The following is a 72089-nucleotide window of genomic DNA, read 5'->3' as shown; positions in this document are numbered from 1 at the left end:
GCTTCAGGACAGCTTCTTCCACCAGGCCAGCTTCTTCCACCAGGCCATCAGACTGCTTAATTCATGCTGATGCAGCTGTATTTCTATGTTAAATTGACTATCCTGTTGTACATAATATTTATTATAAATTACTATAAATTGCACATTTAGACGGAGACGTAGCATAAAGATTTTTACTCCTCATATATATGAACCAATATAGTCAATTCAATTCAATTCAAGGATCAGCAGTCGAAAGCAAGAACAATGTCAAATTCCTGGATATCAACATCTCTGAAGATCTATTCTGGGCCCAAAGTATTTATGCAATTATAAAGAAGGCACAACAGAGACCATCTTTCAATGGGAGTTTGAGGAGATTTGATATTTCAACAAAGACTAGCAAATTTCTACAGATATACTGTGCAGAGCACACTAACTGGTTGTATCACTGTCTAGCATGGAGAGGTCACAGCACTGGATCAGAAAAAAATGCCAGGAAGTTGCAGAAACTTGGGCAGCTCCACCATGGGCACCTGTCTCCCCAGCATCAGGGACATCTTCATGTATACAACCTCACTCTTCTCTTTGCTCTCTTTTTGCACTACCCATTTATATATTATCATTGTAATTTATAATTTTTTTATTGTGTATTGCCCTGTACTACTGCTGCAAAACAACAAATTTTATGACAAATGCCATGGATATTAAACAGTTGTGATTCAGTTTCTGATTCTCTTCCGAAATTTTGCAACTTGGATGTGTGGTTCTAAACTTTGCCTGGATCTAGAGGAATGGCAAATAGTCATACTAATCTAAAAACCTGAAGGCATTTTTCAGCAAGCTATCTACCTACTGGTCTTCCATGCAGAAAATTTCAAACTGAAACTAAGCTTGCATCTAAAGGAGCTATCACGCTGCGATGAAAGGTATAGATTGAAGGCTTAGTGGTCAGATTTGGCTCAAGCACCATTTGTTGCAGACACCTAAGCTTGATCTTCTGGGAATAAAAGTTGATGGAGTAGAAGATTTAACCAGATGCCTTGCAGAAGGTAATAAAATAACTTATTGGAGCTGAAACCTCAGAATCCATTTACCTGATCCTGTGGTCTTCTGATTACAACATCTATTAATTCTTGAATGACTCAAGAATTTTGGCTTCAGTCCATTGAGCAAAAACCAGATATTTGTCCAGTATTCCAGGAAGAACTGCTGCTGACAATAGTCTGAATTTCCTTTTTAACAATACACACTCTGTCCCCATTATCCCGAGGCTTTGAGTTCACACGCTGTTTACATATCCTATACCATCCAGCATGATGCACTGTTATAATCTGAGTTTTGGTTTTGTTTCTGAGACCTAGCATTCTGACCCATTCCTGTGGGTGCATGATCTTTCTATGTGACCCAGGGTTGGCATTTATTTCCACATTGACTTGGTAATTTGTAACAAGCCTCAAGGATTGACTGGAGATCCCTTGTTATTATATTTTGGCAATCTGTTATATTGTGCTTCCTCAGAAATCTTCAAGTTTTAAAAGGATGTGAAATAAAAAGCTTTCCTAAGTCATGCAATGGACAGAATGCAATCTATTATTCTACATGCAATCTATTGTTCCTCATAAGAATAGAACTAGGTCATTTAAACCCTGGAGCTTGTTTGTCATTCAGTGGGAACATGGTTGATCTGTGACCTAACTATGCACACCCACTTTTCCTCTATATGTTGATAATTTGGCTATGAAAAATATGACGGTCAGAGACTTAAAACAATAATTGATTGGGATTCTTATCTTTTATTTTGGTGGTGGTGGGGGGGAATCTACCACTTTTTGCTTTTCTATCCTAGTTGCAATCCTAAAAGGCTTATGTCTGTTTTTTACGTCCAAGTTCCAGACTTGTCAACTGGAAGAAATGTTTTTGCACTATCCGCCAAAAGCCTTCTAAATACTAGGCAATGCAGTTTAGTTTCTATTCTCCATATAATTTAATGCTTGGAGTTCCAGTGCCAGTCCCTGTCTCCTCATTTTATGCAAGACAGGGAGAAAAATACAGTGGATTCCGGTTACTGGGGACACATCGGGACCAGTACATTTTGGCCCATTTAAATAGCAGCTTCAATTAGACAAAGTTTCATAGAAATAGTTAAAAAGGTATAAAAAAAAAGACAAACTACTGTTTAACTCCTCCAAGAGGACCAGAACCCTGCCATGGTTTGGAGGTTTGCATGCCTCAATGACCCAGAAAGCTATGTTGGCTGGAGTCAGGTCTTTATGCTTTGGCTCTTAATAGGGTCACCCATGCCAAACGGGTCAAAGGGTAGAGGGCAGACTAAGAGTGGTCCAACGATCCTCAGTTTTGGGGTTTCAGCTCAGGCCTAACAACCCTGACTGGTAAAACAAAATTGTTATGGAAACAGCAATGAAGATTCCTTCTGCATTTGAGTATGACAGTATTCCAGAGTCTCCACCCAGGACTTGCGTGATTGATGGTGGTGAAAACTGAGAAGCTATTGACATGATGAAGGAAGCTCTGAACACTGCCAGAGATGGAGGACCTTCATTGCTGCCTTACACACCAGTGGCGTAACAGGCAGGAAGTAAGTACTATAAGTACCATTTAATAAAGTAACAAATTATGTATTTAAATGAAATACAAAACAAATTAGAAAGCTATCTGTACCACTACAGTGCCATAACACTGTATTAGTTGCTAATAGTTATTGACGATGGAATTACATGGCCGTATTCTTTTCATGAAAAAAATCAGTGCAGACACTCAGTGTAGGATTGCCTTCATACAATTTTCTGATTGCATCCTCCAAATCTTCATTTTCATTGTAACATTCAAGATGATTGTCAATACCTTCAAATTCTTTGTAATTCCTAACCTGTTAAAGCAGTGAAATCATTTCATTTTCACTCACAGCCATTTCTGGCATCTCAAAGCGTGAATGTTTGAAACTGCAGGAAGCAGAACAGTTCTAAATTGTCTTACTGCTTATTTCTTGCCAACTATCAGTGACAGAAATCACGACTTCTTGAACACTGACATGCAACTGACACTATTTTAAAACTTTGCTCTAAGTATAGTGTAGTGTCCAATGGCGACACAAGTGCACACAATGGACATTGGTTAAAAACTGTTTGGCAACAGTCTCCTGCTCCAATTAAACAGCACAATGTCCCAAATAAATTAAGGGAATCCCAACTATTTTTTCAATTAGTTTCTTTTCTTTAAGAGTCGTCCCAAATAAACAGCCATCTGATTAACCACTAGCCCAGTTAACCAGAATCCACTGTATATGGCAAGAAAGTAATTAAATAAATTCGGTTTAAAAAATGTCAAGAAGAATGTAAATACCACCCAAGTTGTATCATTTAGGTCCGATGTCAGATGGAATAAATTAAGCATTTATGTTTTCCTTGTGAAATAGGCAAGCAGGGTATACCAGTGCCTCTACACTTTGATGTGCTTAAGGAGGTTTGGCGTGTCACCAAGCACTCCAACAAACTTCTACAGATATACTGTTAAAAGTGTCCTCATTGGTTTCATCATAACTTGGTATGGAAATTCAAAAGCACAGGTTTGTAAGGAGCTGCAGAGAGCAGTGAACTCAACCCAATACATCACCAGTACATCCCTCTCCACTATTGAAAGAGTATACATTAAAGATCCCTACCATCTGAGCTATGCCATCTTCTCTCAGCCACTGATGAACAGAAGATATTGAAGCTTTAAATTCCACCCTACCAGGTTCAAGAATAACTTCTTCCTGTCCACGATTTGGCTTGTGAACTAACGTGCACATCCCAAATTGCACCTCGGTGTAGCAACACTATGATCACTTGCACTTTACTGAACTTTATTTTGTCCTAATTATGTGCCTTATTATGTAATTTATGTGTAACAAGTTTTTCTTTTGAATGATGTTATTCCTCTTCACACCTTGTGGTGCATTGGGTGCATTTCCTTGCCGTTTCTTGAGCGTTTGTCTTTATTTTTTTAATGGGGCTGAGTTGCTAGTTCAAAGCTCAACCCAGCACAGATTCGAACCCGGGATCATCCAGAGAAATTTCTGAAACGCTGGTTCGCTGCCGCAGTTACTGGGCGATCAAGAATCTTCTGGAGGGAAGGCCCCAAAATCCCCGGCTTCGCCTGCTGCTGGCGACCGAGGCTGAGGTCGAATCGTTCGGATAGAGATGGCACTCGGTACTCGGTGTCGGAGGGCGGATCGGAGGCTCAAAGTTTTCGGACGACTCAGAGTCGGACTGTGCTCAGGCATGGCAGGGAGAGTTTTCTTCCTTCTCCCGTCTGCATGAGGTGTGGGACATTCGAGAGACTTTGAACTTTTTTACTGTGCCATGGCCTGTTCTTCATCAAGTTATGGTATTGTTGCACTTGTAACTATATGTTATAATTAAGTGGTTTTTGTTAGTTTTTCAGTCTTGGTCTGTCCCGTGTTTTTCTGATATCACACTGGAGGAATATTGTATCATTTCTTAATGCATGCATTTCTAAATGACAATAAAAGAGGACTGCGTGTCCTCATAATCTAATCTAATCTAGTCACTTGCCTCGAAGTCCGGTGCAGATGCTACAGCACCATCGGCCAGTATTTTCTTTTGCATGTTGCGTCTCTAGTAACATGTGCCTGTAATGCTGCTGCTAGTAAGTTTCTCATTGAACTTATGCATGCTTCAGCTTATGACAATGAATGAACTGATGAATATCTAGCAGGTCTATAACTGGACGACAATTCACAAAACTTCTTTTACACTCAACAAAAAATTAGAAGCTCTCCCCAGTCTGAAATTCTGTTATTATTATATCAGAATAAATTGGACTATTTTGACTCTTTCTATTTTACTCATGTATCCCTCAGAGCGAAGAAGCAATTATCCAAGATATGAAAGAGAAAATCTCTTCATCCATTACCCACTTCTCTTCCATTTTATATATGCAATTTTCATCCTTGCTTATTTTTCTTTCATCTGTAATTTCAGCAAAACCTATTTTTAGTATAATACATATAACAAATATTATTCAACTCCCATTGTCGGGTCTCTTTCAATTGCAGGTTTCTATACCTCTGCTTTTGGAAAATTATAACAATGAACATTCTGTTGAGAACCTTATAACTTAACATTTTGTAGCGATATCTAATAGATTGTTCTCTTCCAGTCCAGTAGGAGTCATTATGCATTGTGTAATTACTGTCTGGCAGACATCATTTTGTTCTTTAATAGAGTTTGGGATGGCAGATATATGGTGGCTCAGTAGACTTGTAAATAAATAAGACTGGCCAATGTATGAAACTCAAACTCTTCCTTTTTTTTAAGATGTAACATCTATTCATATTGAGAAAATTGTTCCCAAATTGAAATAAATATACACATCAGATTTCATAACAAAGCTACTTTGCAAAAAAAGACAGGAAGGGACAGGTACATCTTTTCCACAGATACTGCCCGACCTGCTGAGTTCTTCCAGCATGTTGTGAGTGTTGCTTTGACCCCAGTATCTGCAGATTATTTTGTGTTTAAGGGACAGGTAGAGAAGGGAAATAACCTGTTGAACTGAAAGATAGAGATAAATAAGAAAACTGCACATAACAATGGGCTCAATTGTTTTGACTCTCAAACTCAGCTATATGAGGAATATTAGAAAATACTGTTGCATTTCTTTGTTGCAAGTGACATTGATGGTGAAATAAGTAAGATTCGTTTTTGATGGAGATACAGTGTGGAATAGACCCTTCTGGCCCCTCAAGCTATGCTGCCCAACAATCCCCCTATTTAATCTGAGCCTAATCACAGGGCAATAAAAATGACTAATTAGCATACCAACCATTATGTTTTCAGACTTTGGAGGAAACCAGAGCACCCAGAGAAAACTCACGTGACCATGGGGAGAACATACAAACTCCTTACAGGCAGCAGTGGGAATTGAACTCTGGTCACCTGTTTTGTAAAGCGTTGTGCTAACCACTACGCTACCACGCCACCCCAAAGATCTAATCTTAGCCAACATGTGGGTCCTCCAGAACATAGTCTAACAGCTGACCCTGAAGAAAATTGAATACAGTGTAATAAAATGTTTCAGGAATTGGTGGAAATGGTGTAGTATCATTTCATTTGTGATGGTGCAAAGGTTTAATTCATAGTTTTATGTAAACTTAAAGAAATAGTGGATGAGTATGTGGCAGAGCTGAAGAAGCCTTCACAATAGAATAACACATTTTTTTACAGTTACAAAGGGATAGGTTAGTACTCAGAATCAGTGATGACTGGACATAGAGACGGAACAGAGCAAAAACATGCAAGACTTGCAGGTGAGACCAGCTGTTCCAGGTAAGTATGCATGCAGGATAAAGCCTGATTTATACTTGTACGTCAAATGTGCTCCATAGGTACGGTGTAGCCGTGAACCCTACACTATATCTACGCCGAACCCTACGCCATAGCCTAACGCGCACCTCTTCCAAAATGTAACTACGCGTCGCAGCAACGCAGACCGAAACAACTGTGATTGGTCCACTTGGTAGCATCGCACTTCCTCCTACGCTGCAATAGCTTCCAATTGGGCGACTGAAGGGCAGGGAAGGAACTCTGGCTGCAATGCTTTCCATAAAGCTTTACAGACCTCCGAAATTATGGAGGACCCTGTGCTTGACGCCAGTTTGTAGCTGGCTGCTACAGTCTGTTGACTTCCACCTGAAGCTAAAACTCGAATGGTGATCGCCAGTCTCTGAGTATACTGTGCGTACACTGATGCGAAATAAATGGTTGGAGACGATGAACCAAATTGTCAAATCTACCTGCCGACATCCGAAAACATTTGAAATGCATTTCCTCGTCCATGTCTCTCAGTGGCCGGTCAAGCACAGAAAATTCACCCTCCTTCAGTTTCAGCCGCCATTGTTTGAAGTTTGAGTTTCTTCGTGTTGAGTTTCAACACGAAGAAACTCAACACAGTGAGATAGAAACCCCACCGCCAACTAGCGTTTTGCCGGTGAATTGCAGAGAGACGCAGACACACCAATGCACAAGTTAAAACGCTCATAACGGCGGAGGCCACTTGCGTAGGCTACAGCGGGAGCTAGTATGCACAAGTATAAATCAGTCTTAAGTTGCTCTGCAGCAAACCAAACATATTCTTTAAAAGGTAAACAAGGTACTGTGTGTGTGTGTGTGTGTGTGTGTGTGTGTGTGTGTGTGTGTGTGTGTGTGTGTGTGTTTGTGTGTGTGTGTGTGTGTGTGTGTGTGTATTGGGGAGGATGATGGTGAGGAGCACTACACCCTCTCTGAATGTAGTTTAAAAGGCCTCATCACCAGGGGTTATACGAAAGGATAATAATAAGGCTGAGCAAACAAAAGGAAAACATTGAACATCTCTAAATTTTCACCTTTCGCACCACCATTGAGAAGTTAGGATAGGTACATGGATGATAGGGGTATGGAGTGCTATGGCCCCAGTGCAGGTTAATAGGAGTAGGCAGTTTAAATGGTTTGACACAGACTAGATGGGCCAAAGGGCCTGTTTCTGTGCTGTACTTTTCTATGACTCTACAGAGGAAGTAAGTGAAAACTGTGAACATTATGAACCTTCTTCTATATTAAAGCTGGCTGACATCATAACAGTGGAATTTTTGACTATTATCATGAAGGTAAATGGCATTTGAGCTTGACCCTGGATGTGGTGTTACACTGATGAGCAAGGCTGCATATGCAGCTGAAGACATCAGAGGTAGAATCTCATACAAGAAAAGGGAAGCTGGAAAAACTCATCAGGTCAGGCAAAATTGGTGGAGGGGAATGGACAGCCCATATTTCATGTTGAGGCCCTTCATCTCACCTGAGAGATAGAAGAGAAATCGCCACACCTACTTGTCTGTTCTTGGCTGCCTCTACTACCAGTGTGAATCTAAAGGCAAACTAGAGAAACAACACCACGTATTCCATCCGGCTCAGCTGCAACCCAACAGCGTGAGATTGAATTCTCCAGTTTAAGGTGAACTGCTCCTCTCCTGACTCTTTTCTTACTCCTGATCTACCCATTGTCTCCTACAACTAGCCCAGCCCTCCATTAGCCTGTAGCTTCCCCCTCTTCCACCCACTCCAACTACCTATCACCTCCACAGCCCTCCCACTGCGTCCCCTGTCCCTACAGTTCCCAGGAAGAAATTCCCATGAACTTGAAGAAGAAATTGACAGACTCCTTGGAATAAAAAAAGGAACCATAGAAGCATAGAACCATAGAAACTACAGCACAGAAACAGGCCCTTTGGCCCTTCTTGGCTGTGCCGAACCATTTTCTGCCTAGTCCCACTGACCTGCACACGGACCATATCCCTCCATACACCTCCCATCCATGTATCTGTCCAATTTATTCTTAAATGTTAAAAAAGAACCCTCATTTACCACCTCGTCTGGCAGCTCATTCCATATTCCCACCACTCTCTGTGTGAAGTAGCCCCCCAATGTTCCCTTTAAACTTTTCCCCCTTCACCCTAAACCCAAGTCCTCTGGTTTTTTTCTCCCCTTGCCTCAGTGGAAAAAGCCTGCTTGCATTCACTCTATCTATACCCATCATAATTTTATATACCTCTATCAAATCTCCCCTCATTCTTCTATGCTCCAGGGAATAAAGTCCTAACCTATTCAACCTTTCTCTGTAACTGAGTTTCTCAAGTCTTGGCAACATCCTTGTAATCCTTCTCTGCACTCTTTCAACCTTATTTATATCCTTCCTGTAATTTGGTGGCCAAAACTGAACACAATACTCCAGATTCGGCCTCACCAATGCCTTATACAACCTCATCATAACATTCCAGCTCTTATACTCAATACTTCGATTAATAAAGGCCAATGTACCAAAAGCTCTCTTTACGACCCTATCGACCTGTGACGACACTTTCAGGGAATTTTGTATCTGTATTCCCAGATCCCTCTGTTCCACTGCACTCCTCAATGCCTTACCATTAACCCTGTATGTTCTACGTTGGTTTGTCCTTCCAACGTGCAATACCTCACACTTGTCAGTATTAAACTCCATCTGCCATTTTTCAGCCCATTTTTCCAGCTGGTCCAAGTCCCTCTGCAGGCTCTGAAAACCTTCCTCACTGTCTACTACACCTCCAATCTTTGTATCATCAGCAAACTTGCTGATCCAATTTACCACATTATCATCCAGATCATTGATATAGATGACAAATAACAATGGACCCAGCACTGATCCCTGTGGCACACCACTAGTCACAGGCCTCCACTCAGAGAAGCAATTCTCTACCACCACTCTCTGGCTTCTTCCATTGAGCCAATGTCTAATCCAATTTACCACCTCTCCATGTATACCTAGCGACTGAATTTTCCTAACTAACCTCCCATGCAGGACCTTGTCAAAGGCCTTACTGAAATCCATGTTGACAATATCCACTGCCTTCCGTTCATCCACTTTCCTGGTAACCTCCTTGAAAAACTCCAACACATTGGTCAAACATGACCTACCACGCACAAGGCCATGTTGACTCTCCCTAATAAGCCCCTGTCTATCCAAATGCTTGTAGATTCTGTCTCTTAGTACTCCCTGCAATAACTTACCTACTACTGACGTTAAACTCACCAGCCTATAATTTCCCGGATTACTTTTCGATCCTTTTTTAAACAACGGAACAACATGAGCCACTCTCCAATCCTCCGGCACTTCACCTGTAGACAGCGACATTTTAAATATTTCTGCCAGAGCCGCCGCAATTTCAACACTAGTCTCCTTCAAGGTATGAGGGAACACTCTGTCAGGTCCCGGGGATTTATCCACTTTAATTTTCCTCAAGACAGCAAGCACCTCCTCCTTTTCAATCTGTACAGTTTCCATGGTCTCACTACTTGATTCCCTCAATTCCATAGATTTCATGCCAGCTTCCTTAGTAAATACAGACGCAAAAAACCTATTTAAGATCTCCCCCATTTCCTTTGGTTCCACACAAAGCCGACCACTCTGATCTTCAAGAGGACCAATTTTATCCCTTACAATCCTTTTGCTCTTAATATACTTGTAAAAGCTCTTTGGATTATCCTTCACTTTGACTGCCAAGGCAACCTCATGTCTTCTTTTTGCCCTCCTGATTTCTTTCTTAAGTATTTTCTTGCAGTTCTTATACTCCTCAAGCACCTGATTTACCCCCTGTTTCCTATACATTTCATACAACTCCCTCTTCTTCTTTATCAGAGTTGCAATATCCCTTGAGAACCAAGGTTCCCTATTCCTATTCAATTTGCCTTTAATCCTGACAGGAACATACAAACTCTGCACTCTCAAAATTTCCCCTTTGAAGGCTTCCCACCTACCAATCACATCTTTGCCAGAGAACAACCTGTCCCAATCCACGCTTTTTAGATCTTTTCTCATTTCTTCAAATTTGGCCTTCTTCCAGTTCAGAACCTCAACCCTAGCACCAGATCTATCCTTGTCCATGATCAAATTGAAACTAATGGTGTTACGATCACTGGAACCAAAGTGCTCCCCTACACAGACTTCTGTCACTTGCCCTAATTTGTTTCCTAACCAGAGATCCAATATTGCATCCCCTCTAGTTGGTCTCTCTATATACTGATTCAGAAAACTTTCCTGAACACATTTTACGAACTCTAAACCATCTAGACCCCTAACAGTATGGGAGTCCCAAGCAATGTATGGAAAATTAAAATCCCCTACCACCACAACTTTATGTTTCCTGCAGTTGTCTGCTATCTCTCTGCAGATTTGCTCTTCCAAGTCTCGTTGACTATTCGGTGGTCTGTAATACAATCCCACTAATGTGGCCATACCTTTCCTGTTTCTCAGCTCCACCCATAAGGACTCAGTAGACAAGCCCTCTAATCTGTCCTGCCTGAGCACTGCTGTAATATTTTCCCTATCAAGCAATGCTACTTGTTTAGTTGTCTGAAAAGAAAGCATCTACTGCACCAATATCAAACCGCAATAGAATTAGTGAAGACTATTAGCTGACTGTTAATTGAGTTTTATTCCTTGATCAGTATCCCACTCCTAGAATGGAAGACTTCTTAATTTTGTCTGGAGAACAGCAGCTCATTGAATTGTATCTGAGTGACAAATCAGCAAATAGTGTTGGAGGAGCCGTCTTGGAGGTTAGTGACTGTCAGCATATGTGAAGGCTTTCCACAGTTTTATTTGCAAAGTGCTAACACGTCGTGTATTTGGATCATCCATCAAATTCACATTATAACAAACACCTGTCTGTACCTGGTATCTTTCAGTGGACTGTGTTGCAGGATTGTGGGGTAAACAACAGCAGAATCTGGAAGAAGTGTTGCTTAGCCCAGATATAGCAACCTGTGGATGAATGAGAAGTAAATGAATGAATAAGTGTATAAGATTATAAGAGACATAGGAAGAGTGGACAGCAAACACAGGTACCACAGGACATCTTGTTAAGGTGAGTAGAGGAAAAACTAGGAAAGATGTTAGAGCAACACACATCAAAGTTGCTGGTGAACGCAGCAGGCCAGGCAGCATCTGTAGGAAGAGGTGCAGTCGACGTTTCAGGCCGAGACCCTTCATCAGGACTAACTATGTTATATTATATATTAGACTAAAGATGTTAGAGGTAGGTTTTTCTTCCACAGAGTGTGTAAGTGCCTGAAACACCTTTTTAGGTTTTGTGGTTGAGGGGGATACAATCGGGGCATTTAAGAGACTATTACATAGGCACATAAAGGAAAGAAAATGGAGAATTATGGACTATGTAGAATGGAAGGATTAGGCTGATAATTGAAATAGAAAGATTAGCACAAGATCATGGACCATTCTGTCCCACACTGTTCTACATTTTATGTAAATGCACTACTTGGGACAATTCATGGACAACTAAAGAACTACTCCCAGCTCAAGAGAAAGTTAAAGCCATGACAATATTCTTGGTTGGCATGGACTGGATCTTTAGATAATAGTGCCCTATCTGAGATGTCTGGGTCAGGGGCCATTCTGAGGCAAATACTCAGAAAGATGACTTGTTCCATTTCAAGTAGAGATTGGTTGCTCCACTGGACAAAAGAAATCGAGTTGTCTGGGCCATAAATGTCTTGTAGTTTTCAAAGGTTTGCAATGTGTCATATAATTTGAAAGTTTTGTTCGGATTATTTAAGATCATTTATTATAAAAATACCTATGCTGTAGGTTTGATGCTAAATTGCCTTTTTTTAGGGGAGAGAGAGTAAGGATAAGTTCTTCTCCTGAGCAGACGGGGTAAGTTTCCTTAGCAATTATCTGATGTTTGGCAGGCACCATTTTATTTTGTTTGGAATCTGGCAGTTGTGCTGGGTTAGTAGGCTTGCGAACAATGACTAAAACTCTTGCATTCTTTTTGAAGGTGCAAATCAAGACTATAGTACTTTTTCCCTGTGTCATACCTTTTGGTGTTCCAGTCTTCAAAATTAGGTGGTTTGATATTCATTTAAGCAGCCAAGTGTAATACTTGCCACATTGAGTCATTTGCTTCTTACAGAATGTACCTGGACTTCATTCTCATTTGAATTAGTTTTACACTCATATGGTAAATTGAGAGCACTTCCCATTATCCAACCTATTGAAATATTGAAAGTAGTGTACAACATGTTTCAGCAATGTTAGAAATATAAACATAGTGACTACCAATGATCCAAGTAGGAAGTATAGATTCAATAGACTACAAGAAAAAATTTTGGGGATAATCTATCTGCAAGGCTAATCTAGATTGTCTCCAAGCTGAAGATGCAAAGGAACCTGAAGGTATACATTCAATGATTAAGTTATAGCTTCTTCCCCTCTGCCAAAAGATTTCTGAAAGGACATTGAACCATGACACTACCTCACTGCCTTTTTTTTTCTCTTTTTGCAGAACTCATTTAATTCCAATTTAAAATGTTCATATATACTTACTCTAATTTATAGATTTTATTACTATGTATTACAATGCACTGCTACCGCATAACAAGTTTCACAACAGGAGCAGGGAGGAGTACAGGAGCAGGGAGGTACTACTGCAGTTGTACAAGGCCTTGGTGAGACCGCACCTGGAGTATTGTGTGCAGTTTTGGTCCCCTAATCTGAGGAAAGACATCCTTGCCATAGAGGGAGTACAGAGAAGGTTCACCAGATTGATTCCTGGGATGGCAGGACTTTCATATGAAGAAAGAATGGATGAACTGGGCTTGTACTCGTTGGAATTTAGAAGATTGAGGGGGGATCTGATTGAAACATATAAGATCCTAAAGGGATTGGACAGGCTAGATGCAGGAAGATTGTTCCCGATGTTGGGGAAGTCCAGAACGAGGGGTCACAGTTTGAGGATAGAGGGGAAGCCTTGTAGGACTGAGATTAGGAAAAACTTCTTCACACAGAGAGTGGTGAATCTGTGGAATTCTCTGCCACAGGAAACAGTTGAGGCCAGTTCATTGGCTATATTTAAGAGGGAGTTAGATATGGCCCTTGTGGCTACGGGTGTCAGGGGGTATGGAGGGAAGGCTGGGGCGGTGTTCTGAGTTGGATGATCAGCCATGATCATAATAAATGGCGGTGCAGGTTCGAAGGGCCGAATGGCCTACTCCTGCACCTATTTTCTATGTTTCTATGTTTCTATATGCCAGTGATATTAAATCTGATTCTGATATAGAAAATCATCCAACATCTATAGACCTGTGCTAATATTTAACCAGTGGAAATTCTCCAGTGGGGCAGCCAGTTCATTCCACAATCAAACCTACAGAAGCTCCAATGCGAAAACTGAAAATGAACCCTCAAACCCAGAACTCAAATCCCATCCCCCAAATATATAAACTGTCGCTTAATTTATATTGTCCTGACAAAGGATCTCGGCCTGAAATGTCGACTGTACCTCTTCCTACAGATGCTGCCTGGCCTGCTGCATTCACCAGCATTTTTTGCGTGTGTTGCTCAATTTATATGTATGTTTTCTTTGGTGTTCTTCGGAGCCACTGTCCTCTGTAAGAAATAGTTCATGTAAAATTATTTTCTGTTTATTGCGAAGGTCAGCTCTTGGTACCAACAGATACCATAGAGTGCCTGTCCAACCTTTCCCCATTTCAACATGTGGAAGGGATCATGTGTGTCACTATATGAATTGGGCAGCAGAAATTTTATAGGTTTGTTTTATCCTCAGCACACACTTGTTTGCAGTTTGTTGAGTTATGCTTCTACAAAGCCCTAGGGTCTTGCTCAGAGTCTGGATTGTGACTGCAAAGTGAATAAATCACAAGGAGGCGTCAAGTTCACACCCGAAATTGCTGTTCACATAATCCAACTAATCGATTGAGGCTCCTGCATAGAACTTTGGAGAATCATTGTGCCCCATCTCAGAGATAGTAGTTTCCCGTCTGACCTAATTAGTTACACTTGCCTTGGAACAAGAAGTTTGCAGGAACGAAGTGTAATTGAGGATTGAACACAATCTACTTGGTTATTTCACTGTGGAACACACTGCTGGATTTGTCACCTCCCAGAGAGCTATTAAACTGTTTTTTCAGTTGAAGACATAAAAATCATGAGGTAAAATTAAGAGGTTATCACTGAGTTATTAAAATGGCCTGGTCTAAATTACTACTTTCAAAGTACAGCCATAACGTGGTGGAAGCAGGCCATTTGGCCCACAAAATCTATACTGAACAGCAACTAACCACTGTGGTATTCCTACACTAATCCAATTTTTATTGTTCCACCTATATTCTCATCAATTGCCCCCAGATTTTATTATTCACTTGCACATTAGGGGCAGTTTATAGTGGCCAATTACACGAGCTATCCGTACATCTTTAGGATGTGGAAAGAAACTGGAGCAGCTTGAGGAAATCTGCTCCATTACAGGAAGTACGTGCAAACTCCGCACAGACAGAACTGGTGGTCAGGATTGAATGAGGGTTTCCGCCTCCGTGAGACTATTTGATCATTCATTCTACTTCTTAACTACAGGACCTGTATTTGGTTACCTTGCACCAAGTTGGAATGAAGGACTTTGTGGTGCCTTGAGTATGTCGTATGATGTTAAAATTTTCTTTTTGTGTCTTTTACTTTGGTGCAGAAGTATGCTTTAAACTCGAGATCCTGTAGATCTGAATGACTCAGCATCTCACTGGGTAATTTATTCCTGCTTTTTGGTATATCAGTTAGCAATATAAAACAGAAAGGCATGTGATTAAAAGACCTTTTGAGTCACAGAGTAACATAGTAGGGAAACAGGCCGCTTGATCCAACTCATCAATGCAGGGCAAGTAGTCCTTCTAAATTAGTCCCATGTGTCTGCATTTGACTCACATTCCTCTAAACCTTACCTATTTTCTTACTCATATCATTATCGGCTTGTGCCAGTTACACCACTGGTGTTTTAGGGCAGCAATGTCCATCTCTGTCTGACCTTGCAACACACACAAAAAATGTTGGTGAACACAGCAGGCCAAGCAGCATCTCTAGGAAGATGTACAGTCGACGTTTTGGGCCGAGACCCTTCATCAGGACTAACTAGGGTTGCAAACTTTCTCGCTCCCAAATAAGGAAAAAAAGTAGCAGTCAAATATGGGACACTTGTGTTTACCCCGAGAAAGACTACCATGACCATGAAGCCTTGCGCGGGCACTTGTGTGTGCATGTGTGACGTGCCGATGTTTTTCTACAAATTGGTTTTGACTTAATCTTCCCGATTCTGTTAAGTGAAACTACTCTGTATATGCATTATTTCTACCTTATATAGGCTGTGTATTTATCATATCATTCCTGCTTTTACTATATGTTAGTGTTATTTTAGGTTTTATGTGTTATTTGGTATGATTTAGCAGGTTATTTTTTGGGTCTTTGTACGCTCAAAAATTTTTCCCATATAAATTAATGGTAATTGCTTCTTCGCTTTACGCCATTTTGGCTTACGAACGGTTTCATAGGAACGCTCTACCTAGGCGGCGGAAATACGGGAGAAGGGCGGTCCCGTATGGGACAAATCAATTTAGCCCAATATATAGGATGTCCCGGCAAATATGGAACAGTTGGCAACCCTAGGACTAACCGAAAGAAGAGTTAGTAAGAGATTTGAAAGTGGGAGGAGAAGGGAGAGATCCAAAATGATAGGAGAAGACAAGAGGGGGAGGGATGGAGCTAAGAGCTGGAAAGTTGATTGGCAAAAGGGATACAAGACTGGTGAAGGGAGAGGATCATGGGACAGGAGGTCTAGAGAGAAAGAAAGGGGGGGGCGGGAAGCCTACAGGATGGGCAAGGAGTTATAGTGAGAGGGACAGAGGGAGAAAAAAAGAGAGAAAAAAAGGGGAAAATAATAAATAAATAAGGGATAGCCTCCCGTTCCATGATCCTCTCCCTTCTCCAGCCTCATATCTCTTTTACCAATCAACTTTCCAGCCTTTAACTCCATCCCTCCCCCTCCTGTCTTCTATCATTTCGGATCTCCCTCTCCCCCGCCACTTTGAAATGTCTTACTATCCCTTATTTCAGTTAGTCCTGATGAAGGATCTTGGCCCGAAACGTCGACTGTACCTCTTCCTATAGATGCTGCCTGGCCTGCTGCGTTCACCGGTATCTTTTGTGTGTGTTGCTTGAATTTCCAGCATCTGCAGATTTCCTCGTGTTTCTGTCTGTCCTTGACCATCTTCTCTACTGTGACCCAGGTGTGGCTCAGGGTCCTCATTTCTCCCTCTATGGCACAGCATCAAGTTTTCTTTGGTCTCCTGCTTTTCCTCTGTCCTACGGGGGTCCAACGAAGTGCTGTCTTGATGAAGTTGGCCTCCTAGTCCAACTTCATATACTGTACTTGTCAAGGTTTTAATGTATTTATGGGTAGTGGGGTGGAGATACGTCTCTACCAAATGAGGGGTAAGGCACTCCTTCCCTCCGCTAGCCTACAGGTAACCCTTGGGACAGATGTAGCACCTATATAGCTCCCCCCACCTCCCCCCCACCGATCAGGGTTACGTGAAGCCATGGGAGCAGGTATGAGAGCTGGTTCATAACACAAAGTTCTGGTTATGCTACCATTGACACCAAGCAAACAATCTTTGAAGAGGATTAATGGCTGAGGTCACCTGTCTCGTAAAGACTTTGCACAGAAGAAGGCAATAGCAAACCACTTTCGTAGAAAAATTTGCCAAGAACAATCACGGTCACACCTAGAGAAAAGAGTAAGAAGGAAAGTGGGAAGGGGTTTTCCATTAAAGCAGATTAAAGACAGAAGACTATGATCACCCATGTCATATGACAGGGCACATAACGATGGTGATATTGTACCTTCCTTAATCACTTCAAAGTTTGCTCAATGATGTAATGTAGAAATCAGAAAGTGTGTTACATTCTCTCAGGAATGCCTTGCTTGCTGCTAATGAAATACAGTTACCTCAGATTGTATCAACAGATTGAGTCCCACCCCCAAAACTTGAGAAAAACTTCAATTGACACTTCAGCACAGTATGGGGGCATGCTGTGCCATCCGAGGTAAACTCTTTCTGAACAGATTGGCTACAAAAGGAAATTGCATATCAAATTTTGAAGAAGAGCATAGGTATTTTCCATGGTCACGTAACCAGTAGTTATCCTGCACCTAAAAGTACTTCATCTTCTTACTGACACATTGTTGTTAGTTGGGTTATGTTGACTGTAAATAAGCAACCATATTTTCCTCATTACCACAATGGTTACACTTCAAAAGTACTTCATTGACTGTAAAGTACCTCTGGATGACCAGAGGTCATAAGAATGCTGTACAAAATGTATGTACTTTAATCTGAGCAGTTGAAGTATCTTCTATTATAAATATGACTTCTTAAAAAACATGGAAATAGTTCTCCAATGTCAATCTCTCTCACATCAAAATTAAAGCAATTAGGTCCTTTGTAGACTATACTCAGGTCCTTCTAAATTTTAAAGTAACATTAGAAGACCTAGGAGCACAATGAGGCCATTCAGCCCATTGAGACCGCTCAACCATTCTATCATGACTGACTTATTATCCCTCTCAATCCCATCCTCCTGCCTCCTCCCTATAACCTTTAATCTCCTTCAATTAAGAACATATCAACCTCCGCTTACCCAGTGACTTAGCCTACACAGCCATCTGTGGCAAGGATTTCCACATATTCACCACACTCTGCCTAATGAAATCCTTCCTCATCGCTTTTCTAAAGGGACATCCTTCCATTCTGAGTCTGTGCCTTCTGGTCCTAGACTCCCCACGAAAGAGTGTTAAAAATGTTACATTTGCAATTTAAAATGTTACATTTCTATATGCTCTGCCTTTGTTTAAAAGCAAGGAAAGCATTCTTAATTTACTAGTTTTCTGTTAACACAAACTTGGCACAGTCATTCTGCACTGAATTCAGGGGTGAAATAATGATGCTACAAGTTTTCAGTTATTTGAGAATTACACTTGAAGTGACGACTCCCCGGAGATTTGGAGCTTTAACCAAAGGCCTACACGTGTGAACCACAACACAAAGACTTTTATTTCTTCCAAATATATAACCTGAAGCAAATGAGTCGGAAGGGCTATTGATAATGTTTGCACTGCATGGGTCTGTTGGCTTCAGACTGAGTCAGTGTTTGTATTATTGTAGACTAACAACCATTGCAAATTGCCCATTGTCTGGCTTGTCCACGTCCTTTTCACGATGTGGCCATGAATGAGAAGGAGGCCATTATTTGTCACTGAGGCAAAGTATGAACCAGAGTGTGTCCAATGTAATTGTGCAATAAAGTAACTAACTACACACTCTTTACAATTATATTATTGGTCTAGGATGTAAAAGTGTCAGTAATAGAGTGGAAGATGTATATGAAAACACTTGAAGTAAAAGAATCAGAATTAATAAGTGTCATGGTGTAAATAGAAGATGAGTTTTTCCTCAGTAATGAATATCTGTAAGAATGTCTCTTAAGAAAAATTGTTTAAAATTAATTAACATGTACATCAAAACATCCTTAACAGTTCTATGTGAAAGCACCAACATAGTCATTAAAAGTACTGGAGGTAGCACTTGCCCTGTGAAATTTGACATTGCTCAATGTTATGTTAGCAATGTATGTGTTATGTTTGCATGAAAGATTTAAATCCATCTTCCCCTTTTGGTCTGTACATGGTAATAGTGTGTATGGTAGAGGATTCAACCTGACCTGAGACTGATGAGGACACAGTGACACAAGTCAGGATAGGTGTGTGTTCTGCTAAAGCAATTGGGTCAGGTCAGCTGTGATGGCCCGGTCAAGCCATTATCCTGCTCTAATGATTTGTTTATTAACACCACATGTCCGCTGGTCCAGAGTTATGCAACATAGATGCAGCATAGCAAGTTACATTGTTTCTACTTCTATGGATTGGTCAGCTACCAGAAAAAAAATATAGGTGCTTAGGATTGGGTCAAGTAAAAATGGTCATGACTGACTCTGAATCAAGTTTAATTTAATACCATGCTTCTTGTGAATATATCAGAATCACCGGCATGTGTTGCGAATGTTGGTAACTTAGCAGCAGCAGTTCAATGCAATACATAATATAGACCAAGAAGAAGAAGAAGAAATAAATAAATAAATAAATAACTGTATATTGCATAGATTAAAAATTGTTCAAAAACACCAGAAATAATATATATTAAAAAAAGTGAAGTAGTGTTCATGGATTCAATGTCCATTTAGGAATCAGATGACAGAGGGAAAGAAGCTGTTCCTGAATTGCTGAGTGTGTGCCTTCAGGCTTCTGTACCTCCTACCTGATGGTAACAGTGAGAAAAAGGCATGCACTGGGTGCTGGAGGGTCCTCAATAATGGATGCTGCCTTTCAGAGACAACACTCCTTGATGATGTCCTGGGTACTTTGCAGGCTATCTTTCTTTCATTATTAATCTTTTTATTGATTTAAAAGGAACATAAATACAAACAAGAGGAGAATTATCTCAAATATATATATCAATAACAATACAAACAGAGATTGAAATAGACATTATCAAAATCATACATAGTGTTAAGTTAGTATATAATATATAATAAAAAAGAAAACAGCAATTCTCCTCTTATCAGTTCATGAAGAGGAAAGAAAAAACTTTGAATTTTAAATGAAGGAAAAAAACACCACACTATACAAAACAAAAGGGAAAAAAAAGGGACTGGGCAGTCCATTCTGAGGATATGACCAAAAAAAAGAAAGACTTTCTGATCAAATCTAAAACTTCGAAAAAAAATTGAAAGAGTAATAAATCAAATTAAATGAAGACAATGAATAAAAAATCACCAGATTTGCTCAAATTTAAAGGATGCATCAAATGTCCGACTTCTTATTTTCTCTAAACTTAAAGAGGATATAATAGAGGAATGCCAACAAAAGACAGTAGGTGGATTAGAATCCTTCCACTTCAGTAAAATGGCTCTCCTAGCCAATAAAGTTGAAAAGGCTATCATATGATGAGCAGAAACAGGAATATTTCCTGGTTTTGATGGGGCAATCCCAAATATTGCCGTAAGTAAATTAGGTTGTAGGTCCAGATCCAAGACTTTTGATGATGTTTTAAAAACATCTGTCCAAAAATTGTCTAGCTTTATACAAGACCAAAACATATAAGTTAAAGTGGCCACCTCACTATTACATCTGTCACATGTTGGGAAAAAATACATGCTAGTTTATCCTTTGACATATGGACCCGATGCACTACCTTGAACTGTATCAAGGAATGGCAGGCACAAATAGATGAGTTATTAACCAAATGAAGAATTTTACTCCATTGATTATCTGAAAATGACTCTTGAACTTCCAATTTCCAAGCACGTTTAATTTTATCATTAGACATCATTTGTTAATTCAATATCTGTTTATGAATTATAGCTATCAACCCTTTTTGAAGTGGCTTAAGCTGAAAAAGAGCATCTGTCATATTAGGTGGATAAGCAGAAGGGTAATTTGGCAGCAAACCACGTAAAAAATTCCTAATTTGTAAATATCTAAAGAAATGTACATTAGGTAAACCATATTTATCCACTAACTGAGAAAACTTAGTAGGCTAGTACCCAAGATGGAACCAACTAAATTTACAATGCTCTGCAGCTTCTTTCGGTCCTGTGCAGGAGCAACACACCCCCCTCCCCATACCAGACAGTGACGCAGCCTGTCAGAATGCTCTCCACGGTACATCGATAGAAGTTTTGAGGGTATTTGTTGACATACCAAATCTGACTATATTCCTAATGAAGTATAGTCACTGCCTTGCCTTCTTTATAACTGCATTGATATGTTGGAACCAGGTTAGATCCTCAGAGATCTTGACACCTGAGAACTTGAAACTGCTCACTCTCTCCACTTCTGATCCCTCTATGAGAATTAGTATGTGTTGCTTCGTCTTACCTTCCTGAAGTCCACAATCAGCTCTTTCGTCTTACTGACGTTGAGTGCCAGGCTGTTTCTGCGACACCTCTCCACCAGTTGGCATATCTCACTCCTGTACGCTCTCTTGTCTCCATCTGAGATTTTACCAACAATGGCTGTGTTATCAGCACATTTATAGATGGTACTTGAGCTATGCCTAGCCGCACAGTCACGTGTATATAGAGAGTAGAACAATGGGCTAAGCACACACCTCTGAGGTGCTCCAGTGTTGATCGTCAGCAAGGAGGATACGTTATCACCAATCCACACAGACTGTGGTCTTCTGGTTAGGAAGTTGAGTATCCAATTGCACAGGGAGGTGCAGATGCCCAGGTTCTGCAACTTCTCAATCAGGATTGTGGGAATGATGGTATAGTCGATGAACAGCATCCTGACATAGGTGTTCGTATTGTCCAGGCAGTCTAAGACTGTGAGAAGAGCCATTGAGATTGCATCTGCCATTGACCTATTGTGGCAATAGGCAAATTGCAGTAGGCCATGGTCCTTACTGAGGCAGGAGTTCCATCTCATCATAACCAACCTTTTAAAGCATTTTGTTATTGTAGATATGAGTGCTACCAGGTGATAATTATTAAGGCAGCTCACATTATTCTTCTTAGGCACAGGTATAATTGTTGCCTTTCTGAAGCAAGTGGAAACTTCTGTCTGTAGCAGAGAGAGCTTGAAAATGTCCTTGAATACTCCCGCCAGTTGGTTGGTACAAATTTTCAGAGCCTTACCAGGTACTCCATTGGGACCTTCTGCCTTGCGAAGTTTCACCCTCTTTAAAGACAGCCTGACATTGGCCTCTGAGGCAAAGATCACAGGGTCACCCGGTGCAGCAGGGATCTTCACAGCTGTAATTATGTTCTCCCTTTCAAAGTGGGCACAGAAGGTGTTATGTTCATCTGGTAGTGAAGCATCGCTGCCATTCATGCTATTGGTTTCACCTTGTAGGAAGTAATGTCTTGCAACGGCTACCAGAGTTGTCATATATCCAACGTCGCCTCCAACCTCATTCAAAATTGTCTCTTCACCCTTGAAATAGCCCTTTGCAAATCATAGCTGGTTTTCTGGTACAGAGCTGGGTCGCCAGACTTGAATGCCACAGATCTGGCCTTCAGCTTTTGGTTTGGGAATGTACGGTAAGCCTTTGTAGGCACACACTCATCCACACAGGTTTTAATGAAGACGCTAACAACTGCAGCATACTCATCCAGATTCGAAGATGAATCCCTGAACATACATATATTCTGCAGATGCTGCAAGTATAAATAAGTAAAATTTATTATCAGAGTCATCACACAACTCAGATTCTTTTCCTGTGGCCATACTCAGCCAATGTAAAGAACACTAACTATAAACTGGATCAATGAAAGCAAAGAGAATAGAGGGCAACAAATTGTGTAAATGTAAATATTAATAAATAGCAATAAATAATGAGAGCATGAATCAGAATCAGAATCAGGTTTATTATCACTGGCATGTGACGTGAAATTTGTTAACTTAGCAGCAGCAGTTCAATGGAATACAATATAGCAGAGAAAAAAAGTATAATATTAATAATAAATAAAATTAATAATAATAATAATGAATAAACAAGTAAATCAAGTAAATAACAAGATAAAGCATCCTTAAAGTGAGATAATTGTTGGTGGGAACATCTCAATAGATGAGTGCAGTTATCCTCTCTTGTTCAAGAGCCTGATGGTTGAGGGGTAGTAATTTGTGGTGTGAGTCCTGAGGAACTTGTACCTTCTACCTGATGGCAGCAGTTAAAAAAAGAGAATGACCTGGGTGGTGTGGATCTTTGATGATGGATGCTGCTTTTCTATATATCGCTCAGGATTCAACTGGTTTTTGATAGAATCAAAATCATAGAAACAGGCCCAGAAATTACAAAATGATATTAATAGTGCAAGGAAAGGAGTCATGAGGTAATGCTACAGCACAGCGACAGGTCCTTTGCCTATCTGGTCCATAACTACCTGACTTTCTGCTTACTCCTGTCTACCTGCGCCCAGACCATATCCCTTCAAAACCTTCCCATCCATGTACCTGTTCAAACTTCCGTTAAGTGTTATGTCATCCACCTCCTCCACTAGCAGTTTGTTCCACACTAACACCATCCTTCTGAGTGGAAGAGTTTCCCCTCAGATTCCCCTCCAATATTTCACCTATCAACCTAAACCTATGAACTCTAGCAACACACACAAACACACACACACACACACACACACACACACACACACACAATACTAGAGGAACTCAGCCAGTCAGAAGAAGGGTCTCGGCCAAAATGACGACTGTTTGTTCATTTCCATAGATGCTGCCTGACCTGCTGAGTTCCTCCAGCATTTTGTGTGTATTGCTTTGGATTTCCAGCATCTGAAGAATTTCTCATGTCTATGAACTCTCGGTCTAGTTTCATCCAATATGAAGGGGAAAAGCTTGCATGTATTTACCCTATCTATACCCCTCGTAATTTTGTATGCCCCTATGAGATCTCCCCTCATTTTCCTGCATTTCCAGGAAATAAAGTCCTAAGCTATACAACCCTTCCCTAAAACTCATATCCTGGCAATATCCTTCCAAATTTTCTCTGCAGACTATCAATTTTATTGATATCTTTCCTGTTGTTAGGTGACCAGAACTGCACACACTACTCAAAGTGGCCTCACCAATGTCTTGTACAACTTCATAAGAACGTCCCAGTTCTTGTCTTCTTGATTTGTGAAGATCAATGTGCTAAATGCTTTCTTTTTGACCCTATCTACCTGTGATGCCACTTTCAAGGAATTATGGATCTGTAGCCCCAAGCCCCTTTGTTCTAAATCCTTTTTATCTTTAGATATTGAACATGCCAATGTTGGCTCATTTTGCACATTAAAATGTTTCTTTCCAATTGTCCAAAATAAGGTTAGAATGGCATTTGTTCGGCTTTCAATACTTTGTTATCTCTCCACTTCATGAAACAAAAATTCTACTTATGGGCTATTAAATCATCTCTCATTTCTTTGTCCCTGACCCAGAGATCCACTCAAAGCACTTACCACCTCAGCTCATTGATTACCTCTTAGCAGCCCAGATTTTGCCTAGAATCATAAACACAAAAAGATCCTGCAGGTGCTGGAAATCTTGAGCAACATGCTCAAAATGCTGGAGAAACTCAGTAAGTCAGGTAGCATCAATGGAGGGGAATAAACAGCTGATGTTTTGGGCCAAGACTCCAGTCTTGATGAAGGGTCTCATTGACTGTTTATTCCCCTCCGTAAATGCTGCCTGACTTGCTGACTTTTAATATTTTTAATAACTGACAAATGATGTGAAATTTGCCTATTTCTGGCAGCAGTACAATGCAAGGGCATAAGAATCCATAAATTGCAAAAAAGAAACCATATAAGTAAATAATGTAAAGGAAAAAATGATGAAGTAGTGCTCACGGGTTCATGGACAGTTCAGAAACCTGATGGCGGAGGTAAAAAAGCAGTTTCTAAGTTGTTCAGTATGGGTCTTCAGACTCCTGTACTTCCTCCTTGCTTGATGTAATAAGAAGAAGGCATGTGGCGATGGCGATGCTCCTTAATGATGGATGTCACCTTCCTGAGAAACCACCTCCTGAAGATGCCCTTGATGGTGGAAAGGGTTGTGCCCGTGATTGTGCTGGCTGAGTTTACACTCTCTACACCCTCTTGTTATCTTTTGCATTGAAGCCTCCATACCAGGCAATGATGCAATGGTGACAGGTCAAAACTCTTCAAACTTCTAATGTTGTAGAGCCACTGGCATGCATTACTGTGTTGGCCCAGGATGGATCCTCAGAGATGTTAATGCCCAGGAACTTAAATAATGTCCCCCAGTGTGAGCATTTGGAAGAAAGCTAGCTCTGACCTGATCAACATGGCTCTGCACTCCACAACCTCTTCAATTGTAAACACCAAGCACCAGCTGGTTAAGATACACTCACTAGCTTACCAGCTGTCAATCTGGTGTTTGACTCCAAATGTCTCTGACATTCTCAAATGCTTGGGAAAAAAATCAAATCCATCACTGGAGGTTTTAAAATTGTAAAAATATTGTAAGAACAATTTCTAACACTAGAAGATATACAAGAATAATTAAATTGACTTAAGTTATCTTATTTTTTTAAAGTAACCAGCCTTGTTCTTACTTTCTGCCTCACAGCCATGATACTGTTTCAAGTGACTAAGTTCACTGTTTCTATAATGTTCCTTTCCCAGGATAAGAGCTGGAGAAAAACTCTAGATGCTTGGTCTGTTGCTGGACTTTTCGAGGCGTCCATTTTTGGAACAGATCTAGAAACTGCCTGCAATGAGCTGAGCAACATTTCAGGATTTCCACACTTTAGAAGGATTCTTATAAAATTAATCACTCCTTCGTTGACAGATATACCTTCAGCTAACTGGGCTCTGAGCAATGGAGGTCCTTTCCTAAATCTCTCCACACCTTTATTTCTCTTTGCCTTTCAAACACTTGTTAAAAAGTAACTCTTTAAACAGATTCTTGGCCGCTATCCAACAATATTTAATAAACCTTCGGTAAGTTTCTTTGTGATGTTAAATTTTGTTAAAGATGCTGTATGAATGCTAATCATTCTTGCTATAACTATGCTGTTTACCTTTACCTCATGTTTCATTTGTCAGTTCTATAAAAATCTTAAACCTTTTTCACTCAACAGTCTGCATCTAAAATATGAATCCACCAATTTTCTCTCCTTACATTGATCACCAGTTAACTGTTTTAATGAGAACTCTCTACCTAGCACCTCTGACATAATAAAGTGCCAGTGCAGATGTATTAACAAAATTATAGAACAAATACTGGGCTTGGTATAGTTTAAAAACAAGAGAGAAATCTAGATTAATGACAGGGAGGATCCATACACTTCTGTTTACATCAATGATGCTGAGGTCAAGAGGGTTGAGAGTTTCAAATTAACATCACCAATAGCCTGTTCTAATCCAGCCACACTGCTGCCATGGTCAAAAAAGTTCACCAGTTCCTCAGGATACTAAGAAAGTTAAGCATGCTCCCTTTGACCCTCATCAATTTTTATCGATGCACTGTAGGAAAGGATCCTATCTAGATGCATCACGGCTTGAAATGGCAACTGCTCTACCCATAACCACAAAAAAAACTGCAGAGAGTTATGGACACAACTCAGCAAATTACAGAAATCAGCCTCCCCTCCACCAACTCTGTGTACACTTCTCACTGCCTCAGTAAAGCAGCCAGCATATTCAAACACATCACCCACCTTGGACCTTCTCTCTTCTCCCCTCTCCCATTCGGCAGAAGATACAAAAGCCTGAAAGCACACAACACCACACTCAAAGACAACTTCTATCCTCTGTTGTAAGATTATTGAATGGTTCCCCAACACAGCAAAATGAATTTGTAAACTTACAATCTACCTCACTATGACCTTGCATCTTATTGTCTACAGTATTGCTTTCTCTAAGCTGCACTACTTTATTGTGCATACTGTTTTTGTGTTACATTTAATCTCTCAATATACTGTTGTAATGAATTGATCTGAAAGGATGATGTGCAAGATAATTTTTTCACTGTACTTTGCAACAAGTGACAGTAATAAATCAATTTACCAAAAATACATCTTTTAAGGACCATTAAAACGTGAGAATTTGAGAATTAAATTTCTTCTGGATGGAGTTCCAGGGCTTTAGACGGCAGTTGTTCAATGCATGGATGTCAGTTGAGGAGCAATCTTAGAAAGGTTGGGTTGCAGAATGGAGGGAGACTAATTGTCCTTTTAAGTTTGATTTAAAAAGAGTGTGAAACAATACAGAACATAAAGAAGATAGAAAACTATAAAGCTTTGTTCCGTGAAACAAGTGTAACATGGTGGTACTTGAAATAAGGAATTAAGCTAACAGGACCAGAAGATTTTATCACTGATCTGTACAGAAACAATATTCCATTCCCTTCTTAAGAAATCTATACCAGGGAGTGCTCATTTTTATTTTTATAATAAAACCTAAAAGTTAATTATGCTCCAGAGTTAGTAATTGATGCAAAAGATTATTTACAAATGCTAATGAATACTTGATCTCCAATATAAAGCACATACTAAGGGATCACATTTGAGACACTTTTGTTATACTGGATATATGTTTTTTGCAGCCAGCCTCGGAGAGACTTTCAAATATAATCAGAAACTAAAACTCCTTCCTTTCTGTTTTCCTTTCCAAATGGGTATTAGTGAGCCCAGTGAATTGTTTTTTAGTTGCAAGATGCAGGAGCAGGAGAGGAGGGAGGGATCCAGCTTTTATGCCTGTTCCTCCATCTATCCTGACCCTGGCTGATCCTCTGCCCTAGCACCATTTTCCAGCATTGTCTTCACACCTTATCATTTCTTTAATATTAAAAAAAAATCAATTTGAATGCACATTCTCAGTCCCTTGGGTTAGTGAACTCCAAAGATACACACCTCTCAGTAAAGAAAATGTTCACATATTTCAATTATAAGTAGCCTGCACCTTAATCTCAAAATGTATCTTCTGGTCCAAGGCTTTTTTGTGAGTTGAATCATCTGCCGTGTATGCTATCATTAGAAGAGTGGCAAACACTTCTGTTGACATAAAACTCTCTTCTACTTGCTGCTTTCAGAAGTGTTGTGTGCCTTTGAAGTATTGTAAATGTAGACAGAATACAAGCCAGTTTTTACATGGCAGGATGCAATGATCAACTGATGAGCTAAGTGACTAGTTAAGCTATTTTTAGTGGGACTGATTGAATGAATGTTGGCAATGAAATTTTAATGATTCCTGCAAAGGCATCTGCAATACACACCTACTTGCACTCTATCCCATCTGAAAGATAAGAAATTTAATGACAATGGAAGCACTTCAACCTGTACATTTCCTGTCAGACTCCATATTAACTTGGAAAATATTACCATTCCTGCATTGGTTGAAGTTCTGCAACTCCACAGCAATATGGGAATCTGTTCATCACAGTGACAGAAGCAGGTTAAAAATTGCACGTAGTTCCCTGCCATTTTTTAAGGACAAGTAAAGAAGAAAAATTTTTGATCTCACCAGCAATACTCGTCCATTTTAAATGAATTGAGCATTTATCATGAGGAGCCATGTCTTAAATATGTTTCTTTCAGCCACTTCAGTTGTCATGGTAAGGAACCCTCCCTCATACAAGATATTGGCTTTCACAACATAGAGTCATAAAGCAACTAAGTTTTAATTTTTTTCCTCAGAATTTCTCAGATGGAATTCCACATTGAATCTCCAGCAATTAAACAAAGCGAGGAGCGTTTTAGGGAGATGTTGCTTCCTATACCTTGATTGCCATGGTTGGTTAAAAATAATTGAAAAACTAAGGACTGGCTCTCTAGTACAACTAATCAACTGAAGCTCTTGTAAACAGTAATGTGTATACATGTTTTCACTATTCCTGTTTTTATTGAAATCTTAAATGTGTTCTTTTTCTGATCTCAGTTTTTTTCCCATTAGCAGAAAAATACTCACTTAGTAATAGATACTATAAAAAGCTTAGTAAACCCTCATGGTAAATACCGTCAATTCTAGAAATCACATGACGATATTTGGGACTCAAATCATTACCTGTCTAATGAAGACAGAAGAAGGACATGCTCTTTTTGATTTCCTCAATTAGATGGGATTTTAAAGCTGTGAGGTATTCCATCGTTCACATACACATGCGTACATTTTACAAATACAATTGTAGACAAATAAGTTGCTTCTCTCTATTTTCCAGGTTAACTCTAGGTCAAGGTTTCCTGTCCCTTCCGAGTATGACATTCAGGATGTTGTTGCCAAACTTTTCAGACCAGGAATATTAAGACAAAAAATCAAAAATGTTTACAATAGGAAAGATGAAAAATCATAATTAAATTGAAAGAACAATTCATTCATGTTAAAGAATATGAGACATTAAACATAGAAACATAGAAAATAGGTGCAGGAGTAGGCCATTCGGCCCTTCGAGCCTGCACCGCCATTCAGTATGATCATGGCTGATCATCCAACTCAGAACCCTGTACCAGCCTTCCTCCCATAACCCCTGATCCCTTTAGCCACAAGGGCCATATCTAACTCCCTCTTAAATATAGCCAATGAACTGGCCTCACTGTTTCCTGTGGCAGAGAATTCCACAGATTCACCACTCTCTGTGTGAAGAAGTTTTTCCTAATCTCGGTCCAAAAGGTTTCCCCTTTATCCTCAAACTGTGACCCCTCGTTCTGGACTTCCCCAACATTGGGAACAATCTTTCTGCATCTAGCCTGTTCAATCCCTTTAGGATTTTATATGTTTCAATAAGATCCCCCCTCAACCTTCTAAATTCCAACGAGTATAAGCCTAGTCGATCCAGTCTTTCATCATATGAAAGTCCTGCCATCCCAGGAATTAGTCTGGTGAACCTTCTTTGTACTCCCTCTATGGCAAGAATGTCTTTCCTCAGATTAGAGGATTAAGATACATTAATGGAATAATATGCAATTGTATTAAAAATAAACTTTCTATTAAATTATGATTTTTCACATTCATTTTGAGATCTAGGTATTGTTGGGAAGCCCAGTATTTAATGTTTATCAGTAATTGCACTCCAGAAGGCAACGATGAGCTGCTGCATTAGCTGCTATAGTCCTACTGCTGAATATAAATTGAAGCTGCTGTAGCATTGAAGGACATACAAGATTAAGTGCAGATGGCGTTGGAATTGAACTCCAAACTCTGACGCCCCGAGCTGTAACAGCATCGCACTAACGACTACGTTACCGCGGCTTAGATTCAGTTATGATGAAAAAACAATGATATATTTCTATTTCAGTGGTGGGTCCCCCTTCCCAACCAAGGAGAAGAAACTTCCAGCTAACAAATTAGTTTAAACACATTTCATTTATTTTAAGTGATACATGTTTAAATTCAAACAACATTCTTAAAACACATTTAAAACTCACAGAAGATTTCAAACTTATAAAATACTTCCCAATTACAAACCATTTCTGAAACACAAAGGATTTATGAAACAGAGGAACAGTTCCTACAAGTTAAAAAGACATACTCATGAACCACAGACAAAGCAATCGTACATCGCAGGAGTCGACGGCAGAAGATTGGATTCAAATTCACCCTGTATTTCAGTCATTCTTCTTGGTCTGCTGGACCATTCCTAAAAATCGTGAACTGTTCTCTAAACGTATACTGTCTTTTTGTCAGTCGGGCGACTTCACAGGCATGTGATATTTTTTCAAATACCTTCTAGCACAGGTGGTCTAAAAGCTTCTAAAGACAGAATTCCCAGGTACTCACAATTAATAAAGTGAAGCTGACTCTTTGAGTACATAAACCTTCCAACTATTAATACATCAGCTATTAATATGCTAAATGATATTATGCATTTATTTATTGAGATACAGCACAGAATTGGCTTTTCCAGCCCTTTGAGCCACGCCACCCAGCAATCCCCTGATTAATCCTAGCCTAATCACTGGACAATTTACAATGCTCTATTAACCTAACAACCGGTACATCTTTGGACTGTGGGAGGAAACCAGAGCACCCGGAGGAAACCCACATGGTCATGGGGAGAATACACAAACTCCTCACAGACAGTGGTGGGAATTGAACCCATGTCACTGGTACAGTGAGACATTCTGTTAACCACTGCACTACTGTGCTTCCCCAGCATATTATTCATCTGGTCTGCAAGATTCCTTAAACTAAACAACTTAGCCAGTGTTGTCTAGTTTGAAACACGCTAAATTAAGTAACCCATTGCTTTGTACAGCACATTTTGAGTAGTTAGCCCAGGTGCTGTGGCCAACAAGTCTGTGCCTCCATAGACAGTGCTTGTTTGCCAAATAGTCATTTTAATTTCAAATTGATTACTCCTTGCTATTTACATTAAGAACTGAAGACTGGCTGGAGTTTACGACAAGAAGCTAAAAAAAGAATAATGTGTTGTCAAAAATCAACACTTTAATCTTTAGAAATGTCAACTGCTAGTGTTTAGAAAGCTGAGACTGGCAAAAATGCAAGGGCCTCTCCACAGTAAATATCCTTTACAGTAGCTGGTCCCATTCAGTTGCTGATCAATGTTGATCCCAAGTATATTAATGGTGGAGAATTTGACAGTGGTTATATGATTGAGTGTCACGGTGATAGCTGATGGCTCTACAGAGCAAATGGCACTTGCCACTTAACAGACTATGCCTGAATGTTGTTTAGGTCATACTAACTGCAGGCATGGATTACTTCATTTGCTGAGAAGTTGAGAATGAAATGGAACATTGCACAAACATCAGTGACCATCCCTACTTCTGATCTAAGAAAGGAAAGCTGGTTGAGAATAGTTTGGCCTGGGAAAACAGCCTGAGGAACTCAAACAGTGGTGTCCTATGGTTAAGATATACACATTTTCCTTTGTGAAAGTCTTACCAATTATTTCTGTCTGATGCTTTTTGACTTGAGTCATTTTCTGTCTTGATGTCAAAGGCTGTCACTCTTTCCTCACCTCCAGCATTCAGATCCATGCTCTATGTTTGAACCAAGGCTGTGAGGAGGTTCAGAAGTGAGTGTTCCTTGCAAATTAGATTAGATTAGATTAGATTATGAGGACAATCAGTCCTCATTTATTGTCATTTAGTAATGCATGCATTAAGAAATTATACAATGTTCCTCCAGTATGATATCACAGAAACACAAGACAGACCAAGACTAAAACTGACAAAAACCACATAATTATAGCATATAGTTACAACAGTGCAAAGCAATACCGTAATTTGATAAAGAGCAGACCATGGGCACGGTAAAAAAAGCCTCAAAGTCCCAATAGCCCCATCATCTCACGCAGATGGTAGAAGGAAGAAAAACACTCCCTGCCATGAACCTCCAGCGCCGCAAACTTGCCGATGCAGCATCCTGGAAGCACCCGACCACAGCTGACTCTGAGTCTGTCCGAAAACTTCAAGCTTCTGACCAGCCCTCCGACACCGAGCACCGAGGACCATCTCTGCCGACTGTTTCAACCCCAGCCCCGGCTGCCAAGCAACAGGCAAAGCCAAGGATTCGGGGCCTTCCCCTACGGAGATTCTAGATCACAGTAGCAGCAGCAGTGAAACAGGCATTTCAGAAGTCTCTCCAGATGTTCCTCCATGCTTCTCACGTCCGTCTCCATCAAATCAGGATTGTGCTCGGCACCCTACTTAACAAATAACAGATATTCATTCCAGAGTGGTGGCTGTGCGCTGCATCGCGCCGCCATCTTCTCTTCTTGAGAAGAAGAAAATCCCACACTGGGTATCAATTAACATGGCTTTGGTGAGTAAATATCACTTGATAGCAGTGTTGATGATGGCTTCGATCATTTTGCCATCTTAACTAGACTGATTGGTTGGCAAATATCCTAATCTGTTTTTTTTTTGTTTGCAAATGCTGGAACAACTTGGCTGGAAGAGTTGCATGATTTTAGCTGGATAATGTCTGGTCCTGTTACTTTTGCTGTGTGCGACACCCTCAGCCATTTCTTGATTTCACATGAAGTGCATTCAGTTGGCTGGAAACTGGTTAGTATGGTGGGAGTTCTCAGGAGCAAGGCAGACTGGATCACAGCTGGCGTGGCAGCATAGGAGTTAGCATAATGTTATTACAAAACCCGTGACTCAGGTTCAATACTGCCACTGTCTGCAAAGAGTTTGGACGTTCTTTTCTTGACAGTGGTGACTGCGTTGGGTCTCCTCCAGGTGCTCCAGTTTCCTTCCACACTCCAGAGATGTACAGGTTAGCCAGTTATTTGGTCACATGGGTGTAATTGTGTGGCACAGGGCCATTGGCCCAGAAGGGCCCATTACCATGGTGCAAATACTTTAGTCTTTTCTTAAACATTCATGTGCTAGGCCCCACCATTGCTGGCAGTGGGAATGACCTCATAGCCTCATCCTCCCACATAATTATCCATCATCTTTTCTTACCAAATGTAGCAGAATTGCAGAACTTTGAATAATCCATTGATTGGGAGATCTCACTGCCTGGTTTATTGTATGCTGTTCCCGTTGTTTCACAGGCAAGTGGTCCAATCTTGCAGCTTCACTAGGTTTTCACCACAACATTCTTCAGAGTATCTGCTGCCGCCTCTGGTCAGCCCTTCTGCTCTCATTGAACCAGGTTTGATTTTCTGCTTTGATAGTAATGTAGACTGAGGAAAATGCTGACCCATGAGGTTGTAGTGATGCACTTTTATGCTGCTGCTAATGGTACACAACACTTCATCAATGCCCAGTTCTGAGCTGCAGATATGTTTCTGATTAGAGTTATAGGGTAATACAGCATGGTAACAGGATCTTTCACCAATCAACTTCCCAGCTCCTTACTTCACCCCCTCCCCTCTCCTGCTTTCACCTATCACCTATAACCTTGCACTGCTTCCTCCCCTCCCCCCATCTTACTCTGACTTCTCACCTTTCTTTCCTGTCCTGATGAAAGGTCTCGGCCTGAAACATCAACTAGTTATTCTTTTCCATGGGTGCTGCCTTGCCTGCTGTGTTTCTCCAGCCTTTTGCTAGAAATAAAAAGGTAATGATGAAGTGAGTACTCCCTCACTGACCGACACAGGCTCAGTTAGGCAGCAATGTCCACCAGGAGGATTCAGCCAGCCTAGTCTATACATGGAGCATTATCACAGGAAAACAGCATCCATCATCAGGGACACCCACGGCCCAGGACATGCTCTCTGCTCATGGCTGCCATCAGGAAGAAGGTACAGGAGCCTCAGGACTCACACCACCAGGTTCAGGAACAGTTACTACCCCTCGGCCATCAGGCTCTTGAACCAAAAGGGATAACTTCACTCGAATTCACTTGTCTCATCATTGAAATATTCCCACAACCTATGGACTCACTTTCAAGGACTCTTCACCTCATGTTCTTGATATTTATTTCTTATATCACTGCTTCTTTCTTTTTGTACTTGCACAGTTTGTTGTCTTTTGCACATTGTTTGAATGTCCAAGTTGGTCCAAGTCACTGATTTTATTATGGTTATTCCATTATGGAGTTATTGAGCATGCCCACAAAAATGGAATCTCAGGGTTGTACGTGGTGACATATATGTACTTTGATAATAAATATCCTTTTTGAAATTTGATTTCTTCCGAAAAGGATGATTCTTACATAAATCTGCAGATTTTCACTTTGGATTTATTAAATTTAAAAAGCTCCCTGCCATCTGTCATTGAGCTGGATTTTCAGTTCAACCTCCTGCATTTCTGATCCAACTTCACTTGAAGTCTTTTTGTTTCAATTTCACAACATTAAGGCTACAGAATGTTAATGGTATTCCTTTTTGATGACATCACCTGCAACTCTGCTATGCTTCAAAGAACAGAAGGGACACATCAGTAAATGGCTGCAATCTCATTTTAGAGAAGGATCATGATATATCTGATCATTTTCCCCTTCTCTCTTCTGTTAATGGGCGACTGCAACAGATATTGACCATCCTTTATTTTTCTTCACTTGCCTAAGTAATGCTCCTTGTGTATGACTTTTGCTTGTGGAAAATATGAGGCCTGGCCCTGATTCCACCCTACATGTATGCACCTTTCATCATATGTTGCTCAACAGAGAGCGGGAATACTGTGCTTTCCCTGAACTAGGAAATCTTAAGTCACCCTCAATATTTATGTTGTCTCCTGGCCCAGGATCAACTAATTCAGTAAGCTGGGGACCATGATATCTGGTCCAAAGAGATGTCTAAAAGATGTGACCTCCAAAAAAAAAGAACAAAACATATCTTTTATTGGGATTATGAAAAGTGATGATTTAATGGCGAAGAATTCATCTCTGCACTCAACAATATGAAGCAATAATATGAGACATTCCCATCTGGTCCCTTGTCATCAATGAACCTTATTGCGAGAGGGTGTAAACAATTGGCAGCCAGTGTTCACACACTTTAACACTGGAAACCAAAGTTATTTTTTTCCAAAACTGAGAGCAATATAAAACTGAAGATTTTTTTTTAAATTTAGGAAGTAAATTTTCAAAGATCCTTCAGCAAAAATGCATTCATATAGCACTTTAGTATGAAAAAACTTGGAATTGCTTCATGCAATTTATCCTTAACGAACCGTAGCTTTCATATAAGTAATAATGCAATGCTTTGCTTGTGGCCTCTTCAGATTCTTGTAATTACTACTGTGGAGATAGATAGCATGAGAAAGAAAGATGTGCCAAGCATGTTGAGCAAATACATTCTTGGAAGTAATTTTTCATGAGTAAAGATGGTGGCAAAATTGCAGATCCAATCAAACAGGCTCTAGTAATCTCAAGCAAATGTATGTAGAGATCATTAATGAATATTTTATGAAGACATTCCAAGCATTAATTGTCTGTTCATGGCTGTACAGATAATGACTACACATTTAAATCGTCAATTATTAAAATACTCATTATAAAGAATGCTTAAAACAATTTCAACCTTTTAGAGACCATAGGCGAAGCATCATGGGTCTGAAGAACTAACAGGAGGGTATTATCAGATGCATAATTGTCACAACTTTCATTCAGGTGCAAAGGATCGTCAGAGGGCCATTCAGCCCCTCAAGTCAGATGTGCCACTCCATGAAATCGGAGTTATTCTCCGTCTTAGTTGCATCCACTACATTATGTTCAATTGCAATTAGCATCGAGGATTATAGAATCAGTCTGCATTTCTAATATTCTCAAATAACCTGAAGATCCAGGCCTGAAAATTGGACTGTGTCCTAAAAGAGGCAGAGCAGGGTTGATGTGCATCCGCCAGTTAATGAAGGTACAGGTCTACCTCAAATTGCAAAGCAGGGATGATGGGTCTTATGCATACTTGTCATAATGGCATAATCAACCATATGTCACTGGTGCAATCCACTCCAAAACATCTGTGCTGTTCTTGTACTGAACTCCCACACATTCTTGAATTTAATTGTCCCTGTACTGGTGTTCTTCAGCTACCAGAATGATAGCTCTGGAACTTATTTCCCTAAGGACTTCCCCAATCTCTTTTTGAACATCATGTCTCCTGAAAAAGGATCCAGTGCTTTCCTGGCGTGTATAATACTTAAACTCTTCTTGGGCTTCCAGCTGGGTACAGGCGTCAAAGTGACAAATATTTCACTTAACTCTATGGGGAGGAAGATTCGTTGCTTTGAATCATTGCATAGGCTAAAATCAACACCTGCACACGGCTGGAAACCTCAGAAGGGTTTATGCATCATGTCTCCTGCTCACACATCAATTTCTGGAGGAACTCAGCAAGTCAAGCAGCATCAATGGAAATGAATCAACAGTCAACGTTTCAGGCCGAGACACTTCTTCAGGATCAAAATGCCGACTGTTTATTAATTTCCATGGGTGCTGCCTGACGTGCTGAGTTCCTCCAGCATTTTGCGTGTGTTGCTCTAGATTTCCAGCCTTTGCAGAATTTCTCATGTTTCTATCACCTGCTCTCCTTTTGAGTTCTTCCTATAATATTCTGCTTAGATCAAGTCTCTTGGCCACATCTCCAAACATAGGTTTATATATATTTTGTCTAGTGACAATATTTTCTGCGGGGCAATCCAAGATTTTGCAAAGGTAAAGCAATATTTATAAAATATCACCGGTGAGGTTGGAGCTTCATGGTAACTGACTCTTCAGTTGATGGCCACTGTGACTGTGCAGAGTAAGGAAACGTTAGCAGGAAATGACCTGCGTGGGCAACCATTGTCTCTCATGCAGTATTGGAATGTGTGCTTTGGGATGTTGACAGATAGAGGAAGTTTCAACGCTCCCAGGTAGCAGTTAAGTCTTTCCTCTTGTAGTCTTGTAGTCAGAGGCAGAACACGTCCGCTGTTCTCCCTATCTAGCAGGGACATGAATTAATCATTGAGATACAGTGCGGAATAGGCCTTCCGGCCCTTCAAACCACATCGCCCAGCAGCCCCTGATTTAACCCTAGCCTAATAATGGGACAATTTACAAAGACCAATTAACCTACCAACCAGTAGGCCTTTGGACTGTGGGAGGAAACTGGAGAACTTGGAGGAAAACCACAGAGTGAGAATTGAACCCAGGTCACCTGTACTGTAAAGCATTGTACTAACCACCACGCTACAATGTCGCTCGACATCAAGGTTATTGGGCTAGTATCTAGATGTTTGGGCCACTGAGCACAGGCGTCACCTCAGATCAGAATCTGAGTTTCAGAATCAGGTTTAATATCACTGCATGTGCTGTGAAATTTGTTGTTTCTGCAGTAGCAGTATCATGCAATACATAATAATAAAAACAATGCATTATAGTAATTGCATACAGTATATATATAGATAGTTAGATAGATCACTTTGTTGAAATCTGTTTTCGCTTTGACACAAAAGAGCCTTTTTCTGTTGATCAGTGTCATAAAAGCCAAATTAAGTCTACTGTGATTCAGTGTTGTAAAACAATAAAACATGACAACTTCTGAATACTTTACCGAGGCACTGTATATATATTAGTGAAATTAAACAAGTAGTGTAAAAAAAGTAGTGTTCATGACTTCAACGTCCTGCTTCAAGGCCGCCACCATCGTCCCCGTGCCGAAGAAGTCTTCAGTGTCTTGCCTCAATGACTACCGTCCCGTTGCACTCACATCCATCATCATGACTGTATCGAGAAGCTTGTCATGAGGCACATCAAGACCCTGCTACCCCCCTCACTGGATTCCCTGCAGTTTGCGTACCGTCCCAACTGTTCAACAGACGATGCCATTGCCATAACCCACCACCTGGCCCTAACCCAGCTGGACAAAAAAGACACGTACGTTCGAATGCTGTTCATAGATTTCAGTTCAGCATTCAACACAATCATTCCTCAGAAACTGATTTGAAAGCTGAGCCTACTGGGCCTGAACACCTCCCTCTGCAACTGGATCCTAGACTTCCTGACTGGAAAACCTCAGTCAATCCGGATCGGGAGCAGCATCTCCAACACCATCACACTGAGCACGGGGCCCCCCCAGGGCTGTGTGCTCAGTCCACTGCTGTTCACTCTGCTGCAACACACAGCTCAAACCATATCATCAAGTTCACCAATGACACGACCGTGGTGGGTCTCATCAGCAAGAACGATGAGTCAGCAGACAGAGAGGAGGTGAAGCTGCTAACGGACTGGTCCAGAGCCACCAAACTGTCTCTGAATGTGAACAAAACAAAAGAGGTGGTGGTTGACTTCAGGAGGACACGGAGCTACCACTCTCCGCTGAACATCAAGGACGCCTCTGTAGAGATCGTTAAGAGCACTAAATTTCTTGGTGTTCACGTGGCGGAGAATCTCACCTGGTCCCTCAACACCAGCTCCATAGCAAAGAAAGCCCAGCAGCATCTCTACTTTCTGTGAAGGCTAAGAAAAGTCCATCTCCCAACCCCCATCCTCACCACATTCTACAGAGGTTGTATTGAGAGCATCCTGAGCAGTTGCATCACTGGTTCAGAAATTGTACCATCTTGGACTGCAAGACCCTGCAGCGGATAGTGAGGTCAGCTGAGAAGATCATCGGGGTCTCTCTTCCTGCCATTACAGACATTTACACCACACACTGCATCCGCACAGCATTATGAAGGACCCCATGCACCCCTCATACAAACTCTTCTCCCTCCTGCCATCTGGCAAAAGGCACCAAAGCATTTGGGCTCTCACAACCAGACTATGTAATAGTTTCTTCCCCCAAGCCATCAGACTCCTCAATACCCAGAGCCTGGCCTATTGTCTTGTTTATTATTTATTGTAATGCCTGCACTGTTTTGTGAACATTATGCAGTCCTGGGTAGGTCTGTAGTCTAGTGTAGTTTTTGTGTTGTTTTACGTAGTTCAGTGTAGTTTTTGTATTGCTTCATGTAGCACCATGGTCCTGAAAAACCTTGTCTCATTTTTACTGTGTACTGTACCAGCAGTTATGGTCGAAATGACAATTATAAATGACTTCACTTGACGATCCAGTCTGACCTCCAGGCTGACCCATTGTGATCAGTTCTAACTGTGTCCTCAATTCACAGACATGTAGGATGAGCAATGAGCACATATTTTTTCTGCGTCATGAGAATAAGGTTTTCAAAATGACAGGAAGAAAGTTAACATAGAGTTTGAAAGTAAATTTTCTCAAACAGTGCAAAAGAGGAAAACAAAGTGGGCAAATTATCAACTGTAAGATTTCTGTTGCCAGCACTGCCAATCACTTTGGCTTAGAGTCTGGTGCTTCCTATGGCTGCACTTGTGCTTTCTTAATCAGGGGCTAAGTCCCAGAGCGGAGACTTTGGCACATCCCTTCACCAATATTATTGCAGCAATGCATGATTGCAGATGCTCTTTCTGAAGAATATTACACCGAGGTCCTTTATATATTCGGATCGATGTCACAGATTCCACGCGTATAGATAGAGTAGACATGGGGAGGATGTTTCACACAGTATGGACCAGAGGGCCGATCCTCAGAGTACAAGGATATTCCTTTAGAACATAGATCAAGAGGAATTTCTTTAGCCAGAGTGTGGTGAATCTGTGGGATTCATTGCTACACCAGCTATGAAGGTCAGGTCATTGGGTATAGTTAAAGTGGATGTTGATAGATTCTTGATTAGTGAGGGTGTCGAAGGATACAGGGAGAAGGCAGGAGAATGGGGTTGAGAGGATAATAGCTAATCTCACTGGGCCAAATGGCTTAATTTTGCCCCTGAGATCGTCTGTGCTTATGGTCACTATTTTGAAAGTCACAAAGGTTACCCTGAGAGTCCTAGGTCAGTAATTAACTCTGAATCAATATCAAAATACACCATCATTATCACCTTCCTGACTGACCATCCTACAACAGTGACTGCATTACTCGAGGACCTCAAGACATGAAGCGCTTTGGGGTGTAGAATTTGTGAAAGGTACTACAAGTCTTCCTTGTTTGTTGATTTGATTGTGATTGAATTTCTGAGCTGCAGAATCTACGTGTTGAGTAATTGATCTACTTGGCGCACGCCTATCATTCAGTGCAGAAGCCCGAAGAGAAGAAAATCCTTGGAAGTGGAACCAGCAAAGCCTTGCTGATATGACAGCTTTAGTCTATTCCATATTTATAAATGCAGCCTCAGGTGCCACCAAATTTCAAGTCTAATCTCCTTGATGGTGGTCTCGGAATAGATTAAAACAGTCACATATCTGCTGCCTTCAGAGACCTAAGCAAAACAGCATCTGCTGGAAGCGTCTTCAAATCATTTGGTTCGTATGGTGTTGTTGTTCGCCCCTGAGACATTCAGTATTGTTGTGTTGCTCTATCTGGAGCCGCGTATTCTCAGCTGGCAATGAAATGACAGGTTTGTTCCAACAATTATTACTGCTGACCGAGCTTGGTGAGAGCCCTGAAGTCACTGGACTGGAACAGTCTACTCCTGCTGTGAATATGGCTTAAAGTACATTAGTAAAACACAGACATAAAATGCCAGCTTAAGAGCACAGTACGGACCCTGATGCGGGGGATGTAGAGGGATTGAGGAGGGTGGGGGGGGGCGGGAGGGCATGGTAGAATCAGGCCTGATTTTGACCCCCACTCATATGCTATCTTTATTGTATAGGAGGAAGAGGCAGCTGCATTTCAGTTTCAGCTTGAACGCTGCCTTCAATCTGCAGCCATACCAGCAGATGCAGCTGCAGTCGGAAGGTCGATGAACTGAGGGCCATGGGGCAGAGGAGGAGCTGAGGACAACGTAGATCAGCCATGATAATATTGAATGATGAGGTGCTATAAGTGCCTGGTGACTTACTTCTGCTCCTCTTGTATTGGCTGCAGTGATTTGGGAAAATGCGTTGCCTCTCACTCAGGTGATTGAAGACAATCAATCCTGTCCCACCTACAAAATCATGCCTCTTATGCCAAGATATTCATTGTCTTCAGCTCAGTGTTTAACATAATCACCTTTCAGAGGCTGATGGGTAAACAGTCATTGTAAGGACTCAGTTCTCCTCTCTGTAACCGGATCTTGCGCTGCTTGATGGAAATATTCCAGTCAGTCTGAGTTGGCAGCAACATCTTATGCTCCATCATGCTGAGCACTTATGCTCACCAGGGTTGTGTGCTCAGCCCACTGATGTTCACGTTGCTGACTCACAACGTCACAGCCAGATCCAGCTCAAACTGCATCATTAAGTTTGCTGATGATACTAAATTGGTTGGCTTCATCAGCAACAATGATGAGTCGGCATACAGAGAGGAGGCTTGTCAAATGGTGCGAGAACGACAGACTGAATCACAATGTGGACAAGACAAAAGAGATGATTGTGGACTTCAGGAAGGTCTATGCCGACCATTCTCCATTGCACATCAATGGCTCTGCCATGGAGACAGTGAAGATTATAAAGCTCCTTGGTGAGCACATAACAGATGATCTAATCTGGACCCACAACACCTCCTCACGAATCAATAAGGCATAGCAATATCCATAAGACTATAAGATATAGGAGCAGAAGTATGCCATTCGGCCCATCGAGTCTGCTCTGCCATTCAATCATGAGCTGATCCAATTCTTCCAGTCATCCCCACTCCCCTGCCTTCTCCCCATATCCTTTGATGCCCTGGCTAATCAAGAACCTATCTATCTCTGTCTTAAATGCACACAATGACTTGGCCTCCACAGCCACTCGTGGCAACAAATTCCACAGATCTACCACCCTCTGTCTAAAGTAATTTCTCAGCATCTCTGTTCTAAGTAGACGTCCATCAATCCTGACCCTGTGCCCTCTTGTCCAAGATTTCCCTACCATGGGAAATAACTTTGCCATATCTAATCTGTTCAGGTCTTTTAACATTTGGAATGTTTCTATGAGATCCCCCCTCATTCTCCTGAACTCCAGGGAATACAGCCCAAGAGCTGCCAGACGTTCCTCATACTGTAACCCTTTCATTCCTGTAATCATTCTCGTGAATTTTCTCTGAACCCTCTCCAATGTCAGTATATCCTTTCTAAAATAAGGAGCCCAAAACTGCACACAATACTCCAAGTGTGGTCTCACGAGTGCCCTAAAGAGCCTCAGCATCACATCCCTGCTCTTATATTCTATACCTCTAGAAATGAATGCCAACATTGCATTTGCCTTCTTCACCACCGACTCAGCCTGGAGGTTAACCTTTAGGGTTACACATTCTGAGGAGTTTAAGGTGAGCAAGGTTCCCATCCTCATTCTAATAACTTCCTACAGCAGCACGTTTGAGACTCTCCTCTTTGGCTACATCATTGTGTGAGATGGAAACTTCAAAACATCAGATCACACGACCCTATAAAGGAGAATGAAAACAACCAAGAGGATCACCATGGTCTCCCTCTTCCCCCTAATTGTGACATTTACCAGGAGTTTTGCAGATGAAGGGACCCATTGTTGAGGATCCCGACCACCCATCCCACAATCCCTTTGACCCAGTACCATCAGAGAGGAGGTGGACGAGATCAGGATTAGGACTGTCAGGCTGGGTAACAGCTTCTTCACGCAGGCTGTGAAACTAATGAATATTCTGCCATCACCATGGTCTCGTCACTAGGACAGGGAGCTGTTTACTGTTTACTGCTTACCTCTGCTGTGCACTACATGCATTTTGAATTATATTTTATTCACTGATTTATGATAATATTTTGCTTTATCTGCTGTGTGGGATATACGTTTTGTGGGTGGACCATTTTCTGGAGAAACATTGTTTCATTTGGTTGTTTATATTTCAGAATCAAGTTTATCATCACCAGCATATGTTGTGAAATTTGTTAACTTTGAAGCAGCAGTACAATGTAATACATGATAAATGTAGATAAAGCTGAACTGCAGTAAGTATATGTATATTAAATAGTAAAATAGTGATGTTGTGTTCATGGGTTCAATGTCCATTTATAAAATCAGATGGCAGAGGGGAAGAAGCTGTTCCTGAATCGCTGAGTGTGTGCCTTCAGGCTTCTGTACCTCCTACCTGATGGTAACAGTGAGAAAAGGGCATGTCCTGGGTGGTGGGGGTCCTCCTGATGACTTTTCTGAGGCACGGCTCCTTGAAGATATCTTAGATTAGTACCCGTGATGAAGCTGACTTATTTTACAACGCTCTGCAGCTTACCTCGATCCTGTGCAGGAGCCCTCTCCCTCCACACCAGACAGTGATGCAGCCTGTCAGAATGCTCTCCACTGTACATCTGTAGAAGGTTTCAAGTCTTTTAAGTGACAAACCAAATCTCCTCAAACTCCTGCTGAAATATAACCACTGCCTTGTCTTCTTTCCAGCTGCATCGATGACAATAAACTTGAACTTGAATCCAGGTTGACCCTACGGCCAGAGAGTTGTACACTGTCAGATGCTGCCTTTTAGCTGAGGCATGAAATTGATAACCCTACAAAAAAGCAGTCGATACAGTCCTGTCCATCACAGGAAAAAGCCTTCCCCACCCACTTGGCACAACTACAAGGAGCACTGTCACAAGAAAGCGGCCTCCATCATCAAGAACTCCCACCAAGAGGTCATGCTCTCTTCTCGCGGCTGCCATCAGGAAGAAGGTACAGGAGCCTTAGGTCCCACACCACCAGGTTCAGGAACGACTATTTCCTTTCAGGCATCAGGTTCCTGAACCAGCATGGATAGCTTCACTCACTTCAACACTGAACTGATTCCTTAACCTACCTAGGGAGTCACTTTAACCGACTCTACAACTTATTTCTCAGCATTATTTATTTACTATTTATCTATAATAATAATTATTATTGTTATTATTATTATTTTGTATTTACACATTCTTTTGCACAATCATTGTGTATTGTTTTTCACTGATTCTATTATATTTCTTTGTTTTACTGTGAATGCCAGCAAGAAAATAAATTTCAGGGTAGTATATGGTGACATATATGTACTTCAATAATAAATTTACTTTGAAGTTTGAATTTTGGCTCACTAGAGAAAGCATGAAAATTATCCTTGGTGTTTGCGTAATTGTACAGTATATCCCTTCCTCAATCACTGGAGTAAATACTGTCATTGTTGTGATGCTACTTGTGAGAGGCTACAGTGTGCCAAATGGCTCTGTCTTCAATGACTGAACTTCAAAAATACTTCATTAAGAGAAAAGCATATGTATTTATTTGGATAAAGACTGCCCTGAACAACTTGAATGTTAACACTTATGCTGAAGTTCCATGAACAACATGTTGATTTCTTGTGACCCAGAATTCAAGAAGAGAGGCATTACAGACAGGACGAGAGCCAAGATGATCTCCTTTGTCCATGGGCCAGATATTAAACTGCTTGGCAAGATAAATTCAGTGGCACTTGCTTTGATCTGGCCACACACAACATGATAGGGCTGCAGAGTGAAAGTGAAGCACTTACTCAAGATGAGATCATTTTCCTCCAGGAGAATTTATCTTGTTCCGGTAAAATTTGGGTCCTGTCAAAATGCCACGAGGTATCTCTCACCACCTGTTATTTGACATAAGTCACCCAGAGGTCTTTTAAGACCAAAATAAAAAGTAGCCTTGGAACTCCCAAGGAAATCCTGCTTGACTCAAGTCAGAAGTTCAGAAATAAAAGCTAAAACTCAAAGTAAAAGTCAGTTCAAGAAAAAAATAAATCAAGGAGCAAATTAGAGATCTGTTTGTGGAATCTGTATAACGTAAGCTATTTAAATTCTATATCAGGACCCAGTTCCCGTGGTTTACTGACTTAATCCAAATGAAGGGAACATTGCCCTGCTTTCTCCTGTAGTACTATTTCAAAGAAGCATGCTGGTGTTATCCACAGTATTCTGATATTTTTTTCACTCAATCAAAATCACTTAGAACATACCATCTCATCATGTTGTTATTTTCAAGGACTTGCTGTGAGTAAAATGGCTGTTTTATTTCTTGTAAGATAGTGGTGATTGCATATTAGTAATTTGTATATAAAATGGTTTGGTACATGCAGAGGCTGTGAAAGGATGAAAATAAATACAAGCCCATATTTATTTTATAAGAAACAATTCAATTCTGTGATATATATATATATCCTGATATTAACATTTTTGTTTCAGCAGTTAGATTTAAAAACTAAAAAATACATTTTATGATTTGGCTGTTTAATTATCTCAAAGTCCAGTTCCAAATTTTGATGTTGTAATATATACCTTTATTAATCCTGCGTTAGAGTGCATTAATATTTGGAGCACAAGGGATTCTGTAGTGAACAGGAAAGTTGTCTACACAGTGGAAGGGATATGTGTTTAAAATATGTTTTGAGACAACCATAATGTATTACAATATTTAGGATATGTGTTTAGACTATGTCTTGAGACAGCCATAATGTATTACAATATTTTATAGCACTGAAATAAATGCTTGGCCCAACCGGTTTATTTACTCTCCATCTCTCTTCCTATCAACATATCTTTCTTTTCCTTTCTCTCTTTCATCGTAAATTTATTTTATAATTTTGAAAAAGCAGGTTGTTAAGTGTTGGCTCTAGTTTTTAAATTCCAACTACTGAATTTCCAACAAATATGTCAACATTTTCACTCTAGATTGTAAATTAATGGAGTACATTCGTACTAAGTTCAGAGTGCGTGGATTAGGTTGATTTTGTTATATTCCTAGCAAGGAAAAACTTCTGGTTTCACCATTCCATTATCATGATGTTCTATCTTCCTATCCCAATAGATTAAGATTGTCTGCTCAAGTGAGGCCATTGAGCACTTTGCTATGTGGCTAGGCTCTCACCAGTGAATTGTTCAGCCAGCAGATAAAATGGAGATAGAATCTTGGAGACAGGGAATATGCAAAAGGACTTGAACCCTGTTGGGAGAGTGGGTAAGGAAGTGGCAGATGGAATACAGGGTAGAGAAGCGTGGAGTTTGCACCTTGGTAGGAAGAATAAAAGTATAGACTGTTTTCTAAATGGGGTGACAATTCAGAAATTGGAGATGCAAAGGGACTTCCAATCCTAGTTCAGTGTTCCCTTCAGATTAGCTTGCAGGTTGAATCAGACAAAAGGAAGAACAATGTAATGTTAGCAGTCATTTTAGGAGGATTAGAATATATATCACTGCTGCCTTATAAGGTATTTATCAGACTGCATTTGGAATATTGTAAGCAATCTTGGGCCCAGTATCTAAGGAAAGTTTTACTGGCTGTACAGAGAGCCCAGTGGAGATTCACAAGAGTGATCCTGGGAATAAGAGGTTTAAGGTATGAGGAGTGTTTGATATCCCTGGGCCAGTTTCTGATGGATTCAGAAGGAAAAAGGTGAATCTCGTTAAAGCCTATCAAATACTGAAGGCCTACACAGAGTTGATGTAGAGAGAATATTTCCATTAGTGAGCAAGTCTGTGATCCGAGGGCAGAGTCTCAGAATAAAGGGACATCCCTTTAGAACTAAAATGAGAAGGAATTTCATCAGCCAGGAGTGGTGAATGTGTTGCCATAGAGGGTTGTGGAGGCCAAGTTATTGGATGTATTTAAGGCAGAGATTGATAGGTTCTTGATGCAAGTCATCAGACTGAATTACAGCATGACTAGCCATGCAACTGCCAATAAATGGACACCAAAATAAAAGTAAAGAATTGAACAAAAATTTGCTAACTTGAATTGTTAACTATTTGTCTCTTCATCAATATTGCCTGAACTGTTTGCTCCTGCAGCATCCTTTTTTATTTTAGTTTGTCAGCACATGCAACATTTTACATTTATGTAATTGAAGAGCAATATATATTTTGTCAATTTCCCGGTGGCCATCCATTTTAATCCCTATCCCCATTCCCATTCTGACATGTCGGTCTATAGCCTCCTGTTTGCCACAATGAGACCACTCTCAAGGTGGTGGATCAATACCTTATATTCCGTCCAGGTAGCCTCCAACCTGATAGCATGAACATCGATTTCTCCTTTCAGCACTTTTTTTTCTCCACTCCCCCCACCTCATTTCCCTCTTTTTTCTGTTCCCCACTCTGGCATCTCCCCTCTTTTCCTCACCTGCATGTCGCCTCACCCTAGTGCCCCTCCTTCTTTCCTTTCTTCCATGGTCCTCTCTCCACTCCTATCAGATTCCTCCTTTTCCAGCCCTTCACCTTTCCCACCCACCTGGCTTCACCTAACATTTTCTAACTAGCCTCCTACCCCTCCCCCATCACCTTCGGTCTCAGCCTAAAATATCAACTGATTCATTTCCAGAGATGCTGCCTGACTTGCTGAATTCCTTCACAATTTTGTCAATGTTGCTTTATATTCTGGCATCTTCCCCCTTCTTTTACAATCCAGAAGAGTCTTAGCCCAAAATATTGACTGCATTTTTAATTTCCATAGGTGCTGCCTGACCTGCTGAGTTCCTCCAGCATTTTGAGTGTGTTGTTTTATATTTTAAAGATTATGTTAAATTTCTTTAAATTTAATCTGTGCAGAGTTAAGCCTTTCGAAATTCTGGCTTAAGTCAGAGCGTATCCATATTTTACATCTAGTGCATCAGATAATGTATCTGAGCAGAAGGATTGTGATTCCATTTGTGCTAGAAAAGAGAATACTAGATTACCTGGTCATATTCTCTTCACAGTCAAAAGGATTTTTGTTATGTGCTCTTGTATACTTTGACCCTTACGGGTTTGCTGTTGAGCTTCCCTGCGGGTAACATACTGAACATAATGTGGGAGGGCATTCTGGGTAAATGACTTACAAGTAAAATAAACAGCAGCTCATTTATTCCTCACCTCTCCGTCTCTCGTGTGTGTCATTCACAGCCACCTGGCTCCCCTGTACCTCAAACATAACGACTGCCAATGAGGTACCAGGTCCTCACGCAATAGTAATTGTTTTGTTCCCTTCAGCAAGAAAAGTCCATATCCAATGCTGGCATGTGAGCGAAAAGAAGATGCTGGACACCACAAAAAAAAATGGCCGCAGGAAGCATGGTGAATGAAGAATCCAAGGGGAAAGAATAAGAATGGGACGGTAAAATGAAACAGACAAGAGAGGGGAAGGGAGGAAGGAGGAGGGGGAGAGGGGGAGAAGAGGAGAGGGGGAGGAGGGGGAGAAGGGGAGAGGGGGAGGAGGGGGAGAAGGGGAGAGGGGGAGGCGGGGGAGAAGGGGGAGAGGGGGAGGGAGGAGAGGGAGGGAGAGAGAGATGGATAAGACGAATTACCTTTTCTAGAATGTGACTGTGTTTGAAAATGGTGACAATGGTTGGAAGTATTGGGCTGTATGATGAAACAACACAACAATAGAACTCATATGCTGAAAGATTCCAATATTTTGCACCAGAAAATCAAATTTCAGATGATATTCATGTTCCAATTTTTTTCTGTTATGGGTGCAAAAACATTTAATTTATTACAGAGTCTAATGCAACCTGCTAAGCCTGGTGATAAGCCTTATGCAGTAGTTAAAGCCTTAAAGGACCACTATTCATCTAAACCCTTGATTATTCCATAAAGGTTTACCTTTCATAAAAGGAATCAAGAGGAAGTCGAGTCTATTTCGCAGTCTGTGGCAGTGCTGAAGCAATTGTCTGAACGTTGTGATTTTGGGCAGTTGCCGAATGACATGTTACATGATAGACTTATACGTGGTCTGCGTAATGAGGCAATTCAGAAGCATTTGCTTACAGAAGACAGATTAACCTTACAGCAGGTGATGGAGATTAGTACATCTTTGGAGATGGCAGCTAAAGAAACAGAGCTATTAAGCGCATCTTTCCAAGTTCATAAAGTTTCTACTGACTTTAAGAATAAGATACCTATTGGCATTCAATGTTATCGCCCTGGCAAAACTGGTTATTCAGCAATAGGATGGTAGTATAAGGATTTAGATTACTGAAACTATGGCAAAAAGGGACATATTGAAAGTGCCTGTAAAAATGAAAAGAATGTGTCAACCAAAATCTTTTGAAAAAAGTATAAGAAACATGTGAACAAGATGAAACATACTGAGAACAGACTGGATGATTCTTGCTCTGTGGTTGAAGAAGCTTTGCATAGTTTATCCCTGTCAGGACTCAGAGATGACTATTGGGTGACCGCATGGTTGGATGGGGCCACAGAGAGGTTGCAGCTGGACATGGGTGCTGCAGTATCGCTGGTGTCAGAGACAGCTTACAAAGAGAAATTGTAGCATCTCATCTCAAAAGCAGCAAGGTTGACTTTAAAGACTAAAGGCTGACTTATACTTGTGCATACAGGCTACGCCGTAGGCCTGATTTATACTTTTGCATAGCCCTACGCCTTAGCGAGCATGCGTATTTGTGTCCGTATCACTCTGCAATTCACCACCAAAAACGTTAGTTGACAGAGGGGTTTCTATGCCACTGTGTTGAGTTTCTTCGTGAGAGACATGGACGAGACATTTCAAATATTTTCGGATGTCGGCAGGTAGATTTGACAATTTGGTTCATCGTCTCCAACATCAGTGTACAGACATGGAGGAGAAAAGCAACCAGAAATGTGTAGGAGGAAATGTGATGTTACCAAGCGGACCAATCACAGTTGTTGCGGTCTGCATCGCCAAGACGCGTGAGTTACATTTTTGGGAAGGTGCACGTCACCCTATGGCATAGGGTACGCCATACCTGCAGCATACACTTGACGCACAAGTATAGATCAGCCTTTACGCTGGCGAGGTTGTTCCAGTGAGGAGAGTAGTACATTTTACAGTGGAGTTTAATGAACACAGAAAGAAACTTCCAGTGTACTTTGTTAAAAGTAATTCTCCAGCACTTCTGGGCTGCTCATGTTTAGAGCAGCTCAAGCACGACTGGCATGAAGTGCATTTGATTGGTGGGAGCAGTGGTCTACAAGAGGTATTGAAGAAACATGCACAAGTATTCAACAGAGAACTGGGTGATATCAAAGGAATCACTGTTAGGTAGGCTGTTAAGCTTGGGTACTTAGTGGAGTGGTGAAGATGGCTGCTGAGCTTCTGTGGTGGCATGAATAAAAAAGAATGTACTTAAGAAAATTTTCAATTAAATGATACAATAAAATGTGTGGCATGAAGAAACCATATAGATATTTGAAGGAAAAGCTGCTAGAAATCAAAGCAGCTATGAAAAGCAGAGACCAGCATGTATTTTTGAATACTCTGACAATGAAGGTATCTGGGACTCTGAAAGGTGGCACGCATCCTTGTATTGTAGTTCTGGCAGGAGTTTGCCACTGGATGGAACTAGGAAAAACTATGCTTCAGATTTGGAGAGAGCAGTTCTCAAGTGAAGAATTGCAGATCCACGAGAGAGAAAACAAAAGAAGTTCTTGATGTTGTACTTAGTCCTCAGCACACTAGCTTTGGTGGTGGCCGTCATGTGACCAATATTTCCAGTTGTCAATGATCTGGAAGCTCATTGGAAAATAAAGAGAATAAAAATATTCATGGGTTGTCTGCCAGCAGAGAATTGGAAGTGGGTGCATAATAACATTTGATTGGAAATGGCAAAGACAAAGACTTGTGGGAGAGAGAAAAGGAAGGGAATGAGACTACAAGGAAAAGTGCTTTAGGAGAGAGTTTGATGATGGCTAGTGCATTTTTGGTGAGACGAGGCGATGTGATTACTGTACTGAAGGGGAACCAGAATGGCTGCACTAGTCAATCAAAAACAATCGAGCTGACAGGCTTTGATGATTGGGTGCTATTTGAGGATCCAAAATGGGCAAATAAAATGTAGAATGCAAAGTGCTACCCCAAGCGGAGATACCTACTGTTTCTGCATCAAAATCTGAAGCTCCCCAAGAAGCAGTCCAGCCTGAACACTCACTGTGGGACTTTAAATCCAATGAGGTCTTCAACATGGAGAAAAGCGTACCAGGACTCGCATTAATGATTGAAGCCATGCCTGTTGAAGGATCAATGCCATTCAGCCAGTTTAGTCAATGGTTTCCAAGTACCTTAAGTAGACCAGGTGGTCGCTCCACTACCCTACACGAAGAACTTGAGCGACTTGCTGGTCTGGAACACAGGATCCCAACTCCTCTCTCACAGCTTGGAAACTACTTTGCCCCTAATCCATCACAAGGAGGCAATAGTCCTGACGAAGGGTCTCGGCCTGAAACGTCGACTGCACCTCTTCCTAGAGATGCTGCCTGGCCTGCTGCGTTCACCAGCAACTTTGATGTGTGTTGTTTAATAAAACAGTTGATATTTTAGAAATACAGTGAAAAGCAAATATGGATGTGAAACCACTGCTGTCCAGTCTCACTGCCAACAAGGAGAAATTAAAGAAGAGTGCAGACTGGAGTGGTTTGTCTGTGAAAGAATTAGAAGCAGGTCTGAAAGGTCCAAAAGTGAAATTTGAGAGGAAGTTTGTCATCTCACTGTCATCATGGTGGAAAGTCTGGAACAGACTCTAACTGCATCATCTGGTCCTATATAAATGCATAGATGTGACTGCTTTCAATAAGCTAGATTACAGTATCAAGGCAAGTGGAATCTTGCCTTTGCAATCAAAACCCCCTGAAATTCTACGACCCCCTGTATCGTGGCCTCCGTCCCCAGATATTTTAGGTGACCTGCCTGGCAGTCAGAGTCATCATACGCCACTCCTTAATCAGCAAGCCCATTTGTCTTGCTTTCTGTGGTGCCCCCAAGTTCAAAATCTATACGTGCAATACTCAAGCCAAGATCTATATGTACTGTACACCACCAAGAGATAAAATGACCTTGCGTCACCCCTAGTTGTCAATACCCTCACAGGAACAGGTCGCTCCCAGACAAACAGAATCTCTCACTTAGTGATTAACCCTCAACACATGTGGCAGAATAATCCCTGGGGTTATGACTGGGAATAGAAGCAGTTTACCTTCTTTCCCTAGTTTAGAAAAAAAAATGTTGTTGGTTAAATTTTGGTGATTACTCGATTGAATGTTAATAGTTCAGCAGCTAGTGTGTGCAGTGGAAGCTTACTGGTTACTGTTGAGCTTCCCTGTGTGTTATGTACTGAACGTAATGTGAAAGGGCATTCTGGATAGATGAGCTACAAATAAAATAAACAGTATGTTTAGTCCTCACCTCCCCATCGCTCGTGTGTTATTCACGGCCACTCAGCTTCCCTGTAACACAAATAAAACAATTTTAGTGCAGCCCAGAATTGAATAAATGGTTCAAGGTTATAGATTAAGCCTGAATAAAAGAATAAAAAAGATTACAGAATAAAAAAGAAGAGAACATTTTAAAACTACAATTCAGAAGTGAGCAATGTGATTTAAGTAAATCGTCAAGGAAAGCCCAACATACAGTTTCTCAATTTATCTTTTCAATAATGCTAAACAAATGCTTTGAATATTATGTTTTTAATTATAAAGATGATCAAAAGCTTTTCCAGCGGGAGTTGTAATACTTTTGGTTTCTTGTATCATAGGGAGATAAAATGAATACATCAATAATTAATTTTATTGTCATTGGCAGAAGGGCCAGGGTTAAATTGGTTAAGGCCCTTTGTTATTGATGGACAAAGCTTCTGTCTGCCTCAATTAATGAAGCTTTTTACTTCAACATTGAAATGGGAGTGGATTGAGGTGGAGACCATTATTTTAGAAACATAAAAACATAGAAAAGCTACAGCACAATACAGGCCCTTTGGCCCACAAGGCTGTGCTGAACTTGTCCTTACCTTAGAAATTACCTAGGAATACCCAGAGCCCTCTATTTTTCTGAGCTCCACGCACCTGTCCAGGAGTCTCTTAAAAGACCCTATCATATCTGCCTCCACCACCGTCGCTGGCAGCCCATTCCACACACTCACTTCTTCTGCGTAAAAAACGTACCCCTGGCATCTCCTCTATACCTACTTCCAAGCACCTTAAAATTGTGCCCTCTCGTGCTAGCCATTTCAACCCTGGGGAAAAGCCTTTGACTATCCACACAATCAATACCTCTCATCATCTTATACACTTCTATCAGGTCACCTCTCATCCTCCGTTGCTCCAAGGAAAAAAGGCCAAGTTCACTCAACCTGTTCTCATAAGGCATGCTCCCCAATCCAGGCAACATCTTTGTAAATCTCATCTGCACCCTTTTTATGGTTTCCACATTCTTCCTGTAGTGAGGCGACCAGAACTGAGCACAGTACTCCAAGTGGGGTCTGACCAGGGTCCTATATAGCTGTAACATTACCTCTCGGCTCCTAAACTCAGTCCCACGATTGATGAAGGCCAGTGCACCGTATGCTATCTTGTCCACAGAGTCAACCTGCGCAGCAGCTTTGAGTGTACTGTGGACTCGGACCCCAAGATCCCCCTGATCCTCCACACTGCCAAGAGTCTTACCATTAATACTATATTCTGCTGTCATATTTGACCTACCAAAATGAACCACCTCACACTTATCTGGGTTGAATTCTATCTACCACTTCTCAGCCCAGTTTTGCATGCTATCAATGCCCCGCTGTAACCTCTGACAGCCCTCCACACTATCCACAACACCTCCAATCTTTCTGTCATCAGCAAATTTACTAACCCATCCCTCCACATCCACTTTTATAAAAATCACGAAGAGCAGGGGTCCCAGAGCAGATCCCTGAGGCACACCACTGGTAGCCGACCTCCACGTAGAATATGACCTGTCTACAACCACTCTCTGCCTTCTGTGGGCAAGCCAGTCTGGATCCACAAAGCAATGTCCCCTTGGATCCCATGCTTCCTTACTGTCTCAATAAGCCTTGCATGGGGTACCTTGTCAAATGTCTTGCTGAAATCCATATACACTACATCTACTGCTGTGTTTAGTCACATCTTCAAAAAATACCATCAGGCTCATAAGGCACGACCTGCCTTTCACAAAGCCATACTGACTATTCCTAATCATATTATGCCTCTCCAAATGTTCATAAATCCTACCTCTCAGGATCTTCTCTGTCAACTTACCAACCACTGAAGTAAGACTCACTGGTCTATAATTTCCTGGGCTATCTCTGCTGCCTTTCTTGAATAATGGAACAACTTCCTCAACCCTCCAATTCTCTGGAACCTCTCCCGTCCCCATTGATGATACAAAGATCATTGCCAGAGGCTTAGCAATCTCCTCCCTCGCCTCCCACAGCAGCCTGGGGCACATCTCGTCTGGTCCCGGTGACTTATCCAACTTGATGCTTTCCAAAAGCTCCAGCACATCTTCTTTCTTAATATCTACATGCTCAAGCTTTTCAGTCTGCTGAAAGTCATCCCTACATTTGCCAAGATCCTTTCCCGTAGTGAATTCTGAAGTACTCATTAAGTACCTCTGCTATTTCCTCCGGTTCCATACACACTTTACCACTGTCACACTTGATTGGTCCTATTCTCTCACGTCTTATTCTCTTGCTCTTCATATACTTGTAGAATGCTTTGGGATTTTCCTCATTCCTGTCCACCAAGGGCTTCTCATGGCCCCTTCTGGCTGTCCTAATTTTTTTCTTAAGCTCCTTCCTGCTAGCCTTATAATCTTCTAGATCTCTATCAATACCTAGTTTTTTAACCTTACGTAAGTTCTTATTTTCTTCTTGACTATATTTTCAACAGCCTTTGCACACCACGGTTCCTGTACCCTACCATCCTTTCCTTGTCTCCTTGGAATGTACCTATGCAGAACTCCATGCAAATATCCCCTGAACATTTGCCACATTTCTTCCGTACATTTCCCTGAGAACATCTGTTCCCAATTTATGCTTCTAAATTCTTGCCTGCTAGCCTCATATTTCCTCTTATTCCAATTAAACACTTTCCTAACTTGTCTGTTCCTATCCTTCTCCAATGCTATGGTAAAGGAGATAGAATTGTGATCACTATCTCCAAAATGCTCTCCCACTGAGAGATCACCAGGTTCATTTCCCAATACCAGATCAAGTACAGCCTCTCCTCTTGTAGACTTATCTACATATTGTGTCAAGAAACCTTCTTGAACACACCTAATAAACTCTACCCCATCTAAACCTCTCACTCTAGGGACATGCCATTCAATATTTGGGAAATTAAAATCTCCCACAACATCAACCCTGTTATTATTACACCTTTCCAGAATCTGTCTCCCTATCTACTCATCGATACCCCTGTTACTATTGGGTGGTCTATAAAAAACACCCAGTAGAGTTATTGACCCCTTCCTGTTCCTAACTTCCACCCACAGACACTCCGTAGACAATCCCTCCATGCCTTCCTCCTTTTCTGCAGCCGTGACTATCTCTGATCAACAGTGCCATGTTCCCACATCTTTTGCCTCCCTCCCTGTTCTTTCTGAGACATCGAAAGCCTGGCACTCAAAGTAACCATTCCTGCCCCTGAGCTATCCAAGTCTCTGTAATGGCCACAACATCATAGATCCAAGTACTGATCCACACTCTAAGCACATCCGCTTTGTTTATAATACTCCTTGCATTAAAATAGACACATCTCAAACCATTGGTCTGACCGCGTCCCTTCTCTATCAACTGCCTATCCTCCCTCTCGCACTGTCTCCAAGCTTTCTCTATTTGTGAGCCAACCACCTCTTCCTCTGTCTCTTCAGTTTGGTTCCCACCCCCCAACAATCCTAGTTTAAACTCCTCTCAATAGCCTTGATAAACCTCCCTGCCAGGATGTTGGTCCCGCTGGGATTCAAGTGCAACCTGTCCTTTTTGTACAGGTCACTCCTGCCCCAAAAGAGGTCCCAATGATCCAGAAATCTGAATACCTGACCCTGCTCCAATCCCTCAGCCATGCATTTATCCCCCACCTCACTCTATTCCTATACTCACTGTCACATGGCACAGGCAGTAATCCCAAGATCCTGCTTTGTAGTCCTGCTTCTCAACTTCCTTCCTAACTCCCTGTAGTCTGCTTTCAGGACCTCCTCCTTTTCCTGCCTATGTCGTTGGTACCAATATGTACAACAACTTCTGGCTGTTCTTCTTTCCACTTCAGGATATCATGAACACAGTTAGTAACATCTCGGACCCTGGCACCTGGGAGGCAATCTACCATCCATGCTTCTTTCCTGTGCCAACAGAATCACTTGTCTTTTCATGACATCATTCATGTTTCAGATCGTCCCCAGTCCCTGCTCCATCACCAGGTACTGCAAAAGCTCCTGCCAGTCAAAGGATTAAAATATACTTAATGAGGAAAATAGTGTTAAGTGTTAAAAATTACTTAATTGGAACTCTAATGGAGCTTGAATGCTATCACTCCTACAAAGAGAAACCAAGTGACACAAGTGCCAAGAAGGTTTTGCTCCCAGATGAGTTCAAGGTCTTTTATGTTCACTTTGACCATCAAAACATGGAAGCAACTTCATGAGCTCCCACAGCCCCCGATGACCCTGTGACTTCTGTCTCTGAGGCTGATGTGAGAACATTCTTCAGGAGGATGAACTCATGGAAAGTATCCAACCCAAAAAGGGTACCTGGCCAACTGCTAAAGACCTGTTCTGGTCAACTGGCTGGAATTTTCACTGATATCTTTAACCTCTCACTTCAGCAGTCTGAGGTATCCACCTGCTTCAAGCAGATTTCTGTTATGCTGGTAATCTGCCTCAATGACTATCGTTCAGTAGCATTTACATCCACAGTGATGAAGTGTTTTGAAAGGTTGGTAATGAAACATATTCTGAGATGCATCTTGAATCTGCTCCAATGTGCCTACCATCACAAAGCAGATGCCATTTCACTGGTTCTTACCTCCACTCCTAGAACATCTGAACAGTGAAGATGCATGCAACAGCATACTCTTTATTGACTACAACTCAGCATTCAATACTATCATCCTCTCAAAACTAATCAATAAGTTTCAGAACATAGGCCTCGACACATCCTTGTGCTACTAGATCCTCGATTTCCTTCCTTGCAGACTCCAGTCAGTTTGGATTGGCAACAATATCTCCTCCACAATCTCCATCAGCACAGGTGTGTGCTTAGACCCCAGCTCTACTCGCTTTATACTTACAATTGTGAGGCTAAGCACAGCTTCAATGCCATACTTAAGTCTGCTGTCATTGACTATATCAAAGGTGATGACAGATCAGCATATAGAGACAGGTTGAAAATCTGGCTGAATGGTAACACAACAGCAACCTCTCACTTAATGTCAGCAAGACCAAGCAGTTGATTATTGACTTCAGGAGAAGGAAACAGGCGGTCCATGAGCCAGTCCTCATTGGGGATCAGAGGTGGAGAGGGTCAGAAACGTTATATTCCTTAGTGTTATCTTTTCAGAGGATCTGTCCGGGGTCCAGCATGTAAGTGCCATTATGAAGTAAGCATCGCAGCGTATTTACTTCCTGTGAAGTTTGCAAAGATTCAACAGGTCATCTAAAACTTCGACAACCTTGTAAAATGTGCAGTGGAGAGTATATTGACTGGTTGCATCACAGCCTGGTATGAAAACAACAATAATGTCCAAGAGTGGAAAAACCTACAAAAAGCAGTGGATACAGCCCCGTCCATCATGAGTAAAGCCTTCCGCACCATTGAGCACATCTACACGGAGTGTTGTTGCAGGAAAGCAGCATCAGTCATCAAGGACCCCCACCATGCTGGTTGTGCTCTATTCTTGCTGCTGCCATCAGGGAGAGGGTACAAAAGCCTCAGGACCCACACCACCAGGTTCAGGAACATTTATTACCTCTCAACCATTAAGGCCTTGAACCATTGAATATAGCTTCAGCCAACTTCACTTGCCTTATCACTGAACTGCTCCTGCAACCTATGGTCTCAATTTCAAGGACTCTACAACTCATTTTCTCAATATTTATTGCTTAGTTATTTATTGTTATTATTTTGTGTTTTTTCTTGTTTTGTATTTGCACAATTTGTTGTCTTTTGCACATTAATTGTTGTCCATCTTAATGGGGCAGTCTTTCATTGATCCTAATCTGTTTCTTGTATTTACTGTGATTGCCCACAAGAGAATGAATCTCAGGGTTGTATATGGTGACAAATACATATTTGATAATATATTTACTTTGAACTTTGAACAATAATTCATTGAGAGGCATTTCTTGATGATTAGAGGTATGAGATTGGCACCCAGTGGCTGGAGAAACCCTACATCTATGACCAGAAGTCTACAAGGCGTAAGAGCAGATTTAGGCCATTCTGTCCATGAAATCTGCTCTGCCATTTCATCATGTCTGCTTTATTATCGCTCACAACCCCACTCTCCTACCTTCTCCCCATAACCTTTGACACCCTTACTAATTATGAACCTTTACCCTCATTGCCTTTGTATTCTGAGACTGTGTCTTCTAGTCCTAAGCTCGCTCAGTAAAGGAAACATCCTCTCCACATGCACTCTCTCTCGGCCTTCCACAATAATGCACCCTGCTCTTATGGGACATGCAGCCCAGAAATGCTGTAGTCCACTTCTGTGCTGTTTACCTTTCCATTATAAAGTTACTAAATCTGGTAAATTACCTGCTTACCCTCTCTCTCTGGTTCAATATGTCATGCAAAGCAGGGAATGTTCTGATTACTTCAGTGGTCAGGCAGCACTTGTGGAAAGAAAAGCCTAGTTATCATCTCAGATGGGAAGCTCTTTACCAGATCGTTCTGACAATTTGCCCTGGGCCGCCTTAGCTCTGTTTCTCTTTCCACAGGTGCTGCCTGATCCAGCATCGGCTTTTAATAGACAATACACAATAGGTGCAGGAGTAGGTCATTCAGCCCTTTGAGCCAGCACTGCCATTCACTGTGATCATGGCTGATCATCCACAATCAGTACCCTTTTCCTGCCTTCTCCCCATATTCCTTCACTCCGCTATCTTTAAGAGCTCTATCTCTTTTTTGAAAGAATCCAGAGAATTGCCCTCGACTGCCTTCTGAGGCATTCCACAGAACCACAACCCTCTGTGTGAAAAAGTTTTTTCTGAACTCTGTTCTAAATTATCTACCCCTTATTCTTAAACTGTGGCCTTTGGTTCTGGATTCCCCCAACATCGGGAACATGTTTTCTGCCTCTAGCGTGTTCAATCCCTTAATAGTCTTATATGTTTCAATCAGATCCCCTCTCACCCTTCTAACTTCCAGTGTATACAAGCCCAGTCACTCCAATCTTTCAACATATGGCAGTCCCACCATCCCGGGAATTAACCTCGTGAACCTACACTGCACTCCCTCAATAGCTAGAATGTCCTTCCTCAAATTTGGAGACTGAAACTGTACACAATACTCCAGGTGTGGTCTCACCAGGGCCCTGTACAACTGCAGAAGGACCTCTTTGCTCCTGTACTCAACTCCCCTTGTTATGAAGGCCAACATGCCATTAGCTTTCTTCACTGCCTGCTGTACCTGCATGCTTACTTTCAGTGACTGATGAACAAGGACACCTAGATCTCATTGTACTTCCCCTTTTCCTAACTTGACACCATTCAGATAGTAATCCGCCTTCCTGTTCTTGCCACCAAAGTGGATAACCTCACATTTATCCACATTAAGCTGCATCTGCCCACTTACCCAACCTGTCCAAGTCACCCTGCATTCTCATAACATCCTCCTCATATTTCATACTGCCACCCATCTTTGTGTGGCAAATTTGCTAATGTTACTTTTAATCCCTTTTGTTTCAGATTTCCAGTATCTGCCAGTTTGTTTTACATTATTTTCATTTTTTGACTTGCAAATTGTGGTTGGAATAAAATGCAAATGGAAATCATTGCGAAGTACGCTACAGGTCAAGTCACTTCAGAGGAGAGAGAAATAGATTTAATATTTAAGGTCAGAGACCTTCCATCAGCAAATAGATTGACATGTATGCCAAAAAACAGGATAGCCTTATGCCATATTCTTGACAGCCATGCGTATCATTTTCTATATTTTAAAGAAAAGAAATGAGAATTAGGGACCTCCATACAGATCATGATAATTTCATAATCCACTTGGTGTGTTCCTAATTTCTGCTAATGGAAGTTTTCCTTCTGGCGCCCAATATGTTCCTGATGGGTAACACACAGTTCTATGGATATCTATTGGGAACCAATGACATACAATACCACTTTGGACATGTTTCATGAGTAAGACACTCTTGTTTAAGTGGGTTTTTAGTGAACCCCGCTTCTGAGTGACTTAATTGGGATCTTCCTTGGCAGCTCCCAGTATACCACTGAACACCAACCTCAAGTAGACCCCCCAAATCTTTCTGAATGTTTTTCCTTCAAATCCTCTGCTCTCTGCCCTATTCCTTATGCCTGCATCCTCCCCTTGATCAAATATTTTCAACCTCCTTCCTAATCTGATCTGGCATTCCATCTCCTAGTCATATACAATTAATATGCTGTCTTAACATGGTCTTACTAAAAATCCTCATCCCCTTCCCCCAATTTAACCCAGTGATTCCAGTTCACTTTCACCACCTCCTTTTCTCCCCACCCCTACCCCTTGAACCCAAGCCAACAGCAGCTGCCAATTGCCCTTCAGATCCATGACCCTCATGACAAACCACATACTGGACCTCTTTTACTGCTGCCCCATACCAAATAAAGGGCTTTCTCATGAGTAAGTCTTAGTTAGAATTTGTGTTTCTTGCAGACTGTTGAAACTTTAAGCCAGTGTCAACTTGGGAGAAATTTATCCACATTTTGTAGAGCTCTATTTGCATGGACAGAGGCAACTGTGCTTTAAAACTTGCTTCTAAAATTTGATTCTATGGAAACCAATGGAAATGAATTTCAGCAGTGAAGTACATCTCCTGAGTTGTTTTCTATGCATTTAGTAGATGCCTTCATCGAAAAATTTCCAACTCTTCAGTATAATTGGCAGCTCAGCTAGATTAAGGATAATACCATTGCTTAATATCAAGTATTGTCTGGAAATGATAGCTTACAGTAGTACCTTGTGGCAGAAAATAACAGAAAACTTCCATTTATATAGTGGCTTCAATACAGCAAATTATCTGGAGATACTTTGCAAGAAAGGTACCAAATTCAAATGGGCATAGAGTTCATGAGGGTCTATGAGGGGAAAAAATTGGTGGTTTTTAAGAGGGAAGAGAGTTAGTTAAATTTAAGTATAGAATGGTTAGAATCTTGGTAGTGTGGAGGATCAGCGAGATCTTGGGGCCCCGGATGACAGTATTGTTAAGAAGGTATATGGTGTGTTGGCCTCCATTAACCGTGGGATTGAGTTCAAGAGTTGTGAGGTAATGTTACAGCTATATAAGATCTTAGACCCCACTTAGAGTACTGTCACATGACCGGCAACAATGAATATAGAATTGAGTCAGGTCTTATAAAAACAAACAAACATTTATTAAACTCTACTCAAAAATAGCAAAATTTATTTAAACGACTAACTTAACTGGAAGTTAACTGCTATACGGCAACTCTGGAACAGTTCTTAAAAAGGTAAATGCAAAAACAGTTCTTAAATTGGTAAATTCGAACACAGTTCTTAGAACAGTGAATTCGAAAGTCAAATAGGAGAGACTTTCCTGAAGTAAAGAATTCCTTGAAGACGTGATATTACTGCTGATCCCAGCCGGAGTCTGCCTTGCCCATAGGATTCATGACGACGGAAATAAAACTGTTTAAATGAACTGACCTTTTCCTCTGGAGAATAGACACGGCACAACCTTTCCTACTTTAGCAGAGGTTATCTCATGCAGGTCACTGTTTCTTGAACGAAGATTCAATAAAGGTTGATCCTCTCCAAAACCACCAAACGATATCAGCTTACTCGACTCGGTGAATTCCTATACTTTGGTAAGGCCTTCACTCTCCAATACTACTTACAGTAGCAAATAGAACTCCACTTTAAAACAAAACTGCATCATAAGATGAATACGCAGCAATACGGGGAATAACTAACGAATTAAATAGCAAACTAAAGTTAAAACTAACGGTGTCACACCAGGGGTCCCTTTTATATACCTGTTGAGAACAGGTCATCATGTGACCTCACTGGCAGGAAAATTACATCATATGACCTCTGCAAGACCTTTACATCATGCTCATAAGATACTCAATTACATCATGGTCACAAGATACCCATGAGGTATGTAACAGTACTGTGTTCAGTTCTGGTCACATCACTACAGAAAGGATGCGGATGCTATAGAGAGAGTGTAGAGGAGATTTACAAGGATGTTGTGTGGATTGGAGAGCATGCCTTATGAGGATAGGTTGAGTGAACTTGGCCTTTCTCCTTGGAGCGACAGAGGATGAAAGGTGAACTGATAGAGGTGTATAAGATGATGAGAGGCATTGATCATGTGGATAACCAGAGGCTTTTTCTCAAGGCTGAAATGGTTAACACCAGGGGGCATAGTTTTAAGATGCTTGGAAGCAGGTATGAGGGGGATGTCAGCAGTAAGTTTTTCACACAGAGGGTGGTGGCTACATAGAGTGCACTGCCAGCGAAGGTGGTAGAGCCGGATACAATAGGGTCTTTTAAGAGACCCTTAGATAGGTACATGGAGCTTAGAAAATTTCCCTGGTTATTTTAGTCTGAGAAATGCTAGACAGCTTCTAGAGTAGGTTACATGGTCGGCACAACATTGTGGGCCAAAGGGCCTGTAATGTGCTGTAGATTTTCTAAGTTCTATGTTTCTAATTCCAGAACCTAAGGCCTTGGCAATTGAAAGCCAAGGCTCCATTGGTGGGGGTGATTAAATTGAAGGTGAAAAAATTCTTATCACAACTATTCTTCCACCTCTTGTGCCTAATAATGTGGCCACTGAGTGTACATTAGTGGTCTTCTGCTGCTGTAGCCCATCCACTTCGAGGTTTGACATGTCGCACATCCAGAGATGCTCTTCCGCACATCATGTGATTCTTTGAGTTACGGCCACATTCCTGTCAGTTTGAACTAGTCTGGCCATTCTCATCTGACCTGTCTCTTTAACAAAGGCATTTTCACCCACAGAACTGCCACTCACTGGATGTAGTTTTGTTTTTGACACCATTCTCTGTAAATTGTAAAAAAACTGTTTCATGTGAAAATCCCAGGAGATCAGCAGCTTCTGCAATACTCAAACCACTCTGTCTGGAACCTACTATCATTCCACAGTCAAAGTCACTTAGATCATATTTCTTCCACATTCCGATCTTTGGTCTAAACAAGAACTGAACCTCTTGACCATGTCTGCATGCTTTTATGCATTGAGTTGCTCTCGCGTGATTGGCTGATTAGATTACCGAGCAGGTGTGCAGGTGCACCTAAAGAAGTGGCCGCTGAGTGTAGATACACAAAATGCTGGAGGAACTCAACAGGCCAGGCAGCCTCGACGGAAAAAAAAACACAGTTGACATTTCAAGCAGAAATGTGTAGATAGCTGCTTTTAAGATAAATGTTGTGCCCTGGATTCATTGACAGACCAGTGTGGCAAGCTTAAACTCAAAGGGAAAAAACACTCTCCAGCAACAAGCATGCCTTTGAGAGTACAAATTCTCACTGCACCATAATAAGTTTTCCTGTTTTAATGCTGAATGTGCCACAGCACATGCCCCTCACCAATGCTAGAAACTAGCGCTTCCAGACAATTTATATTATGTGATGAATAAACCTCGCTCTTGACCTTTATGTGCCTACAAAATGGAGGCACAACGAATGATGAATACTTAATGCCCTCATATCAAATTCCTCTCACCAATGTTTTGACAAAAAGCGTTAACCTACTTATTTTAAGCAACATAATCCCTTCATTAAAAGAGATGAATTTGATACAAACACGTTAAGTGTTTGTAATCTAACATTATAGGCAGTAACTGATCACACCACAAGAGATGATAAGGTTATATGTGGCATATTTTTAAGTATCTTGATTGTTTCTAGTGGTCCATATGTTGAGCAATGATAATTGGAAAAGAGCTGAGTATCACCAATACATAAAAATTTGAATGAAGATAACACTTCAGCGTATATTGCTTGTTTATCCCTGACCATAATTGTCAGATTTGCAAAAACATAGGGCAGAAGTCTGGGGTGTTAATGAGTGATATCGCTGCTACCGTGTGAAACTGACACCACTTCAGGAGGGAAAATTGAAGCTACGAGAAGGTGTCAGTGGTTGATAAAGTGGGTACAAATGGCAAATAGAGTTTAAACCAGAAACATGCAAGGTAATGATGTAGTAGAGGTGGGCAAGCAAGGTGAGGTCAATACGCAATGTATGGTTCGTTCATTATGTACCATGTCAGATGACCGTGATCATAGTCTTCTCCATGATCATGATTGTCCTCAGCAAATTTTTCTACAGAAGTGGTTTGCCATTTCCTTCTCCTGGGCAGTGTCTTTACAGGAGGCCTATTATCAATACTCCTCAGAGATTGTCTGCCTGGCATCAAAGGTCGCATAACCAGGATTTGAGATATTCACTGGCTGCTCGTACAACCTGCTCCCATGGCTCCATGTGATCCTGTTTGGAGGTGGGGGGGTGGTTAAGCAGGTGTTACACCTTACCCAAACACCTGTTTTTGTGGAGACGTATCTCCACCTTGCCACCCACAAGATATGGCAGCACACCAATAAAAGAGGAGGAACAGAGATCTCAGAGTGCATGAACTCTAATCTCGGAAGGTAACAGTATAAGTAGATGAAGCAGTTTGGAGGATGTTACAAACAGCAGACGAAAATATAAAACACTGAAATCAGCTGTAGGCTGATTCTGCGGCAGAATCCAAAGAGCTAAGTGATCGCCGGGGTTACAGAGTGGTGCAATGTTCATTTCACGTAAGGAATCACGCATTTGCTGAGGAAACACTCAGTAATATTTCTTAGCTGTACTTTTTTGTGGAGGGTGTGTGTGTGCCTTTGTTCTCTTTGAAGAGACTCTTTGAATAGTGATTTCAAAGGGACACTACAGGTAGTGTGGACTGGATGTTGACAGGTTCTATGAGTAAAATGTATGCTGGGTACCAGTACAATTACGATCCCAAATTGGCAAGTTCTCTGATGTACAAGAGTTACATTATGTTCCATAATGCATTTGATTATCAGAGTATGATTCTTCTTCAAAACCTTCAATTCTACTTGTTTTTCATCCAGTTTCTTATTAGAAATAAAAGGTTCAATCAACAATGAATTAATTATTTTTTTCAGAGAGAATGCTTCAGCAGATCATTATTCCCAGGAATGAAAAATATTGAGTCTCATTTGAGGCTTTTTGTTTGTATTCATATCCTCCAGTTATGTGGTCAGAGTTCAAGAATAGTTTTACCAATTAAATCTGCCTTGTACCACCCACAAATTTAGAAATCGATATTGTATCTATTCATATAAATGAAAACCATTTACCCCTCTTCTGCTTTTTCCTGCTGTCATCTCCGTAAAAAACTATTTCTTTCAGATTTATTAAGTATTTAAAATATGAGCCATTTATTAAATCAAATAATTTAGAATTTGATATCAATATTTCAATATTTAATTAGTCTTTCTCTGAGTGGGTTTTGTTGTTGTTCCTCATCACGCCTTGCAGCACATCAGGTGACAACATTGCCTTTTCTTTAGCATTTGTCTGTTTTTTTTTTAATGACGCCGAGTTGCTAGCTGAACGTTCAACTTAGCATGGAGTGTGCAAGGAGCTGGGCAGACTTGAACCCGGGACCACTTGCCTCGAAGTCTGGTGCGAATGCCGCCACACTAAAGCTGGCGGCTGACTGAGTAGGTGAAGTGAAATTAGGCATTTATTTCCATTTGGCATGAACCTTTTGAATTGTTTAGGCCTATCAGACAGTGAGATTAGGTAGCCAAGGCTCATTTAAGTTTAGACTCTTTGAAGTAACACAACCTATCAACTACGCTCTTAAACGCATCTCCCCCATTTCACGTACATCTGCTCTCACTCCATCCTCCTGCCACCCCACTAGGAATAGGGTTCCCCTGGCCCTCACCTACCACCTCACCAGCCTCCGGGTCCAACATATTATTCTCCGTAACTTCCACCACCTCCAACGGGATCCCACCACTAAGCACATCTTTCCCTCCCCCCTCCCCCCCCCGCTTTCCTCAGGGATCGCTCCCTACGCGACTCCCTTGTCCATTTGTCCCCCCCATCCCTCCCCACTGATCTCCCTCCTGGCACTTATCCGTGTAAGCGGAACAAGTGCTACACATGCCCTTACACTTCCTCCCTTACCACCATTCAGGGCCCCAAACAGTCCTTCCAGGTGAGGCGACACTTCACCTGTGAGTCGGCTGGGGTGATATACTGCGTCCGGTGCTCCCGATGTGGCCTTTTATATATTGGCGAGACCCGACGCAGACTGGGAGACCGCTTTGCTGAACACCTATGCTCTGTCCGCCAGAGAAAGCAGGATCTCCCAGTCGCCACACATTTTAGTTCCACATCCCATTCCCATTCTGACATGTCTATCCACGACCTCCTCTACTGTAAAGATGAAGCCACACTCAGGTTGGAGGAACAACACCTTATATTCCGTCTGGGTAGCCTCCAACCTGATGGCATGAACATCGACTACTCTAACTTTCGCTAAGGCCCCACCTCCCCCTCGTACCCCATCTGTTACTTATTTTTATACACACACTCCTTTTTCTCCCTCTGTCCCTCTGAATATACCCCTTGCCCATCCTCTGGGTTCCCCCCCGCTTGTCTTTCTTCCCGGACCTCCTGTCCCATGATTCTTTCATATCCCTTTTGCCAATCACCTGTCCAGCTCTTGGCTCCATCCCTCCCTCTCCTGTCTTCTCCTATCATTTTGGATCTCCCCCTCCCCCTCCAACTTTCAAATCTCTTACTCACTCTTCCTTCAGTTGGTCCTGATGAAGGGTCTCGGCCTGAAACGTCGACTGCACCTCTTCCTAGAGATGCTGCCTGGCCTGCTGCGTTCACCAGTAACTTTGATGTGTGTTGCTTGAATTTCCAGCATCTGCAGAATTCCTGTTGTATATATTTTTTTCAGCCCGGCATTCTGTTGTGTATTTGAAACTGCAACCTCAATATTAGACTATTCACTTGTTCAGGTGGACGCCAAATCTCCATAAGATATTAAATTTAAATTAAAGGCATCCGTTAGTCTTGCGAGTCCATGGATCTGCACCTGGAAAGTCTTCACTCTCCAGGGCGCAGGCCTGGGTAAGGTTGTATGGAAGACCAGCAGTTGCCCATGCTGCAAGTCTCCCCACTCCACGACACTGATGTTGTCCAAGGGAAGGGCATTAGGACCCATACAGCTTGGCTCTGTCATCGCAGAGCAATGTGTGATTAAGTGCCTTGCTCAAGGACACAACACGTTGCCTCAGCTGGGGCTCAAACTCACAACCTTCAGGTCGCTAGTCCAATGCCTTAACCACTTGGCCACGTGCCCACATAAGATATATTGCTGACAATACTGACTCATCCTCTCTTACACACACGAACTACGCCTTTCTACATTATGCACTAATCATTCTATATAACAAACAAGCATTATACAATCAAAGAATTTCCTCTCCTAACAAGTACAGCAGAAATATGATACAAAACTTGTATATCACTAGCGAGTAACAGTACAAAGTAATGATCTGTTTTGACTCAAATAAACACAAATGAAATAATATCTTGACTAAAATTTAATCTAGCATTATTATTTTTTCAAGTACTTATATCGTTAACTTAAAATTTGAACCTTCTAAATACATATTGAAAAGCTGGTTGGCAAAAATGGACACTAGACCCCACTGGAAAATTACACTGAGGTAATAATGGGGGACAAGGAAATGGCCAACACACTGGATAAGAATTTTACATCAGTTTTCATTATGGAAGACACCAGCAGCATTCCAGGAATTGAAGTGTGTCAGAGGTCAGTAATGAATGTAGTCACTATTACTAAGGAGAAAGTGCTTGGGATGTTGAAAGGTCTGAAGGCAGATAAGGCATATGGACCAAACGGACTGCAAACCAGGATTCTGAAAGAGGTAGCTGAAGAGATCATAGAGGCACCACTTATGACCTTTCAAGAGTCACTACGTTCTGCAATGTTTCTGGAGGACTGGAAAATCGCAAATGTTACTCGACTCTTTGAGAAGGGAGAGAGGCAAAAGACAGGAAATTATAAGCCAGTTAGCCTGACTTTCGTGGTTCGCAAGCTATTAGAATTCATTAGTAAGGATGAGTTTTTGGAGGCACCCTGAAAAAATGTATCAAAGTCAGGATGGTTTCATTAAGGGGCAATCTTGCCTGGCAAATTTGTTGGAATTTTTGTGAGGAAATAACAGGCAGAATAAACAAAGTATAGTCAGTGGATGTTGATTTTCAGAAGGCCTTTGAAAAGGTGCCGCACATGAAGCTGCTAAACAAGGTAATAGCCCATGGTACACAGGAAAGATACCGGCATGAACAGAAGATTGGTTAACAGGCAGAAGACAACAGTGGGAATAAAGGAGGTCTTTTCCATTCAGCTGCCAGTGACTAGTAGTGTTCCACAGAGTTTGGTGTTGGGTCTACTGCTTTTCACATTATATATTAATGTTCTGAATGTTGAAATTGATGGCTTTGTGGTCAAGTTTATGAAAGATACAAAGGTAGGTAGAGGGGCAGGCCATGTTGAGGAGGCAGGGAGTTTGCAGAAGGACTTGGACAGATTAGGAAAATTAATAGTATGGGGAGGTGTATGATCATGCACTTTGGTAGAAGAAATAAAGGCATAGACTACTTTCTAAACAGGGAAAAAATTCCAAATTATGAGGTGCAAAGGGACTTGAAAGTCCTAGTTGAGGACTCTCTCAAGGTTAACTTGCAGATTGAGTTGGTAGTAAGGAAGGCAAATACAATGTTAGGAATTATTTGAAGGGGACTAGCATATAGAAACTGAAGACAATGGTCAAATGACATTTGCAGTATTTTGAGTAGTTCTGGGCCCCATATCTAAGCAAGGATGTACTGGCATTGGAGAAGGTCCAGGGGAGTTTTACGAGAATGATCCCAGGAACGAAAGGCTTAACGTATGATGAGCATTTGATGTTCTGGGCCAATACTCATTGGGGTTTTGAAGATGAGGAGGAAGTCATTGAAACCAACCAAACATTGAAAGGCCTAGACAGAGTGGACTTCAAGAGGATGTTTCCGTTAATGGAAGAGCTTAGGATCAGAGAACTCAGCCACAGAATAGTAGGATGTTCCTTTAGAACAGGGATAAGGAGAAATCACTTTAGCCAGAGAGTGAAATTCTATGGAATTTATTACCACAGAAAGCTGTAGAGGCCAGGTCGTTGGGTATGTTTAAAGTAGAGATTGCTAGGTGCCTGATTAGTAACAACTTCAAAGGATACAGGGAGAAGACAGAAAAGTGCGGTTGCGAAGGGAGATAAATCAGCCATGAATGCATGGTGGAGCAGGTTTGATGGGCTGAATGGCCTAATTTTGCTCCTATGTCTTATGGTCTTGGCTTACAAGATGCAATCAATGGGTGTCTAAAGAACATAGAAGAATGATCAGCATCATTTTAGATTCAGTGGTCATTAAATTATAACAATGGGTAATTGCTGTCATTACAAGGATGGGACTTATGATTTTCTCCATTCTGTCTATGTTAACATCACAGGATGTGAGAAATCTGGAAATCCAGTTTCAAATACTTTTGAATAGCTTTCATTCTAGAAGCGACTGAAGCATTAATATTTCCAAATGCTTTTGGGATGAATCTAAACACGGTAGATTCGTCATTCAAGTGGCCAGCACACCACAGGGGTTCAGGAGAGGAAGCAGTTCATTTCCTTTAGCTCTCAGCCTGTTTTAGGATGTTCATTTAAAAGCCTGCTTGTCCCTTGCACTTTTTTTTCAGAATGTCAAGTTTGGCCAATTTTAATTACCATTGACTTCCCATGACTTAAGTGTGTTCTTCATGTAGCTATGGTTACAATTTGTCCCACTTCTTTGTGAACAAGGCTCAAGGTCAAGTCCTTTCATAGATTGGGGTAGGTAACTCTGCTAGCCCAGCTAGTTTGGCAATGCGGATCTTCAGTTCCACAGATGGGATGTTGTCTGGTCTCATGGCATCTGTCATTATCTGTGCTTTCAGCCATTTTCTCTAGTGTTGCGAGGAGTGGCCTGAATTCGCTTAGGTTTCTGATAGGAGAGTTGCAGAATCTGCTTAGCACTTGCAGCTAGACATGACAACAAATGTTTCAACTTTGTGTTGGCCACTCATGTGTTTGAACTGCCCTCAAGACAGATTGGGATATTCTTGAAGCCCTATTTTCTCATTAGCTCCCGGGTTATCCACCATCATTGATGACCCAATGCAATGAACTGCAGAACTTCGCTTTGATCCATTGATGTCACGATCACTGTGCTTTCTCTCCTTGGTTTTTACTGCTCACAACAGCCAAATTTTACTAATGCCACAGCAATGAGATTGTGTCATTTAAAGGCTACAACTCAAACAGTAATGGGATCTGGGATCTCTTGCACCCTCAGCAACATCCTCACAAGTACATCTGGATTGTTTTCCAGTGGAAATCAGGGTCACACTGGGGTTCTTAAGCTCATTGTATTGTGATATGTATCTTTAAAATCTGGTTGCAGTGATCACAGCTTCCAACCTAAATCCTGGTAACCATGAGGAGCATGTAACAGAGTACAGCATATTGAAATTGACATAGTTGGATTTTACAAAGGGAAACCAGAAAACACTGCTCAGCAGCTATTGCAATAGAAGATCCTAATCTTTATGGGACATTCACAAGCAGTATTAACATGAACCACAATGACATTATAATACCATTAAAAAGCTGTACAGCAATATCTATGCCAATAGTTCAAAGACCACAGCCAAATCTGAACATAACAGTTTTGAGCATTTGAATTCATTCAGTTGGAAATAAAGAATTAGTATCATTAAAAGGGACAGTTGTGAAGTTGTCAGTGTGATTAAAGCTAAAATGGTTCACGTATATCCTTTGTGAAGGGGGGCTGTTGATCTTACCTGATGTGACTTATTTGTGACATCAATTCTCATCGGAGTGGTAGGCTCCAAACTAACTTTTGACACCATTCAGTCATATTACAGCGAAGAAGGGCAGTTATGGACAGGCAATTATATCCGACCTTCAGAAATGCATCCTGACAGAGAATTACAAAAAAAAATCAAGCCAGCTATTAGAGCAGGTGCAGCAAGAGCATCAAGGTTGATTGCTTGACTTGTTGCCCCCAAGTTGTGAAGAAAAAATTGCAGAATGAAACTTGTTTTTATTGAAGAAAGAAAGATAAAGAATGAAAAGCTGAAAGGCATCAATAAATGAGATGTAAAGAAACTGTTTCCCTTCAAGTTTGATTAAAGAAAAACAACAGAGTAATATAAAATTAAGAGGCCTCGAGCAAAAGTAAAAATTTGAAAACAAGGCTTATATTAAAAAGCTTGATCCCTTCGAATTGCTATCTGTTTTAGAGGAAGATCTACAATATCCATAGTTTCCAAAAATTTCTGTAGAGCGACTTCATGAAATAAAAGTCTCTGTTCCCCTGTGCGCATGTGACATTGACACTTCTTCGGTTATCCATCGAAATCCGATGACGATGTCCACTCCTTTAATGGTGTGATCTTTAATTACTATACAGTCCTATCCCGGACCCACAAGCTCTACTGCAGGTGGGATATGTATATGTGGTAGTGGTGATGGTAGTGGTGGTAGTGGTGGCAACCATGGCTGCATTTCTCCTGGCTCTTTTCTGCTGTCTTCTGGTTGTTCTTTCCATCTCCAGAATACGAACCCCGTCCCTACACAGCTGTCGCCAAGTGGTACAATCAGCAGCAACATCCTCCAGGTCCTCGGGTCTGATCTTGCACTTCCTTAA

At 41.3% G+C, this 72089-nt stretch overlaps 1 pseudogene; it reads left to right on the top strand.

The window, feature by feature from the left end:
* The first annotated feature begins 50406 nt into the window (after positions 1 to 50406).
* On the top strand, positions 50407 to 52070 carry LOC140212289 (eukaryotic translation initiation factor 4E transporter pseudogene; annotated as a pseudogene).
* Positions 52071 to 72089: the final 20019 nt, after the last annotated feature.

Source organism: Mobula birostris, chromosome 19, assembly GCF_030028105.1.
Source record: "Mobula birostris isolate sMobBir1 chromosome 19, sMobBir1.hap1, whole genome shotgun sequence".
Classification (NCBI taxonomy): Eukaryota; Metazoa; Chordata; class Chondrichthyes; order Myliobatiformes; family Myliobatidae; genus Mobula; species Mobula birostris.
This window is presented reverse-complemented; position numbering and strand designations above follow the sequence as displayed.